The 60948-nt window shown below is 40.0% G+C and overlaps 2 protein-coding genes across 5 annotated transcripts; both read right to left on the bottom strand.

Annotated features, from left to right (window-relative positions):
* Nucleotides 1–574: 574 nt before the first annotated feature.
* On the bottom strand, nucleotides 575–52431 carry ESRP1 (epithelial splicing regulatory protein 1). 4 transcript variants are annotated; one of them, XM_032421869.1, is made up of 16 exons: nucleotides 51936–52431; nucleotides 51306–51434; nucleotides 49930–50043; nucleotides 46848–46962; nucleotides 34698–34796; nucleotides 34506–34560; nucleotides 33189–33299; nucleotides 32942–33074; nucleotides 32805–32847; nucleotides 30228–30529; nucleotides 27133–27351; nucleotides 24752–24938; nucleotides 21175–21343; nucleotides 9042–9192; nucleotides 5479–5588; nucleotides 575–715 (listed from the first exon to the last, which is right to left on the bottom strand). In XM_032421869.1, exons 1-15 carry the CDS (start codon nucleotides 52065–52067, stop codon nucleotides 5514–5516), a joined length of 2034 nt encoding a protein of 677 aa, XP_032277760.1. In that variant the 5' UTR covers nucleotides 52068–52431; the 3' UTR covers nucleotides 575–715; nucleotides 5479–5513. The 4 variants fall into 4 exon arrangements, with proteins under 4 accessions (XP_032277760.1, XP_032277761.1, XP_032277757.1 ...); XM_032421870.1 differs by lacking the exon at nucleotides 5479–5588 and having other exon boundaries at nucleotides 695–715; XM_032421866.1 differs by lacking the exon at nucleotides 575–715 and having other exon boundaries at nucleotides 5514–5588; nucleotides 24740–24938.
* A 7886-nt stretch (nucleotides 52432–60317) lies between these two features.
* On the bottom strand, nucleotides 60318–60697 carry LOC116643273 (ATP synthase subunit ATP5MPL, mitochondrial-like). Its single transcript, XM_032422033.1, is given in 3 exon segments — nucleotides 60318–60367; nucleotides 60581–60661; nucleotides 60664–60697. Coding segments are annotated over 3 exon segments (165 nt in total).
* Nucleotides 60698–60948: the final 251 nt, after the last annotated feature.

Here is a 60948-nt window from a genome sequence, read left to right as displayed (position 1 = left end):
TTAAACTAGAAATTACTAACTACACATAGCTGCTTCATTTTTGGTTTTGCATTTTGGCCCCTAGTTCATTCTTATTTACAATGGTACCTGCTGAGAAAAAAAGATGGAACTTTGAAGCTAGGAGTGTTTGGTGGTGGGTGCGCGAGGTCTTCTGATTTATCCCAAGGTGTTTTAAAAGGCAGTTTCATTGGTTTAACTGTAAGACATCATGAGGGCCAAGAGAGTGGGAAAATATGATTTTTATTTAAGTTTGTGACTTAAGGATTCTAAGACCTTATTCTTGAATTACTTAGTGAGAGGGCACACTTGTGCAGAAGACAGGGAGGTGGAGAACGAAAAATGGAAACACACAAATGAAGCTTCCACAGTAGAGTTATTGATGGAGATGGTAGACACTAGTATTTTTTTTGTCCAAGACTTAAAACTTAGGAAACACCAATGATGCCATGTTAGCTGGAAGTAATGGAGTCACCCGATTTCAAATTCACATTTTAAATGCCTATTTGCAATCAGCAAGGAGCCAGGCATGCTGCTTGCTACAAGGATTTGGCTTCACTGGCTCAAATTTTTTACTCTCCCAAAAGATAGGGCAAAAGCCCACTGTCCAATCATGTTTGCTGAGAATACTGCAGCCTGAGTATAGACAAACTTCCCACGAAGTTGCTAGAAGTTGTCATATCTGACGGTTTCAGGATCACCATACATCTTTCAAACACTGAAAAAAAAAAACCACAATAAAATATTATAGTCTCCAAATTTCTCAATTATTGGGAGCTATAAAAAATTATTTTGAATGACGCAAGGTTTAAAAAAAAAAAAAAGCCTTAGGTAGTCCAAATTTTTATTTTATACATAGCTGGCATTCACAAGGCAAGTTCTCAGAGAGTACAGTGCTGGTAAGTGAAGTTTGTGATAACTGGAATTTCCACAACTCCCTACCCTGTGTATTACCATGCATGATAATGTGTATGTTTTCACCTCTACACTTCACTCAGCTCCTTTGTGGAGAGACCATTTTACAATGTCTATACGCACACAGACATTCCTCAGTCTGGGTTCCCAAGTTACCACTGCATTCTTCTGATATTAGAGGCTCGATACTACTATTAAAACCATTAAGACAATTTTTAAAAATTAAATTCTAGTATAAGAAATTTCAAATAACGTGAAACAAAAATATCTGAGTAAGAAGCAATGAGGCAGGGCACCTGGGCAGCTCAGTCCATTGAGCATCTGCCTTTGGCTCAGGTCATGATCCCAGGGTCCTGGGATCGAGCCCCGCATCGGGCTCCCTGCTCAGCGGGAAGCCTGCTTCTCCCTCTCCCACTGCCCCCCTGCTTGTGTTCCCTCTCTCACTGCCCCCCTCTCTGTCAAATAAATAAATAAATAAAATCTTAAAAAAAAAAAAAGGCAATGAGGCATAACATTATAGGAAACATGAACTCTACATGTGAGTAGCTGATTAACAACCTTTATGTGGATTAATTCATTTATCCGCACAACCATCCTATAAGATTACCATGTTATCCCCATTATGCAGATGGGGAAATGGAGGCATAGAGCAATTAAACCAGTAATTAGCAGGTCCAGAATTTGAACATAGATTGGTTCCACTATGCTATTTCACTTATACAACACACTTGGGCTCCATGCTCAGCAGGGAGTCTGCTTGAGATTCTCTCTCCCTGTCCCACTTCCCCTGCTCATGCCCGGAAGAGCGCTTTCTCTCTCTCAAAGAAAGAAACAAATAAATAAATCTTTTTAAAAAATTACTATGGGATGCCTGGGTGGCAGTTGGTTAAATTTCTGCCTTTGGCTCAGGTCATGATCCCAGGGTCCAGGGCTCCGCATTGGGCTCCTTGCTCAGCAGGGAGCCTGCTTCTCCCACTGTCTGCCACTCCTCCCCCCCCCGCCCCCGCCCCCTGCTTGTGTTCTCTAACAAACAAAATCTTTTTTAAAAAATTACTACAATTTGGTGACTTAAAACAACAGAAACTTATTCTCTCACAATTCTGACAGCCAAAAGTCAGAAATCAAGGTTATCAGCCTCTTCCAGCTTCTGATGGCTGCAGGTGCTCCTTGGCTTATGCCTGCATCATCCCAGTCTCTGCCTCCATGGTTGTACTGCCCCCTCTTCTCCTGTATCTGCCCATTCTCCTTCTGCCTCTTGCATTAAGGGCCCACCCAGATAATGCAGGATAAATTCCTTTTCTGAAGATCCTTAATTTACATTTTTGGCCAGATAAGGTAATAGTCACAGGTTCCAGGGATTGGGACATGGATATATATTTGGGACCGCCGTTCAGCTGACTACAAGTACTTACTCTGCCATGCTCTTATTTACTCAATGAAAAAGACTACCAAGACTGAAACTAGAAGTGATGGATCTTTTGGTCAGCTTGGTCATAAGATGTATGACTCTGAAAGTTACCCAGCCTCCTGGGTTTCATTTCCTCATCTGTCATATGGAGCACCCGCCCCAATGCCTCACAGTGCTGTGATAAGACTCAAGAGGCCCTGGAGGTATAACATGTTTAAGAGCAGGGCGCCTGGGTGGCTCAGTTGGTTAAGCGACTGCCTTCGGCTCAGGTCATGATCCTGGAGTCCCTGGATCGAGTCCCGCATCAGGCTCCCTGCTCGGCGGGGAGTCTGCTTCTCCCTCTGACCCTCCCCCCTCTCATGTGCTCTCTCTCATTCTCTCTCTCTCAAATAAATAAATAAAATCTTTAAAAAATAAATAAATAAAATGTTTAAGAGCATAAGGCACTCTATTGGTGTAAGAGATGACTGGTGATGATAAATCTGATTATTAATATAGATGAGTTGAAAACAATATATAGTCATACTATAAGGTTAAGGGGAAAAAAACTAGGTCCAAATTGCATGAGGGCATACAAAAAAGAAGCTGAAAGGAAATATTCATTGTGGTTATTTCTGGAGGATGGAATTATTAGACTTCTTTGTACATGTCTATACGTTCCAAATTCTTTAAAATGAACACACAATACTTTTGTGATCCTTACCTCCCAGGGTTGCTGAGATCATTAAATGAGATAACTTATAACTTATGCCAAGTGTTTCACAAAATACCCCATGTAAATTTTTTATAATTCTCAATATAAAAGCAGATTAATCTGATGTTAGAATAGTGCAAAAATCTGTTTTGTTTTGTTTTTTAAAGATTTTATTTAGGGGCGCCTGGGTGGTTCAGTCGTTAAGCGTCTGCCTTCAGCTCAGGTCATGATCTCAGGGTCCTGGGATCAAGCCCCGCATCGGGCTCCCTGCTCGGCGGGAAGCCTGCTTCTCCCTCTCCCACTCCCCCTGCTTGTGTTCCCTCTCTCTCAAATAAATAAAAGATTTTATTTATTTATTTGACAGGGAGAGAGAGAGAGAGCGCAAGTACGAGCAGGGGGAGTTGCAGGCAGAGGGAGAAGCAAGCTCCTTGCTGAGCAAGAAGCCCAATGTGGGACTCGATCCCAGGACCCCGGGATCATGACCTAAGCCAAAGGCAGATGCTTAACCGACTGAGCCACCCAGGCGTCCCAAAAATCTGGGTTTTAACAGAGCACCTGATTTGCTATTCTATCATGACCCCAAGCATAAGATAGAATCAAAGGTGAGTAATGGTTATAGTCAATTTAGGGTATTTCTAACGTAATGGCAAAAAGTTCCATTTCTAATTCATTATGTTCATTTTACTATATAGATAGTATGCTTATCAAATTCATAAACAACATTTAGAGATTGAATAAAGAAGATTTCAAATGACAAAGTATGGACCAAAAAGAGTATCAGAAGGCTAGATTAATGTGCTCCCATCACTGTGAACTAGACTAGAAAATACCCAGTTCCCACTGCAAAGTATCTGGGCATGGTGCTCTCTGGGACCCAAGAGATCTTGAAACCTCACAGAAAATGGCAGAGAATCATCACCTCCACCCCCAAACTGAGGTTTCTAAAACTTCAGAAGGAGAGTCTAAGACCCCAATTGTCATTTTTCAAGGACAACATTCTACTACTAGTAACCACGTTTTCCAATTTAGAATCCATATGGTTAAGGCCCATAGGATCCTCAGCCATAAAAATGGTAACAAAATTTGAAGATGATATGCCAGGAAACCAATTTCAGCAAACTCAATAATAAAAAATGAAGAAATTAAGCCACACCAATTCCTGACCATGTCCCCACAATACATTCTCTCAAGCAGTCTCACACAGAAAGCCAGTATCCTTTAAGAAAAGTTTACCAATTAAAAAACTATTTTCAAAAACTATCAGGGTTCCTTCCCTCTAGATTTAGACAATGAACCTTAAAAACACTATGCTAACAGAAATAAGCTAATCATGAAAAGACAAATATTGTGTTATTTATGAGGTACTGAGAATAGTCAAATGCATAGAAACAGAAGTAGAAAGGTAGTTGCCAGGGGCTGAGGGAAGAGGGAAATGGGGAGATCCAGTTTGAGAAGACGAAGCTAGATGGTGGTGATGGTTACATAATAATGTGAATGTACTTAATGCCACTGAACTGTACGCTTAAAAATGGTTAATTTTATGTTATCTATACTTACAACTATCAAAAAAAAAAAAAAAAAGAAATGGGGGGAAAAGTACACCCAACTCAATAGAATTACCATAGGACTCAGTGATTCCACTCCTAGATACATGCCCAAGAGAATTAAAAACAGGTACTCGAAGATTTGTACATAAATATTCATCTCAGCGCTGTTTACAGTAGCAAGAAGGTGGAAACAACCCAAGTGTCTATCAGTAGAGAAATGAACAAAATGTGGCATATCCATACAATGGAATATTATTCGGCCATAAAACGGAATGAAGTACCGATACATGCCACAACAAGGATGAACCTCAAAAACACGTGAAGTGAAAAGCAGCCAGTCACAAGAGTCACATATTGTAGGATTCCATTTATATGAAATATCTACTATAGGCAAATCCACGCAGACAGGAAGCATACTGGTTGCCAGGGTCGATGGGGAAGGAAAATAGGAAAGATACTGCTTAATGAGCATGGGGTTTCCTTTTGGGTGATTAAGAGGTTTTGGAACTAGATAGAGATGGTATTTACACATGTTGTGAATACACTAAATGTCAATGAATTGTAGACTTAAAAATTATGGATTTTGTTATGTGATTTTTACTGCAGTTAAAACAAAAACAAAAAGCATACCCAACCTGCATTCCACATGAAATACAGCAAATGGATTTCCAAATGGAAAAGTTTTCCCTTGAGCCCAAAACAACATACAACTATTATCCATAAATGTTACTTAGATATTGTCTCCTTGGGTGACACACTGAATTCCAGTCTCCCATTTCTTCCAGGATTTCTGACCCTCCTAATCACACTAAAGAAAAGGGGAAGCTTCTCACCCAACTCATAAAAAATACTTTCAAATTCTCTACCTCTTTTTGTCTGACCCTTTACGATTTAGCTTTCACATCATAGTGCCTTACCTTCTTTTCTGAGGATGGTCTAACTGCTGGGGCCCTTAAATACAAACCCATTCTTTGGGTAGAGTCCTGGCCTGGTCATTTGTGTGTACAAATCCATCATCGGCTGCATACTAAAATGCAAGTTAGAACAAACAGGATCAAAAGATGGACAAACTGCCACTATGGATGATTAGTATTTCAACTGAATAGATCTACCAACAGTATTATACTCTATTTAGACTGTGAGAAACAAGTTAAAACTCTGGTATAAACCACATACATAACCACAAATCCCAAGTCACCACATCCTACTTAACATGTCTAAATACCATAAAACTTCCTTTTAGGAAGTTCGTTCGATTGAACACAGGGATAAGAAAAGAATACCCTAACACAATAAACACCAAACCTTTCAGATCTTGCTAATGGTACAGTTTCCACGATACCACAGGTGTGACTAGATGCAAAAGAGTTGAGTACCAACTATTTGCAAGGTATCGTACAATACGCCCAGCCTCTGCAAACAACTCTGTGAACTTTAAATATTAGATGTTACTGGGAATATCAGCCTAATTCTCCCAGGAGGACAGCAAGTAAAAATATCAGCAGTGACAGGCTCAAAGAAATACTGATTAAAGTCAGTATTTTGAGAAGAAACAAAAACTAGCACTATTGAAAATGCAAAGCCATTAACAGTAAACGGTAAAGCAAAGAGCAAATAAAGTGAAAGGAATTATGAAAGGATACCAGCAAAGAGCAAATAAAGTGAAAGGAATTATGAAAGGATACCAGACAGTCCAGAATAAGAGGCCCATTAACTAAAATATAGATACGGGTTTATTTTCACAACCAGAATGACATTCTCCTGACCGAATATTTTCATGGTAGCTTGTCTTGATATAGTCAGTTCTCATTCTATAAATCTCATTTATCAAAATGGACCCAACCCAGGCACTTTAACTTTATAAAATTATAACCTTTTTCATTATATATATATATATGTATTTTAAATCTCTACACCCAATGTGGGGTTCAAACTCACGGCCCCAAGATCAAGAGTCACATGCTCTTACGACTGAGTCACCCAGGAGCCCCTACCTCAAGGTATTTTTTAAAGGCAGAATTGTAAACTATCAAGAGATTTCATTCACTCAACCGATTATTACCACCTATTTGTTTAAATTATATATTACATAACCATATGATAATCATAACCAGAAATCAAATGAAAACCTCCCATTAAATCAAAAACAGCAAGAAATACACCGTAAATAAAGACAAACACAGAATACACTTAAGAGAACACAGTTTTAAGTCATCCTCCACTGATTTTGTCTTACAGTAAAGCTATACCTAAACAATCTGAAATCCTATAGCGAGTGGCTATTACCAAAATAATGGAGTACAGGGAAAAAAAAAAAGGCAACATGGACTCTCAAAGACAGAAAATATGAGCCTTTATGTAAGAGTGATACAAAAGATTTCAGAGGCATGCAGTTACTGCCTTAAAGCTGAAATTACTAAAGACACTGGAATAATTTGATATACTTATTGGGTGAGGTTCCTATTAATCTTTAAGTATAAGCTTTAGGCCCAACCTGGGGCTTGAACTCACCACCATGAGATCAAGAGTTGCATGGTCTACCAACTGAGCCAGCCAAGCACCCCAGATTCCTACATAATCCTAATTTGTTGATCCAGTTCATAAACTCAAGCACTTCAGCAATGAAGGCCAAATGACTTGAGATGAAATAATTTTGCACAATCTTACTTCTGATTATACCAGATAACTCTAACCTTCAATGATTCCCAAGAAGCCACTAGAAAATAAACTGCTACAAACTTATTTGATCTCAACTCTGAAGCATGTCAATCTTTTAGCTATAAATCTAGAAATAACTGCTTTTATTTGTTTCTGGTAGAATAAATACCCATAAAAGCCAGCCATAGAACTCTTCACAATAAGAGCAATTTTGCTTAATGTCATAACCAATTTATGTATATGATCACTTACTTCTCTATTCAGTTGAAGGTGAAAAGTTGATTAGTCAAAACAAAAAAGAAAATTAATTCAGCTGACCCCTAAAATTTGAAACTTTGCTTGTAACTTTCCAGAACTGGAAAACATTGGAAGAAAATATTGAAACTCAAATGTTTATCTTGGTCACATTAAGCAATTTCTTCAATAGCCTTCAGTAAAATTCTCTATTCCTTTCATAATCTCATGAATCTCATATGAAGTTTAGAAAGTAACTTTGTTTAGTCCTGCAAGAGCTCCCAATAGGCAGCATATTGGATTAAGGAAGAAGCAAAGTCTCTCCAATAGTCCCCCTTATCAGCAGTTTCAGTTACCCTCCACAGGAAGCAGAGGATCCTAATGCGACATCACGATGCCTAAGTCATTCACCTCAATTCCTCTCACCACATAGGCATTAAGCCAGGCAGTAACAAAAAGTAACTTTTGTCCAACCTTCATTGGATTTTCTTCATTTGCCAGAAAATACTCTATGTTAAAAGCCCGTAAGACCATTACAGTAACTTGGTGGGTTTGTGGCATTTCCACTGAGATCATTTTAGCTGAGCTCCAGTCCTCCATGATTCATGGCTATCAAGCTTGCAAACCCATTCTAACAGCGAAAACAGCCTCTGCAAGCGCGACCTGTACAACGCTGTACTGTAAACACTCAAGGCTTATTTTAGGATTTGACATTTATGTCTATAAACACTTTTCAACTCTAGAGACTCAAGCAAAGTTCAGCTCCAAGAAGAAAGACAATTTTTGCTATTGATGCAATAAAAAAGCTTCAGGATACTGATTTTTAGACATTGCAGGAAAGGAATTCAGGTTCTAGGTAATTATGTCATTTGTGGAAAGAAAGATGGCTCAGATGTGATGGCATTGAGGAGATTTTGCTTCCTGTTAAAGAGCTCTTATCAAGAAACATCTCATTTTTTAGCCTGAGCCAGAAAACAACTGATGGACACCGGCAGTTGTAGAAAAATCCGGTAAGACTGAATATTCGTTTTACAAGAATTACAGCAGATCATTTCATAAAAGGCTAATTATCCTACAGCTCATTTTAATAAGTTAGCATCTAAAGATTCATTGAGTCTCCTTTGTTTTTTTCCAGGTTAGGCAGAGAGGCCTCTAACCACTTTTTAAATACTCAAACTTCATGTTTAAGTACATTTTTGTTGTTGTTGTTGTTAGTCAAGAATTTGACTTTGATGAAAACTCCTTAGCAGCCAACCCTATTCTGGATGAAAAGACCCACACTGCTGTGTGCTCTGAAGATCTTTCCCAAAGTAGCCCGATTTTCAAAAAGAGCACCAACAGATTATGTTGACACAAGTAGAACAGCACAGAAAAGCCCTCATCTTGTCAAAGGGGTGAGTTTGAAGTTAGCATTCACACGACTAGTCCCTCTGACATTGCCTCTGGTTCTTTTTGCCTCTGTAAGCAAATCTATCAGCACACGTACACATGAGGTTCAGAGAATCTGCTTCTTTCCTGGCTGCATTCTTCAGGCAAATCAACTTAAGTAATACGGGCACTGTGTATTTTTCTTCTTCAAGCTACTGACCTGGTAACCTTGGAAGAAGTTAAGAATTTCCTTAACTCCAGTATTGTAGGCCAGGCCCTGCATTCTGACCACCGTGCCAGGCTGTGGAGGGACACCGCTAAGATTAGCAGCTGTAGGGAAGTAGCCAAGACTATTGGGCGAACCTGGGGGGCTAAAGGGAGAGAAAGCACAGTGAACCAATAGGAATAGACAACGTCCAATATTTACTCTAAAAACATTGGTTATTTAAGGAAACATATTCTCAAGATGATCTTTCTTAGAATTCTCAGTTATCTCTCCCAAGACAGGTAAGAACACCATAGCTGATCTGTCCCACATTTCCACAAAAGTCAAAAGTTGAAAAGTAGAACAGTCAATATAGAGTTAAGTGCAAGGCTTCCCCAGAAATCCAGTTCTGAGATTCTTAAAGGGACAGGAAGGAGAGAATTAAACCTTCACAGTCACTCAACCACAAAGCACCACTTCCAAAGCCCAGTTCATTGATGATTAACTGGCTAGTTACCAGAATAGTAAGGCATGAAAAGGCATGAATTCAAAGGACTCCTAGGAACCATAGCCACAGAGACCAAAAGTATCCAAAGTCATTGCTCCAAAGAATAGACTGTTCTACCCATATGTACAAGCAATTGTACAGCACAAAACACAAAGTACTATAGCACTCATGAGTTAGTTCTTCCAACCTGACTGGAAAAAAGGTAGTGAAGTGAGTAAATTGGAAGGGACACATAACAAATTAAATCAATCACCATTAACACAAGGGGAAAATTGATGCTTGTGTCCTCTTGCGTATCTGCAGCAATTACCTCCAAGGAGAACAAGCCAAGTGAATACATAATCATTCTTCATGTGGCAACTCAAGTGATTACCATATTATGAAATTAGTTTCATCCTGTCCCCCACCCAATCTGTTTTCCATCACAATTAGTGGCCAGATACCTGTAACTGAAAATATATAGGGGAAATTTTTTTAAGGACCTTATTACCTTAAAGAGCAATAAAGACCCACAGCTTTAGATGATTAAATCTTATAAATCTAGGTAATTATCCAATTTCAAAGACAAGTAAACACATAATGGAAGGGACTAAAAATCTTTGAGATTCTTTCTCCAACATAATCCTAACTGATGGGCTAATAGGAATGGTGCCAGATGTGCATATAGTTCCAGATTCCATTTTTTTTTATTAGCACAGTAACTTTGAGCAAGTCACTTAATTTCTCTGAACTTCAATTTCATCATTTGCAAAACGGGGATAATAGCACCTTCTTAGTTTCACAGAACTGTTCTTCAGATTCAATGATATGATATACCAAATTACTCCATAAATCATAAAATGAAGTAATTTATGTTATTTCCATAACCATCATTCCATTTCATCATTTTTTAAATATTAGAGCCTGAAGATATTACTTGACATCAAGCTGCCCTTAACCTTTTAAGTCTATAAAGCAGTGATCCTCAACTTGTTTGCATATTAGAGTCATTTGTGAGATGTTTACAACTTTGTATGAGGAGAGCCTGTTTAGAAGCTAACAGTCAATCTATGAGCAACTAGGAGAGCAGAGACAGGGAATGCTGAACTTTACACCTGAGCAGAAACTTAGCCATCACTCAGACACACCTCCTATTTTTACAGAGGTAGAAACAGAAACTAAGAGTTAAATAATTTCCCAAAGGTCACACAACCAGTTAGCTCTTCAACAAACCAGAAGAACCACCCAGATTTTTCAGCCACCATTCACTCATTCAAAGACCATATTTTGCTCATGTCAAATGCCTGATAGATACTAACTCTAATTCACAAGTACCACCAAGCCTTTCTGTGTATTTAATTGTTATTAGGTTTTCCACACTGACGATGAGACTCAGATGGTTTCCACAGTATACAACTTACTTCCATGCTCTGTCCTGACACAGTCTAGTCCTTTGGCTAAAGATCTCCTATAAATTAAATCTAGGTGTCGAATACATTCAAAATACAAACAAGACAAAACAGAAAAAAGTTATCCCACTGGAAATGTAAGGTTTTAGTGACAACTATGTTCAGCATCTATAAGGAAGCATCCTTTCTCATGAAGCCTAAACTTGGAATCCTATCCTTGTGTTTTGCACTAGGATTCTTGCTATACACAAGGCACACTAAGGAAAATTAAACAACTGTGTATCTACCTGACAGGACACGAGAGTAAGAATTTTCTAACAACCTAAACACCAAAGTCTTTCAGATTATTGAAGTAAGAATCAACAAAAATAATTTATAAAAAATGACAAGATGTAGACAAGGTAAACCCCTATGTAGAAAATAATTTTAAAAAAGCTAAAATCAAAAAACCAGTTCAGTAGAGTTAATATACAAGATCAATACATAAAATAGACCCATTTCATTTCTATACCCTACAGTGAAAACACAAATATGACATTAAGAAAGTAATTCCATTCACCATAGTATAAAAAAAAAAACAGGAAAAAAATTAACATAGGAATAGCTAGACTTGTATACTGAAAACTAAAAGACATTGCTTAAAAATAAAAGATAATCTACATACAAGGAAAGACAGCCCATGTTCATAAACAGAAGACTTTATATTGTTAAAATGACAATACTGTCTAAATGCACCTAAAGATTCAATTCAATAGCTATCAAAATTCCAACTGTTTTCTTTTTTTAACAAGAATAAAAAAATAACTGAACCTAAAACGTACAAGGAAATGCAAAGGACTCAGAAGAGCCACACACTCTTGAAAATGAACAAAGCAGGAGTTACATTCGCTAAATTCAAAACTTACTATAAAACTATAGTAATCAAGACAGTGTGTTGCTTCCATAAAGGTAGGTAATGATCAACGGAATACAACTAAGTAGCCAGAAATAAACCCTTATATTTATGGTTCATTTGAGTTTTGACAAGAGTTCTAGACAATTCAGTGAGGAAAGAATATAAAAGCAAACCCTGGGAGATGTTGTGGATTTCCAGACCACTACAATAAAGTGAGTATCACAATACAGCGAGTCAAATGAAGTTTCTGGTTTCCCAGTGCACATACGTTTTGTCTAGACTATAATGTCTTAAGTGTGCAACAGCTTTAGGCCTAAAAAACAGTGGAAATATCTTAAAAATACTTTATTGCTAAAAAATGCAAAGTACCACTTGAAGTTTCAGCTAGTTATAATTACTGATCACAGATCATAACAAAATACTATGAAATATTTCAAAAATTGCCAAAATTCAACAGAGAAATGGAGTAAATGCTGTGAAAAAGATGGTGCAGGATTGCCATAAACCTTCAATTTGCAAAAAAAAACCCAGTATCTACAAAGTGCAGTAAAGCAAAGCACAATAAAACAAGGTATGCCTGTTGTCTTTCCAAAAATAGTGCTGGAATAATGTAATATCCACATGCAAAAGAATGAATTGAGACCTCTATCTCACACTATATAAAAAAATTAATCCAAGTTGAAGATACCTAAATATAAGAGCTAAAATTACAAAACTCTTACAAGAATATGTAGTTAATCTCCACAACCTTGGGTTATATATTACAACAGAACTATAAATGAGAAAATGAGACACTGATAAACTGGACTTCATCACAATTTCAAACTTTGTGCTTTAAAGAACACCATTAAGGGGCGCCTGGGTGGCTCAGTCGTTAGGCATCTGCCTTCAGCTCAGGTCATGATCCCAGGGTCCTGGGATCGAGCCCTGCATCGGGCTCCCTGCTCCATGGAAAGCCTGCTTTCCCTCTCCTGTTCCCCCTGCTTGTGTTCTCTCTCTTGCTGCGTCTCTCTCTGTCAAATAAATAAATCTTAAAAAAAAAAAAAAAAAAAAAACACCATCAAGAAAATGAAGATAACCCACAGACTGGGAAAAGGTATCTATAAATCATCTCATAAGGTCTCTCATCTAGAATATATAAAGAAATTTTACAACTGAAAAATAAGAAAACTAGGGGCACCTGGGTGGCTCAGTCATTAAGCGTCTGCCTTCGGCTCAGGTCATGGTCCCAGGGTCCTAGAATGGAGCCCGTGTTGGGCTCCCTGCTCAGTGGGAAGCCTGCTTCTCCCTCTGCCTCTGCACCCCCTCTCCCCGCTCGTGCTCTCTCTCTCCAATACATAAATAAAATCTTAAAAAAAAGAAAGAAAGAAAAGAAAACCGGCGCCTGGGTAGCTCAGTTGGTGAAGCATCTGCCTTCAGCTCAGGTCATGATCCCGGGTATTGGGATTGAGCCCCACATCAGGCTCCCTGCTAAAGGGAGCCTGCTTCTCCCTCTACCATTCCCCTAGCTTATGCTCTCTGGCTCTCTATCTCTGTCAAAGAAAGAAAGAAAATCTTCAAAAAAAGAAAAAGAAAAAAGAAAACTAATCCAGTTTTAAAACATACAAAGGATTAACATTTCTCCAAAGAAAATGTACAAATGGCTAAAAAGCACATATTAAGATGCTCAAAATCAATAGTCATTAAGAAAATGTAAATCAAAACCACAATGAGGAATCAAAACCATACCCAAGAAAATGGTTAAAAGAAAATAAGAGTTTAAAAGGCTGTGGACAAATTGAACTCTCATACATTCCTGGTTAGAAATGTAAAATGGAGGGGTGCCTAGTTGCTCCAGTCAGTGGAACGTGCAACTCTTGGTCTCCAGGTTGTGGGTTCCAGCCCCATGTCAGGTGTAGAGATTGCTTAAAAATAAAATCTTAAAGGGGAACCTGGGTGGCTCAGTTGTTAAGCATGTGCCTTCGGCTTAGGTCATGGCCCCAAGATCCTAGGATAGAGCCCCACATCGGGCTCCCTGCTCGCTGGGAAGCCTGCTTCTCCCTCTCCCACTCCCCCTGCTTGGTTCCTTCTCTCGCTTTGTCTCTGTCAAATAAATAACTAAAAAAAATTAAAATAAAATCTTAAAGGGGCACCTGGTGGCTTAGTCAGTTGAGTCTGACTCTTGGTTTCAGCTGAGGTCATGATCTCAGGGTCAAGAGGACCTCAGCTCCATGCTGGGTGGAGAGCCTGCTTGCGATTCTCCCTCTGCCCCCACTCCTCTCTCTCTCTCTTCTCAAAAAAAAAAAAAAATTTTTTTTTCTTTGCAGAATAGGGAAAGATATATGAAAATACTGGGGGCCAAGGTGCCTACCACATCAGAACACTCATAATACACACTATTGAAAGCAAGCCTTATAATACACTTCCTTCATGTATTAATTACAAACTACTAAACATTGGTAATACTAATTAATATTATGACATTCAAAATAGAGGTAGTCGTAGTGTGACAATATTCATAATCTGAAGACTTGCCATATTTCTTCGGAAAAGAGAGGATCAAAGTATTATCTAAGCTGTTAGAGAAATAGATTAAGTGAAAAGATTAGAGAACTACATTCTCCCCTCTGATGAGTCACAACACATTAACACAGGAAACACACCACCTTGCAAAATTATTGCAGAGCCTTTGTATTAACATTCATAACACCACTGTGTTATAAAGACCATGTATTTGGAAAGTGGAGAAACACTTGGAATCCCAGTAAGTGTAAAGGCTAGAGCATGTAGGACATTTCTTTTTCTTTTTCTTTTTTTTTTTTTAAAGATTTTATTTATTTGACAGAAAGAGACACAGTGAGAGAGGGAACACAAGCAGGGGGAGTGAGAGAGGGAGAAACAGGATTCCCGCTGAGCAGGGAGCCCAATGTAGGGCTCGATCCCAGGACCCTGGGATCATGACCCGAGCAGAAGGCAGATGCTTAATGACTGAGCCACCCAGGCGCCCCTGGACATTTTTTTTCTAAAAAAAATTTTTTTCTAAGCTCACGGGGCACAACATGGGGCTTGAACTCATGATCCTGAGTTCCAGTTTATTAGTTATTTTGAATTTAAATGGAAAATGCTTCATATTAAAGGCATTTTGCTTTTGCTGGGAAAAACAAAAAGATAGTTTAAAAGACCTCATTAACTTGGGGAGCCTGGCTGGCTCAGTTGGAGCACGTGACTCTCGATCTCAGGGTTTTCAGTTTGAGCACCATGGTGGGTGTAGAGATTACTTAAAAATAAAAATGTTTAGGGCGCCTGGGTGGCTCGGTTGGTTAAGCGACTGCCTTCGGCTCGGGTCATGATCCTGGAGTCCCGGGATCGAGTCCCGCATCAGGCTCCCTGCTCGGCGGGAGGTCTGCTTCTTCCTCTGACCCTCCCCCCTCATGCTCTCTCTCTCTCAAATAAATAAATAAAATCTTAAAAAAAAAATAAATAAATAAAAATAAAAATGTTTAAAATAAATAAATAAAAGACCTAAGGAAAATCAAAATCAAAAGTCATTAATCTAAAATGTTAAATAAAATTCATAGACGAATGTCAATTCTTTCCTTAGGCCTCCTTCAGTGTAATCTCTTAAAGATATACCAATGAAATGTTTAAGGCAATAAAGGTAAAAAAGAATTATTTTATCAACATTGACACATGTGTTTTAACTAAATTGCCTGCTTTAAAGTCATTAGTGCTTTGAGAATAAGGTGCTTAAAGATACACTTGGCACACAAATAGTAGGTGAAAGAAATGACCTCTAGGGAGCGCTTGGGGGGGGTTCGTTTAAGCCTCCACCTTTGACTCAGGTCATGATCCCAGAATCCTGGGATGGAGTCCCACATGGGGCTCCCTGCTCTGCGGGGAGCCTGATTCTCCCCCTGCTTGTGCTGTCAAATAAATAAAATCTTAAAAAAAAAAAAAGGAAAAGTAAAGAAGAAATGACCTCTAGGTTTTCTACTTCAAAATGTTCGGGAGGAGGGGGTTCGCGTGCACCTAGCTGGCCCAGTGGGTAGAGTGTGCAGCCTACTTAAAGAAAAAATAAAATATATAAAAAATAATTCCAGGAGAGGAGTATAGGGGGGTAAACTGAAATAGATGAAACAAGATTGGCAAAACATTGATATTGTCACAAGTAGGGAAAATATAATCTCTTGAGTTTGAAAATTTCTATAATAGAGTTTTCTTAACATGCTCAAAAGTAACATGATTCAAATTTAAGAAAAAATTCTTAGAAAAACAAATTCATAAATCAGAACAAATTGTATCAGGTGTTTTGAATGGTTATTTTTCCTTAATGTTCACTGCACTGTAATTTTCTGCCATGCTAAAAAGAATGTTAAGCATATTTGCATTTTAAATCCCTGAACTGTTCATTACATGAATAGTCTTCAGCCTAGCCGATGACTACTTCTTCCATGAAAGCTATACTAAATTCTCACCGACAGTAGAGTCAACTGCCCACAGCAGTTCTTGCTTATATGATTTAGAACTGTCACTCAAACTGAAAAACCTTAGTTGTAATCATTCCCACCAACAAAAATTATCTGATGCTTCTCCATTATTACAATATTGTTTGATATTGTATTACTACAATATTCTGGTATCACTTCATTGTATGCTGAACTCCAGTTTGCAATTGTAGCACTAAATACTTAAGTTATAAAAAAAAAATTACATTCATAACCAAGAAAACTATAACCCCATACTAAAGATATATTTTACCTTTTTTCCTAGTCCTATCGGAAAACTTTTACCAAATATAAATTAGAAAGTAAACTGGCTGGGGCGCCTGAGTGGCTCAGTCGTTAAGTGTCTGCCTTCAGCTCAGGTCAGGATCCCAGGGTCCTGGGATCGAGCCCTGCATCAGGCTCCCTGCTCCACGGGAAATCTGCTTCTCCCTCTCCCACTCCCCCTGCTTGTGTTCCCTCTCTCGCTGTGTCTCTCTGTCAAATAAATAAATAAAATCTTAAAAGAAAGAAAAAGAAAGTAAACTGGCTGCCAAATGTTACTATTGGGAGAAACTTGGTAAAGTGTATTGGAAATCTCTCCCACTATTTGTTACAATTGCATGTGAATGAAAGTATACTTCTCTCGAAAGCTAGGCATTGAAAATACAAAACATAGACATCTCTCAGAGGGTTGGTATTTTTTTGGTTCAAATGCAAAGAATTTCAGAATAGAATACAGTAATGCTATACAACAAACCAAATAGTGCAGAATGCCTTAATACTACTAAATATACATATTCATTGCTTAGGTAGAAATAAGGTGATTGGATAACAAATGGCTATCCCAAGAAAGAAAAAATCTTTCACATGGGCACACAAATGAAGTACACTCATGAATAAAATATCCCTTGCCCTCTTTCTTGGTTCAAAGTGGTAAGTTACTTATTTAGTGTCCTACAAAAGGTAAGGTGATGCATATAAAGACATTTATGTTAATCTGGTTTTCCTTAAATTAGATGGCATAGAATTGGAAAAACAGCATGTTTCTCATCTGTGCTACAGCTTTAGTGAAAAGGAGAATATACTTTTCTAAGAAAAATATGAAAGGTGAGAATAAAAGGTAGGACTCTTCTTTTGGAGAGAAAAGGTGTGATGTAAATGGAGTTTTGAGTGATAAGCAGGATGGGCATAAATGTATCCACCCTTCTAATTCCTTTGCATCCTTGGCTAAGCTCCAGGATACTGGGTAAGTGAAACTGTCTTCCAAAAGGGAGGGGAAAGTCCTTAAGCAGAAAATAAAACCACATATGCTTTTATTTCACTTACTCTTCAAAATGTTATTGTCACAGCCACACATTTAGACTGCTAAAAACTTCTTTAATAATAAATGGCTCATGTTTTCTCCTTAAATGTTCCTCAAGTAACCCAAATCCTTATGATGAAAGATGCCGTATCTCAGAGCAGTAGCCACTGGACAGTTTATCTTCAAATTTTTAAATAAGACCAAATTAGAGATAAAATAAGGACAAATGCCCTCTATCTGAAGAAGACCTCTGATGTCACTGACTTAGCACAGGGTCACATACGCATTCTGTCAGCCACTCTATACTAGAGTCTATGTTTTATTAACCCTCGCATTCCCAATAGATCTCACAGAGGTACTAAATAATAGTTTGCTCAGTTAAACTGAAAGTTAAAAACAGTTAAAACTGGGGCGCCTGGCTGGCTCAGTCAGTAGAGCATGTGATCCTTGATCTCAGGGTCGTGGGTTGAGCCCCATGTTGGGAATGGAGATTACTTAAAAAAAAAAAAAAAGTTAAAGCCACCCACTTCTTTTCGAGGGACATGCTTAAAAAAAAAAGGAAAACTGCAAAATAGCGGTGCCTGGGTGGCTCAGTCAGTTAAGAGGCAGCCTTCAGCTCATGATCAGCTTATGATCTCGGGGTCCTGGGATGGAGCCCTGCATGGTAGGGCTCTGCACTCAGCAGGGAGTCTGAGTCTCCCTTTCCATCTGCCCCTCCTCCCAACTTGTGTGCACATGCTCTCACTCTCTCAAATAAAATCTTTAAAAAAAATCTGCAAAATACATTAGGATCTTAACCTCTTAAAGTAATGAACACATTGAATTAAGTCAAACTGACATATTTCATTAAAAAAGGAGGAAATTTAAAAAACTTTAAAGAGAGAGAAAAACTCCAGAGTGTCTGATTAATATCGTTTTTTTAGCCTCACAGACACTCTCTTAAGCCTTCCCCATTTATGAGGGAATATGGTCAAAATATACTTGAAAACTTACACAGCAATTTTCAATAACCTCAAATGCCTTCTAGTCATGTCAAGTTAGAAATTAGTAATATCCTGCCAAAACTGTAAACTATTTTATAGTTTGGAATTTTTTTTCTTAAATTATTCTAGATTTTGCAGTATAAATAACAGGACATGTTTAAACACTTTGGGTGGGTAATTTCACAATTAGGGAAATGTCAATTAAAATAATGTAATATGTTAGGGGTTATTTGAAAGTATTAATTTTAACTTAATACCCATGACCTTCAATTAAAAATTTCATTTCTGGGGCGCCTGGGTGGCTCAGTCGGTTAAGCACCCGACTCTTGATTTCGGCTCAGGTCGTGACATTGAGTGCCAAGTTGGGCTCCGTACTCAGCAGGGACTCTGCTTCTCCCTATCCCTCTGTCCCTCTCCCCTCTTACACTGTCTCAAAATGAGTATTTTTTTAAAACTCCATTTCTGTGAAATTGTCCTACAGAAATATAAGTATTTAAAGATCAGTATGAGCTTTGTTTAATAGAGAAAAATTCTTTTAAATTAGAGGTCTAAAAATAAAGGAATTGTTAAATTCTGATGTATTTTCACCCTTGTGACATCATGTGGAAGTTACAAGAATGCGGTAAATATATATATATTCCTTAGGGAAGATGTCGATGACCTAGTGGCAAGTTAAAAAAAACAAAAGGGACAAGTGAGCAGTACATGTTAAGTACGCCACATTATTTAAAAGTACACACGTCTTGGGTGCCTGGGTGGCTCAGTCGTTAAGCGTCTGCCTTCAGCTCAGGTCATGATCCCAGGGTCCTGGGATCGAGTCCCACATCGGGTTCCCTGCTCGGCAGGAAGCCTGCTTCTCCCTCTCCCACTCCCCCTGCTTGTGTTCCTGCTCTCGCTGTCTCTCTCTGTCAAATAAATAAACAAAATCTTAAAAAAAATAAATAAATAAAAGTACACACGTCTTTATTACTAAACCAGTAATAGAGACTGCTTCTAGACTTAGAGGTGTATAAAATGGGAGTCTACTTTTACTCGCTATACTTCTATACTCTTATACGTAACAATGAGGACCTTACAAACTTTAAAACTACTAGAAAAAAATTAACCTATAGTCATGGGACCAAAATGACAGGAACTATAAGCTATAAATGTCAGTTCCTCTTGACTTTGGGGCTTCCATTCAAGACTCGAATTCCCATTTTACCATGTCAGCCAGCTATTTCTAAGGGATTCCTTCTTTTCATAGGGCCCAGATTACAAATCAGTGGTGGAATTGGATACTCTGCAAATGTATTCTAGAGTGGAAAAACAGCACCAGGCACCCAGAGGAACAATGCATTTCACTCCTGACATCCTGATGGTGTAAGAAAGGTAGACAAAGATCTTTCTTATAACCAGAGCCCACAACTAGCAAGTGATTGTCACAGGGTCCAGAGTAGGTGACAGATTGGGACTGGGCCAGACGCCTGACACAGTGCTCAACCACGAACAATCATTCATGCTTCTGAGCCTGTTCAAACCTTCAAAATATGGCCAACTGACAATTATTATGGCTTTCCCTATTCTTCCCAAGCAGAATAAAAAATATGTATGTGCAAAAGCATTTATGAATGTTTTAAAAATACCTAACAAAGTCACAAATGTAAGTAACAGAGGCCACAAGCTTCACTGCTACCGAGATTCTACAGTTTCTGCCTCCTTCTAGAAAACTAGATGGAGAGGGGAAAAAAACTACAATGTGATATAGCAACTATGGGGATCGGATAGGTTACTTCCAGTTCACTTATCAAAAAACCTCACTTACATATTGGTGGATATACTCAAAACATGTAGTCAAAATATCTGGGGAAGGAAAAATAAGGCCTGGTGTAATTTTTAAAATTTGGAGCAATATTGCTTGTGCCAAAGTAAAACTGTATTTTAATAAAAATGTATCTTAATAAAGTTGTAATTTAATTTTAATAAAATAAAATTTTATTTTAATAATGAACCGGTGACTGGCTAAACAGATCTTTTTGAAAAGAAAATTTGAGAAGGAGGTCATTATACATCCAAGTTAGAATCACAGGCTATCAGACCTAGAAGGGACTTCCAAAAACTTGGCCAATCTCATCATTTTATAAGAACCAGAAAGGTTAAGTGACTTGCCCCAGTTAGACTAAGAGCTGAGACTAAATCTCAGGTCTCCCAACTTTCAGACCAATAGCTTTCTCTCCATTATACCTGTTGCCTTCCAGAAACTAAAAAGAACGAATCAGATTAAAAATATGTTGATTCTAAGAAAGCACTGAAAAATCTCATTTTGCACATGATATTGCCACGCTGTGGCAACGCTTACAGTGCTACTTTCTTATGGCCCGAAGACAGGAGAAAGAAAAAAGGAACGTTGTATACATAGGTAACCTAAAAGATCCTGCTGTCAATATATGGTTAAAAAATAAACTTATTTTGGTCTTGAAACAGCCTTCTTGGTCAGAGACAGGACAGAGGCTGGTGCCTGCCATCCTAATCTTCAGTGGCAGACAATATTCTTTTGTGAACTCAGGCACTGCCTATCAAAGGAGTCCTTTGTTTCTGTCCCTCATTTCCACTTCCATCAGAACCTTACCTGGGATAGTACGCAGTGTAGTTCATGAAGAGCTGAGTGCCCGCTGGGTAGTAGGCTGTGGAGGGCTGCAGTGCCCGTGGATTCAAAAGCACAGAGGGCTGATAAATGGCAGCCTCAGTAGGAATAACTGCTGCAGGAGCTGGAAATGTGTAGGAGGGAGGAGACAGGCCTAAATAAGCAAAGAGAGAGACTTTGAGACACATTTGTCACAACGGACACTTGTCCTTGCTTTAAAAAGTCATTGCTGACTGTTCCACTGTTCCACGCGTACATACATTTTGTTTCACACATACATACATTTTACAGGGACCAGTTCTTTATCACCCCAAGCAACTTTTTTCATTGTATATATTTAATATTTTCTGAAATTTTTGTAACAATGTGAAATTCCTCAAATGTGTAATCTTCTAAAAGTTTGAAAAAAATTTTTTTTTAATGGTGGGTAATTTTTTGGTGAATCTTCAACTCATCAATCATTGAATCCTCATCTTCCATACAAAATCTGATTAAAATGTCCAAGCAACCTCCTTTTGATTACATAGATAACAGCTAAAAATAATCTCAAACCCTGAAGACCTAGAAATTGGGAAAAACCGTTTCATTACATGTGATTTTTTGTTTTCTACTCCTGAGCGCCAGTCACCACACACTAACCCTTTGAGGAAAGAAACACAGGACTGACATTTAGTATAACTTCACACTAAAAGCTGGGTTGTTATTGCTTTTTTGAGAGCTATGCTTCTCTTTCATCTTGTTATCTACTCTGTAGTACAGTGGAAGATGAAAATGGCTATGATAAAAATGATTTCACGAGTTCCATGCATTATGCCAAAGCATAGATGGTGCCAGAGTGAACGGACCTAAGAGTAGATTAACTCTGCATTATTTCTACCCAAATGAACCCCAGAAGATGGGTTTTGAAGCTTACCTACATGTTTGGACCTGTTTTAAAAAAAAACAAACAATAACCACCAACAACAAAAAACCCCCACTACCCAGCCTGCAAAATAACTCAAGAAAAACATGCTCAAGTCTTCCTGAGAGTCAGCTGACAAAATGCTGACTCAGGTTAAAGAGAAAACAGAAAGGATGAAATTCTATTATCTTCTAGTTATTCAATCCAGGCCCCATAACTCTTTCAACTCACACTAGTTACTGCTCAGTAGCTTTAACATGTGGGATGAACACAACTATCCAGGCCATCTGCATTCAACAAAAGAGCTAACTGCATGGTTGCCTGAATTTGGAATTCTTGACTTTAATTTTTACACCTAGAACCATCTAATATATTTTGCAAATAGCAGAGGCCCAAGGGATACCTTTTCACAGGAAAATCTCTATTGTCTTTTGTGTTTCTTAGGAGTTTCTATATGTGTATGGAGATGAGTAAGAGTCTGCTGCACAGGGCTACATAAATCAGAGATCGTCATATTGATTTCATATTCAACTTTTAGGTCTCTGCTTCATAATTCACCAAAACTTGTGCTGCATGTTCGATACTTAATGTAGATAAGTTTTAAAACTGATTCCTGACCTTAAAGACTCCACAAAAGGGCAAACAGAACAAACTGAGGCACCTAAGTCATATAGAAAACTATAATGCCTATGCCCATATCTTGCTTTCAAAACTATTAAGTAATTTGTTATAGGACAATATAAAGAAAGGGTGAAATATTTGATAACAGATTAGGCTGCTCAGGTTTGGATATTCCTTAAATGAAAGGACAGCTATTCTTATACTCCTAAAAGAGAATCAGATGTGTATATTCATAGATTAGAAAAGTGGAGTTTACCTTCAAATGTTCAACTTTTTGAAAAAGTTAAAATATCAATAAACAAAGTTTAAAACTTTAAAACACTGAGACTGTAGCAGCATTTCTTTCCCAGATTTAAAAAGAAACTCTTCATGGGGGATTAAGCAATCACTATTTTAACTTCTTTAGTTGTTGAGAGTAGATAAAAAACATGCAATTTCTCTAAGTTTTTTGGTTGCTGTAGAAAATAGGAAATCACCTCAAGTGAGTTGGTAGGAAAAAAAAAGTCCAGTTGAATAGGCTTAATATTAGCATGTATCAATTGGAATTGACTTCTTTTTTTTTAATGAGTGAACTCTTCCACTAAAATAGCAATTAGTCAATTTTGGTTAAAATTTTTGGGGAGTATTAAAATACATGGAAATCTATTTTTATGTGGAAAAAGGCATTTTAAATTTTTTCTATTACCTTAGGGCTTCTGAGAGGAAAGAGGAAAAAAATGAAAGTCTTATGAAGAAAGTCTGTAATGACCAGTTTTCCACCAGGAAGAGAGAGAAGTAAAAGGATACCATAGCAGAATAATTTGGGTTACATAGCATGAAGAAATTCCCTTATCTCACAATGCTTGATAAGATTATCACAAGGAAATCGCAAAAGTTACTGACATTACCAGTGGTTTATGGACAGAATACATAGGACTAAGATTACTTTAAGACACCAGTTAAACCCAATCATAAGTTTCCAGAACTTGACACTCATTAGTCATCAACTCTTAAGATATTCACCAACAGCAAGCAGCAGATGAATGGAATTATTAGCATTTAGGAAGTCCAAGGGGAAAAAAAAGGATTAAGCCCCACTGAATGTTCTATGAAAAATACTTTATCAAATAGTTTTATTGGTATAAATCCCTCTTCACAGAAAGTGATATCCTAACACACTCCATTTTATTAGGATCAAGTATATAATCCAGTTAGCTTTCTCCATTATTTTTGGACTATATTCCAAGTGCTACATTCTTTAAACATACCCTGCATGGCTCCTAACAAGGTATGTCTTATTCAGAAGTGAAAACTGTGTCAAAAAGATTCAAGTTTTAACATCAGATCCCCAAATGTTCCTTAGTCACGAACAACAACATGGTCTTCAGACTAAAGGGCTTATTCCTCTCACACAGGATTCCAGATGGCTTGCACCCAGGTGCCAATGAGCAAGAGCATGGCTTGAAATTAAGCACTGATCCTGCGATCCAATGGAAACTTTGGCTAATTTATTTACGCATTTGTGTTTTTTACTAACTTGCTCATTCCAGATATCCTGGAGAGCAAGAGAAGTGCTCCCCAGATTGTCCTTTCCAAAGAAACTTAATGCTCAAAAAAATTAAAAATGCAAAATGGGCATTAAATTACCCTTAAAAAAAAAAAGGTTTAATGTGTTACCAAAAAAAAAAAGGAAAAAGGATCCAACCATACTTATTTTACCTGTAAATGCGTATTAAAATATCTACATAGCCAGGTTGCCTCCCAGAGTCAGTGCTTATCTTGAGCACACTAAGCTTCAGAAATCAAGTGCTTATCACTGGAAAAGCAAGAATATAATTTGAAAAGAGGTACTCGTACCATCTCTAATTATGGGTGTCCACAACCAAGGTCTTACATGATTACCAGATACTCCTGATTTCAGACGGGAAAGCCTTATGTAACCCCCTCACCTGCCTTAGAAAGAACCAGGGGCACAGAAAGTTATGAAAGCAGCTTAAGCACCTACCAGCATGTAGCTTAGAAGAGCGCCAAGACCCAAGAAAAACTTACATGGTAACTTACATGGCGGTGGGGATAAGCCATTTCGATTTAAAGTGCCCCCCATTAACACAAAGTTCATCTCCTCAGCTGAACACTGAAAGACTTCAACATATCTGTCCTTCATGGTTTTTTTATGACACTTCTGTGCAGCCATAAATGCTCTGTCCGCAGACTTCATCTGGATAAAGGCATCTCCTGACGGGCGGCCCTGAGCGTGTGGGGGGAGAATAAAAACAAAAGGAGACTGTCTCCTTCAACAAGGAAATGGTTGCTTACAAAACATGCAAAAGTGACAATCACCCATAGTACATTTTAGCCACAAAATCTGGGTGACAAGTGTTGTCTACTGAAATCTAACTGGCATTTTTATCACCTAATCACCAGAATGGCCCACAAAACCTCCGAGAAAGTTTTGAGAGCTCATAGCTGAAAATGATCCCTTCTCATTTCTGCTAATTAGTATCAGATTTACAGGATTTTGAAAGGGTCTCCTTATAACTGGGGTTTCAAGGTATAGGATGGTATATTGGGTTTTGCCTTTCTGAGAAATCCGATTAAATCTTATCTGACTGAGAAGAACTAGGAACACAACCAGTATAAGGGCTTTATGTATACTCCTACATGAAGCTGAATAAACCAGGGTTCTGTGCTGGCTCTGTGTTGTCCGTCACTGGCCTGCAACATCCCTTTCCCTTCTCCCTGAAGCCTAGGCTGGGATGTGGGCTTGGGAACAAAGAAGGGGGATAAGGAAATGGGAGCTGCAAAGCAGTGAAGGTGGGTGAAAGCTGTATCATCAGCCTTGCTTGGGAGTCCTTGTCTTACCTCTTCCCTGGCACCTCCACCTGAAACCTTGGTCAGACAGGTGTTTATAGACATTTCCTCAATTACTAATAGCTTGCTAAAAATCTTGTTTAAAACCAAGCTGGTAGACTTGTTTCACAGAACCAGAACATGTCAGTTTTCTTTAACATGGACAATTTATGGGGGAGAAAAAACACAATCAGCTTTTAAGACTCCTTTCCTTTTTTATGGATTTATTTAAAAGTCTCTAAGGGACTATTTAGTGCAAATTATAACCATGCAAGTTACCATAAGAGTTACCATACCAGGGAAATTAGGGATACCAGGGAAACCCAGTCCAAGATGGAAACCTAACATCTTCGAGGCAGCTAAAAGCTCGTCCATCATTAAAGAAGCATTTCTCCCAAATACAATCACAATAGGTCACGTGGGTCAATAAGAGGCAAATATGTTCATTGTGGTTAATCAAAGAACAATAGCCCCTAGGTTATTAGAAATGGTGTTCAAAGAGAAACCAAACAATTTCCTGGCGATGTTGAATTGTAGGGAAGCTTTATTCAAAAGGACTCCCACCAGTGAAGCATGCTGAGAGGATATATAGATTAAAAGTTGCATAGCTTAATATTGACATAAGAGTTAGAATGAGCATGTGCTGGTGTGGAAAACCAAGCCAGGGGCTCAGGAGGTTTTCTGATTCCTCATACTCTGACTAGCAATTTAGAAAAATGTTGGTATTTCCAATACAAACCTATATTCAACCCATAATGCTCAGAAAACATTTTAAAAAATTAATGCAACCTTGCTTTTAAGAGTTCCAAATTTTAATTAAAATCACTTGGTTCACAGGTTTTTAAAAATTCTGTCCCGCTTGTCATAGCACACAATGCTGGTAAATAATTCAGCAACTAATGGATTAATTTTGTTTAACCAAAAATCAAGGGACACCAAGACAGGAACTACTTTTAATATGCTTAGAATATATACTTCTATACCATTAGGATTTGGTTATCCTCTGATGGAGGCTTCTCAATGTTCACGAACACATTCGAGCACCTGTTATGATCACACAGTATTCCAGGTGGCACACATACAAATCCTTACTAAGTTTGCACTCTACTAAATGTCATTTGATGTCATATATATATATATATATATATATATAAAATAAGCGAGTTCTAAACAGTCTATAGATAAAAAATACTTTGGAAAACAGACATGTTCTTTGGTTTATATACGGTCTACAATCACTTTCATACTACAACAGCAAAGCTCAGTAGCTGCAACAGTAAAACCCAGTAAAATGTTGTACTAGACGGATAGTGTGTGTGTATCCTTCCTGAGACTACTGATAATTTGGTGCATATAAGTGATGTTGGAATCAGAGCTGAATTTAAATTACCATGCTAATGATAAAATTCTCTCTGGAGTTCATCTGAAAGACCGCCTGCATCTACAGTTAAAGCTTTCCTTGAAATTCTGAAAATTTCCTTGAAATTCACGATACCGCTGATGAACACCTGTACATTTTTTTTTTTAAAACTGGAAGAGAGCCTTTGATCCTAAGAATAAGCAAATCAGTTTTCCAATAAATTACTCCTTACCTGGTGATTCAATACCATGTGAACCCCATGAGTTCGAATATCTGTGGAAAACTCCCCCAGAAAGTCCAGGATGTCCTCAATTGTGGCCGCATAGGGAAGACCTCGAAGGCGTATACAGTCTCTAACATTTGTAGGGGGTACGAATTGCTGAGGTAGCACTGGAATAATGGGAGGGGTTGGAAGTGGAATAAGAGGGGCCGAAGAGAATCGATTCAGCACCTGTACTCGAAGCAAAAGAGAAGTGATTTAGAGCCTTGCTCCTCCAATGGGGTCTGCAAACCAGCATAGCAGCATTGTGCTGTGGAACACGCCGGGGAGCGTGTCAGAAATGCAGCAGCTCAGCATCTCAGTCCTACCCCGCTAGGAAACATAACCTGCACTTTAACAAGAGCCCCCGGTAATTCATAAGCATATTCAAGTTTGAGAAGCACCTATGAAGATAGGGACTCATACTGTTCAGCGGGGAAAGCACGAGACCCCCACTTCTGTCAAATGCATGCTGAGGCACATGCCACACCCAATACGATGTGCTTCAATTAAGGACTGGTCTACTGGACAAGTACCCCACGATCTCAGGACAAATATCCTGAAAAGTACGCTGCTTGTATAACAATCCAGACATACTGCTAAATGTGAACTTTGGTAGCAATCTATTAGATTTCGTTTCACGAAGCACGGTGTTCCCCTTAATACTGTTGTCACATTCTATCTCCAAACCCAAGCAAGAGAATGACATAGTAAAGGAACCACAGGTCCAGCAATGGCTCTGGATTATGTTATAATGTAATGCCACATTTCTAACAATGTATAAGCCCAAGACAGAATGGCTGGTAATGTAAAAATGAAAACAATTATTTGATGACCACAAAATAATCAGTTTTGAAGTGAATTTGAGATAGTAGCAAGAGAGAGCATCTTGACTATCTTAAAGTCATGGAATTCGGCTAGCTTGAAAATGAGTAAGAGGTTAGGTATATTTAGGAGAAAGGATTACTCCCAGGCAAAACTCTATTATAAGGTTCTGGTCTAGCTCTAAAAAAAATTAAAAATTGAAAAGATTAAAAAGGGGTACCTGGGTGGCTCAGTCGGTTAAGTGTCTGCCTTCGGCTCAGGTCATGATCCCAGGGTCCTGGGATCGAGTCCTGCATGGGGCTCCCTGCTCAGCAGGAAACCTGCTTCTCCCTCTCCCTCTGCACCCCCCCCCCCACGTCCTGTTCATATTCACTCTTTCTTTCTCTCTCTCAAATAAATAAAATCTTAAAAAAAAAAATTAAGTTCTGGTCTATCTTTGCCTTAGTTTAGAACATGCCTGCTAGTTTATAATACTAGGAAGTTCCTTGTGCAAACAGCATGTGTGACATCCCTAGGTTTTCTGATCTTATTACTGTAGCCTTAATCATCCCGTAAACTGAAAGTATAGAATCAAAACCCTCCCCCAAAATTACCCTAATTTCCTCACTCCCACCCTGTCGAGATGCTAAGAGGTGACAGAAATCAAAGAACTAATACAACACAGCCAAAGAAACTTCAGAGCCAGCAAGATTTTTAAAAAATTATACAAATAATCAGACACAGCACAAACATTATGGGACGAACATGAATAGAAAATAAGTGTGGTTGTAGACAAACTCAGCACAGGAAATGGTCAAGCACCTTCCGATACCTGCCAAATAGGAGGTGAGCAAGTAGTTATTGAATGAAATAATTATTAGGAATGAAAAGATGACAGTGCATAGGATCACTTAAGCATTTCTGAAATAAATCAGTAGGATGGGGGCTGGAGAGGAAGCTCATCTATCACCCAAACCTCATTATGGTGAAGTCATATAGAGACAGCACACTCTATATACCTAAACCAAATCAATACACAGTAGCTGAGGCCCTGGAGTAGTCTATTCTAGGCCAAGATTTCCATAAAACTGTCTGTCCAATTAAAGATCTAAAATCTTATTTTCCCCTCCTCTGGTTTGGCACTGATATGTTTAATATGTTTGAAGCCTCAAGCATGTTTAGCATATTTTAGAAATTCAGAATTTGATACTCCTTTTCAACAAGGCACAAAATTGTTTAAATTATAAGTATGTTCACAGTTTAGGGTTCAAGAGCACTAGTACATCAGGATGCAGAACTAGCTTAAAATGTCACCTATGTTTATTCCAGGTATAAAAATCATGTCAGTATCCTAACAGATGAGAGGTTCTTTTCAACTTTGGGCAATTGTTTCAAATCACAATACACAATGAGCTTTGCAGAAAGAAGCAAGGCAAAATCATTTTATGAACTCATAGGAATGATAGTAGAGTCAGTGTCCTAATTGCTTGTAAAAAAGATGAAACCTATCACTAAAGTTGCTCTGTTCTACTAGGGGACCCAAGTAGATTAAGTTGGAAGAGCCACATGTGAAGCAGTCTGCATGATCTCAGATACAAAAGAAAAACAAAGACCCTTAAAGACCTTTCAGCTGGGGAGTCAAGAAGAATAGCCAAAAGGCTTGAAACCCTACAGATGGCTTCATGTCTGGATCATTTTGCACAACTGAATTGTCCCATCTGTGCCTCAAAAACATTTCTGAATTCTGAAAGAATAACAGGACAAAAGGACACTTTATACCATCACTAGCAGTATGGAACTGATCAAGCCTTTTCGGAAATAAATTTGGTAAGATATTAAAAACCTTAAAAGCTCACCCCATCCAGTTCTAAAGAATCAATCAGAAATTGAGAGTTTCATAAGCATGTTTATCTAGAAATTTCTTATAGATGAAAAAAAGCCAACCTAAATGTACAATAGAATTTCTAAATAAATTATGTATATAACATTAAAAATGAAATTTTTTAGACATAAGTAAACTCGCAAAATACGTAGTTTTTAAAAAGAATATAGTGTATCTATAGCAATATTCTAATTACATAAAACAAATGCATTTTCTTTGTGCATAGAAAATAACAGTGGCTATCTTTTAATTACGGAATGAAATTTTTTTAAATGGACCTGTATTTTCTGTATTTTTCAAGTTTTAACACAATAATGTAGGATTGTTCTTGGAAATAAATAGAAAATCACACAAAGCCACTAGAATGCTCTTAAAAACCAACCTGCTGGACTTCAGCTGCTGTGCTCCTGAAGAGTTCAATGTATCTTTTACCCAACAAGTCCTTATGCTTCCTCAATGCATTCTGTGCATATTCTTCACAGGCAAAGAGGACAAAAGCATCCCCTGTTGGCCTACCATCTGGATAGGTAACAAAGAGGATGCCTTCCTTCCCCCCCGTGATGGGGCAATGCTGTCCAAAGAAGGCCACCACTTCATCCGCTGTGGCTGTGAAAGGGAGACCCCGCATGCGGACAATGACTTGATTTTCCTTGGAGAGAAATTGGGCTACCTCATTGGATGTACCTAGGGAACACAAATACCAGGAAGCATGGAGAGAAATGGTTAAGACATCAACTTTACCAAACTTAACACGGTAAAATTCTTGGCAATGTCTTGAGTTTATCATTAAAACTCATACTCCCACGGAATTCATGAAACACCCCAGGAATCAGAATTCTCTCCCCACAAATTTGAAACCTTTCCCCCCTACCATTTTCATAAAACATCTAACTTGGGAAGGTGGCCAGACAATTAAATCATGGACCAATCACTATATTCTTCTCATGGACAGGCAGTAAGTCATCATGCTAGGTAAGAACACAGGTCAAGGAGCTAGAGTGCCTGGTCCAATCTTGACTTTGCCATTTACTAGGCTATGACTTTAGTCAAGTTTAACCTCTATATTTTAGTGTCCTCATCTGTAAAATGGGGGTAAAGTTACCTACGTCACAGATTTATGATAATTAAATAAGTTACTACACATAAAGCACTGTTATTATTCTCCTGATTACTTTTTATTGAGAAAGGTTCAAACATAAGGGGAGTATAATGAACATGCACGGCAGCCAGTTTTGAGATTTATCAACATTCTGCCTGTCATAAAGCCTCTTGTACAGTATTACCATATAGCAAATATTCAGATACACATCCTTCGAGCTCATATACTCGTAACATTTTCCTTATTATTTTTTAAGAGTCTCTATCACTAACGTGGGGCTTAAACTCACAACCCCTAGATCAAGAATTGCATGTTCTACCTACTGAGCCAGCCAGATGTCCCAGTAACATTTTCCTTTAAGAGCAAACTCTCATACTACCCACATACCATGAAATCCCAGGATTAATGTATGAGCTAACCTTGCCATCTATCATGGAACCTCAGAACCATAGCAACTCCAAAAATATTTTATACCCAACCAATATCAAACATCACTTTGGGATTTTGGAAACACAAACTTGAAGCTCTGAATTTGGAAGCCTTAGTATATCTAAAGACTTAAGTGTCAGAATGGAAATATACCAGCAAATTGTGCAAACAAGATGTTTTTACTACAAGTTCAACAGTTCCAAGGATTTTAACCAGGGCTATATATTACCGAGATACAAATGTTTTCTATATTTAAGGTGAAAGTCACTATATATTTGGCAAGAGTATATTTTCAAAAGGCTCTTAAAAGGTCTACCTACATTCTTAGATTTAGAGTTATCCTAATGAGTGGCACAGAGATACAAAATACAAAATATTCACTGCAACATACTTAGGGCGAAAAATTGGAAATGAGCTATAAATGTCCAACAGGGTGTTTAAAAAAAAAAAGTGTATGGTACATAATACTGTATATTAATTAACATTTACGAAAATTTAGTTACACGGGAAAATATTCCTAATACACTAAAAGGAGAAAGTTATAAAACTGTATGAACAGAGCAACAGGAATTTACAAGGTAGTTTTATGTATAGAAAAAAAAAACTTTCAAACCATAATCAACATTTTTTATGCATCTGTTACTTACAGATTTTAAAGTAACAAATCACTCAATAATGAGATAGACATTATCTGTTCCCATTTTTTTCTGACCTTATTACTGCAAACACTATGTACTCAAACATATTAGAGCCAGAAAACTACTGTGTTCCTGGCCATTGACTGATGAGTTACGGAAGCTTGAGAGAAAACCTACAAGCACATATCCAACAATTCCAGGTTTTCTGGTGTGGCTGTTTGAAAGTAGTTTTCAGACTACTTAATTTCTTTCAAGAGCTACTCTCTCCTTTTGTACATGACTTTACAGGACCCCTTTCACCTTTGTATGGTACTATTTTTTTTTTTAAGATTTGATTTTTAAGTAATCTCTACACCCAATGTGGGTCTCAAACTCACAACCCTGGGATCAAGAGTCAGACAGATGCTCTACTGACTGAGCCAGCCAGGCACCCTTATATGGTACTATTATTATTATTATTTTTTAATGTAATGTCTAACCCAACCTGGGGCTTGAACTCTCGACCCAGAGATCAGTAGTTGCACACTCTACAGGTTGACTGAGCCAGATCGGCATCCCTGTATGGTACTATTTTTAAGGGCTATTTAACTACAGTTGGTTGACTGAAGCCTTAGGGCGAGGGTATACACTGTACTCACTCATACTACGGGTCATTTCTTCCAACTTCAAAAAAAAAAGTCAGTTCCTATGTTTCTTTAGGAAATAAAAACTATTCATGGCCCTATTTATCTACTGTGGTATATAAATAAATTTTAGATTCTTCTTATAGCTGCATTATATAAAAAGCACTCACCACCAGCAATTTTAAGAAAATCTTCACCTGTTGCTTTGTAAACCTAAAAAAAGAAAGGGAAATTAAATATAGTTTCTGAGGCTTCCAATATCAATACTCATTCAAGACGTCAAGGATCTCAGGTTGTGAGGACATACCTCAATGTACCGGGTCCCCATGTGATGTTTGTGCCTCTGTAATGCTAGATCCCTGTGTTCCTCGCTTACAAACCTAACCAGAGCTTCTCCATTCCTTCGACCCTGGGCATTCAGACAAAGTGCTGCACCTCCCCTTTGAAAAGGACAGATAGCGGTGGGGGGGAAAAAAGCACAGTGAGGAAAAATGATAGGACACCCGGTGTCCCGTTGAGATTACTAAGTAAAATAGAGATTAAAGAAAACCAACTTGGCAATATTGAGTCCTTTGAAGAATCTTGCAATATCTTGATCTGAAGACTGCCATGGTAAACCTCGTGCGCGGACTATGGTATTGTCATCAATAAGTTCCATCTTGCTGCTGTGGGTAAAGCAAAACTTCATGTTGCCTAATTAGTGCTAGAGAGTCTGACCTATTCCATGCTACCATTTTCCTAGTTACACATAAGGTATTATTTGGTACTCAGACAGACTTGTAATACTGCCTGATTTATTTCATAACCTCAAAGATTACCTGGGTACAGTTCAAAGTATTCCTTAGGTAGTTCACTATACAGAGCCAACTGCCTATGCAGGTCCAACACAGCTAGTTGACTCAGCAAACCATCTAGCAGCTGAGTTGCTGCTTGTTGGGCATAAACTCAAAAGGATCCAGGATCAACTCATAGGAAGCAAAGTTCTCCCAATACCTTGAACCAAGAAGGATAGGTTTACATTTATTCTCAGATCCAGCCAGTATACCAGTGGGGTTTAAATCCACTTTGACAGCAAAACTTAAGATCTGCATAAAGCTGGCAATTAACCCCCATCAGGAATGTGTGCATGCAATCAGAACTCTGCCATTAAAATATCTCCCCTATTAAAGAGGAGAGCCATCACAGAGTGTTTATGGAAATGCATGGGAGTTCCCACACCTTAATGAGTCACTTGCAAATCACCTATTATATATTTTGACACCTTTTGATGTTCTGTTCCTCCCATATTCATATTTCCAGAAGTCCTAGGACACTTTCCAAATGAGTCACTTTCTCCCCAACTAAATAGACCCCAAACTCTCTCTATGGGCAATGACGTCACAAGTTTTTGTTCACTTCAGGCACCAAGCAATCTCAGGAATTCACTGCAGTGAATTAGAAGCAAACAGGTCTACCTGTGATCACAGAGATACCACCATTTCATACTCCTTGCCAGTTATTTCCTTTGCTTTAAAGTAGAAGCTGATAGAACATACTTTAAATTATCTCAGTAAAAATCTTGTGAACTCTTAAAGCCTATGATTTTTCCTTTGTAAGTTTTCCTGTGAGAGGATGAATAGTTCAGAGAGGCTAAAAGAAGCACAGACAATACCTAAGGGTCATAGTGACTAAGGATGCAAATATTTCATTAAGTTTAACCCCCAACATCCAAGCTCACTTTAAGATACAACCTTCTTTTATAAATAACCTAATTTAAAAAAATGGATAGTCAAAAGGTTTAGTGAAGTTATTGAAATACAAAGGGAGTTAAATATCACAATATGAATAAAACAAATCAAAAGGCTCAAATGGAATACCACTCTACTACTTACCAAGTGCCACTTTCAAATTTGTAATTTACTCTCTCTGGATCTGAAAACCTGTGATCTAAAAATGAGAACATAGAAGTCATCATTTTAGCTATTGGGGAGATAAAACTGTGGGAGGACATTCAAAAGTATATACGAGGTAAACATGGCAGGACCAAATTTTAGGTCCGCAACTGTTACAACAGCAATACTTACTATAGGGCTCTGAAATCATTGCTAAAATTATATTCCCCATATCTTCAACTTGAGAGGCTCCATACCGGGAGACTGAACTATTCTTCTCAAAGTTTAAACCTGGGATATTAAGTTAAGGAAACATTTTGAGGAAGTAAAATGATGTGCTTCTAACCCAAGATTAAACTCACACAGAGTCAAGAAGCCAAGTAAAGGGACGCCTGGGTGGCTCAATCGTTAAGCGTCTGCCTTTGGCTCAGGTCATGGTCCCAGGGTCCTGGGATCGAGCCCCACATCCAGCTCTCTGCTCTGCGGGAAGCCTGCTTCTCCCTCTCCCACTCCCGCTCCCACTGCTTGTGTTCCCTCTCTCGCTGTCTCTGTCTCTGTCAAAATAAATAAATAAAATTAAAAAAAAAAAAAAAAGCAGCAGCAGCCAAGTAAAATGCATCTAAGGTTGAGAATGATTTGAAATCACAGAACAGCTGCTTCCTGTCAGTTTGGACTTCACCCATACTTCCTGGAGTCTCCAATTACCCTCTTGGGTAAATGTATAGTAAAATGGCCCAAACAATCCTGTCCTGAGGCACTACCAGTAATAAAATTTATTGAGTAGTAGCAAATGCATGAATACCAAGCACTTTCATTTAGTGTCAAACCACGAAGTATACACCAAACTTAGTAAATTCCTTCATCCTATTAACTTTACAGCATATGCAAGGCAATGAACATGTGGACTTAAAAGACATATAGTCAAGACCATGAGGTATCAAATGGCTTTTTTAGGCTGTTTGAAAAAAGACATTTCAGATTACTGATGACACTATTTCTATGCCACTTTTCCTGAGAACCTCCCTACTAGAAGATTTTTAGAGCCAAATAGTGTAGCCATCTAGATGGCAGCAAATGCTTGTCCTTTGAGAGTGAATTTGTAGAAACAGTTCAAATGCTCAGAGCTATCAATGACCAATATGGATCTTGATCAAGTGAATACATGCTTTGGGTAAGTCAGGACACATGGCTTTTAAGAAATGCATGGCTTAGGGGCGCCTGGGTGGCTCAGTCGTTAAACGTTTGCCTTCAGCTCAGGTCATGGTCTCAGGGTCCTGGGATCAAGCCCCGCTTCGGGCTCCCTGCTCAGTGGGAAGCCTGCTTCTCCCTCTCCCACTCCCCCTGCTTGTGTTCCCTCTCTCGCTGTGTCTCTGTCAAACAAATAAAATCTTTAAAATTAAAAAAAAAAAAAAAAAAAGAAATGCATGGCTTAAATTGTGATGGAGGGTGAGACCAGAAGAGATTTCCATCAAGTTTTACAAATTTACAATCTCTCTAAAATAAGCTTGTATCTTTCTCAAGAAGCTGTTATTTAAATACTTAATTTTGTTATTTTTAAGTTTCAGTACTATAGTCACTCTTTGTATTACGTATAAATTTGCATAAATTTCAGAATGTAGTACACAATGCATATAACAGATAACACTATGGAACTTTGTCTTTTCTTGAGTTTAAAATGAAAACAGCCACCTGGGTGGCGGGTATTAGAATGTTTGCTTTTATTTTAGTTTTCTAACTGGTATTTTATAGTAAGGGTAAAGAAATGAAGACAGACACTAAGTTCAAAGTATTACTTCAATGCAATCGAGGATACAATGTTAAAACAGTTCAGAGAGCTCCCTTCCACCAAGCATCATAACCAATCATCTGAAGAGTTAATTCAATGAGCAATATCCTTTTCCATTCAATCCAAAATCCCTTTCCATTTCATTCCTACACACCCTCCACCCCCACCCCCCCAACCTTTCCTTCTCCACTAAAGAGACATTGTTTTCCCACTGTGCTGGGCAAATTTACTTCATTCACTTCGTGTTGTTCCTCATTCAGCTACATTTCTCTGCCATTAAATATACTACATATAGAAATGCAGCCATATGTCTCCTGGCAAATTACTTAACCCCACTAAACTTCAGCTTATCTGAAAAGCCAAAGCTGTGATAATCTTTACCTCCCTGGGCATTTTTGTCAAGATTAAAGGAGATAAAACAAGTCCAGGGCACAAAGCAGGCATTATAAAAAGTGGTGTCCTTCCCCTCTTCCTAGAGCCCTGGGGTGGCCAACTTTCATAACCCATGATAATCACACTTTGAGGGTCATTCACCAGATGCCTATTTGTATAGTTCACAGGATAATAATCAAGCTGAAATGGTAGGTAATTTCTGCACTCCCCACCCCTCAAATCACCTAGTGATGAAATAAATGTGCTGCCCACTGAGGGATTAGAAAAACAATCCCAGGAGATGTTCAAGCAACAGAGCAATGACCATGGATTGGGTCATTAAAATGATTATTGGGGGGCATTGCTGGCTCATTCAGTAGAACATGTGACTCTTGATCTCATTAAGTTCAAGTCCCACAGTGGGTGTAGAGATTACTCAAAAATAAAGTCTTAGGGGTGCCTGGGAGAAAGGATTACTCCCAGGCAAAACTCTATTATAAGGTTCTGGTCTAGCTCTAAAAAAAATTAAAAATTGAAAAGATTAAAAAGGGGTGCCTGGGTGGCTCAGTCGGTTAAGCATCTGCCTTCGGCTCAGGTCATGGTCCCAGGGTCCTAGGACTGAGGCCTGCATCGGGCTCACTGCTCAGAGGGAGTCTACTTCTCCCTCTGCCTCTGCCTGCCACTCCCCCTGTGCTTGTGCTCTCTATCAAATAAATAAAATCTTAAAAAAATAAAGTCTTAAAAATAAAAATAAATAAATAAAATGATTATCCATGGAAGGTACACAATAAAGTATTAATCTAGTGCTGTTTTCAAGGAATATGATGACAGGACAGAAAAACAAGAGCCAAATGATGAAAATACTTTGGGGAGACAACTGCCCTAAATTTTCTGGGGAGGCAGGGGTGGGGGTGGGAGGACTTTAAGAATCCTTACAGAACTAAGAAGGATTAGCTATGACTAGCCATAGTTTATCACACAAACTCAGCCACTAAACAGTCCTCTGGAACGCTGCAATTACCCTTGTCAGGGGCGACAATGGAGTCAAGAGAAAGGCATTCAAGAAATGGAGACCAATCCCATTGTATAAATCACTGTTTTCAACCTTGGCATTACTGGCACACAGGCCAGATAATTCTTTGCTGGGGTGTGTGGGGAGGTCCTGTGTACTATAGGATTTTTACTAGCATGCTGGCCTCTACCCACCCCAGTTTTGACTAAACAGTATCTCTGGGCAATGCCAAATGTCTCCAAATGGGCAAAAATCAACCCAGGTTGAGAATCACTAGTATAGGGTAACAGTTCCCAATTGTTCCAACTTCACCCCTTACCATCTACTGAACCATCAGAGAAAGCTCTTATTTATGAGACCATCACTAACAGATTTTCAAGAAAATTGGCCAAAGACGGGGCGCCTAGGTAGCTCAGTCATTAAGCGTCTGCCTTCGGCTCAGGTCAGCCCCACATTGGGCTCCCTGGCTCGGCAGGAAGCCTGCTTCTCCCTCTCCCGCTCCCCTTGCTTGTGTTCCCTCTCTGGCTGTGTCCGTCAAATAAATAAATAAAATCTTAAAAAGAAAGAAAAAATAAAAAAGAAAATTGGTCAAAGAAACACCACCTAGGAATCCAGAACGGTGCTGTGTCAATACCCCTATCAAGAGACACACATACATACACACACATAACCCCTACCTTCGGAGATGACAGGAAAACACAGAAGTCAACACTTGATCCTTAGCCTGTTTTTGTGTGGCCCAGAAAAAGAATGGATTTTACATTTTTAAAGGATTAAAAAAAGAATATGAGCAGAGACCATATGTGGTCTACAAAAATCTAAACTATTGACCACCTGGCCCTTTACTGAAAGTTTGCTGACCTCTGGCCTAAAGGAATAGAGATTGCTTGAAGATGGCCAAAACCAGAATGCCACAGGAATGTTTACCATGTCACAACATTCTGTCCCTAAACAGAATATTGGAGGGAAATTAAGCTTTGGAGGAATAGGAGTGGGAGAGCATATTCCATTCAAACCATTGTTTTCTCTTCTCTCTATGTAAGAGGTATTGAGCCTTCTCTCCTTTGCTCAGGTAATTCCTCTATGAAGCCTTCTTATCTTCCTAATCCCCTCACCAAATGAGACCATAGGTAACTCCTATAGGCCCAGCACCAATACCTTCTCTACTGCTCTAGGCTGCAACCATCAATTTAAGGGTTGATTAGATATTACTATTCCTATAAAACATTACTCTCTCCTCAACTGTACTATACATTTCCTGAGCACAGGTCCCTACCTTCCTCTGATCTCTATCCATCTACCAGCACCTATCATTTCTCAGAATCTATTGACATAAATGATGGCATTAAACACCATTTCATGCCAAACACCATCTGTTTCCTCCAATTTTCACAGTAGCCGTATCAGGTAGATAATGGTAAAACCAAATGGATGAAGAAACTAGGATTTAGGGAAGTTCTGCAACTCACCCAGTCTCCTGGCTGGTAGGAAAGACAGCCGGAATTACAATACAGCTCTGATTTGACTATGTGTACATAATTCACTGCACCAAGATAAGAAGCTTTGCTTAATTCATTTTGAGAATACTTTATGAGATTCACTGCACCAAGATAAGAAGCTTTGCTTAATTCATTTTGAGAATACTTTATGAGAAGATTTCTAAATGTATATATAAAAGCTGAGTGATAAAGATCGAAAGTAAAAATGTAAAGTATCCTGTCCGGGTAGACATAGATTAGTAGATGAGGAATTATTTACTGAATTCTGCTTTTAAAGTAGGAATATGTTCTAGACATTTGGCTAACTTGGTTCCACATGATACGTTTCAACATGTTTCCCTTCAAGACATCACACACCAAGGATCAGCAGTTCTAAGCTCCTGACAACTTTTAAAAGTCACCCAACCTCCTGCATGCCCAAACCAAAACCAAAACTTACACACACACACCCTCTCTTCAGAAGGCTCGTTCAATTCTTAATCCTTACCAGAATTTAACATAAATAACAAATAAAGGAGGGTTAAAAAAAAAAGTTTTAGTACCAATTCTTTCCCGTATCAATTTATAATTATATATTGAATGACTTGCTGCACGTCTGATCTTGAGGAAAGGAAAGATGAGCCTATGCCTCCTGATTTATGGCTCATCATGCAACTTACTCATTCTGCCCTCGAGGCGGCCACAACAGCAAGAACAGGCTTAGCCAGCTTTACAATGAGAAATGCCATGAGGAAATGAGAAAGGGTAAAGCCAGACATGGTGGGAACAACACTAACATTTCAGATTACAATTGAGCAGAGTGCAACATTTATACCAAGCTCACAGAAGTCCAGACTTTGCCTTTATTTGAATAGGAGGAACGTTTTCCTTAGTGCTACCTTCAGTGAAACGAATTTCAGGATTCAACCCAAACTTACACTAGCTGAAGGTGAAATTCAGAGAGCAAGAATTTACAAAGTCCATCAATATTAGCTCACCATCTCAAAAAGCAAAATCAAAAACCACCTTTAAACAAAGCTCGCCACTCCCAGGTCATCCACTCAAAAAAGTTACCTTTTCTGACTGCCTAAAAATGGACACATTTGGTTATAAATTTTCGCTTGTAAGTAACATCTTTTTCAAAGTAAATTTTTAGTTTATACTAGGAGAATCACATATATAAAACAAATACATTGTGGAATGATTAAGTTTAAGCTACATTATAACAGCATCCCAATTAAAAATTCTAACCAAGCCGTTTTTCCCTGCCATAGACCCTTCAGAAGACAAGTTTGTTTCCTCCCCTTCTACTCTGCTTTTATTTAAAACACAATGGCTTAACGGCCAGACATATTACAATAAAATGCCTATGCTAATGAACAAAGGAATAGCCAACAGAATATGGAAAGAGAAAAGTCGAATTAGTACCTGTGGAAGAATTGAATTTCCTACAATTATGTGAAGGAAAGGAGTGATAAATTACCCTTAAATGAGTTGCGTAATTTAAAAAATAGAAGTTTCTATAAATAACCTTCTATATTTTAAAGTGAGCTCTGAAAGAAGCAAATCAAGAATGCTACTATAAAATTTAACTAGGAATCAAGGCAATAAAAACTTTTTCATACCAGTAATAAAATGCTGGGGAAAAAAAAAATCTAAAACCATAGTTTTAACTCTATTCCAAGAGGGCTTACTCCTTCCCAGAGGGAAAACTGTAAGACCCATCCTAACAAATATTACTTCAGGAGATATTATTGTAACAAAACACAGAACTGACAACTCAATTACACCCTCAAAGAAATAAGATAGAAAAGAAACAAAAGAGTGAACATTTTTACTTTAGAAAAAGACACTTATGTGGGATAAACAAATTAGGAAAGGGAGACTATGAAAACAAGTCTTCTAAGGCCTTCTAAAACAAACCAAAAAATTATCCTGAAATTCCCACTCACATTTTAAAAGTAAATTATTTTATAATTAAAATAAACCACACAAAATTAACATAACTCTGAGTGCTGGCCAAGAAAAAAAGTATTTCTAGTCACTTATTATAGACCACAAACCAGAGTATTTGCGGATTTGGCTCATATCATGCTGACGTGATGCCAAAGATAATTTCTTCCCCCCTCCATCTAACAAGGTCAACTACTAACCTAGCTTAACTGTACACTTGAAGATACTTAAAATCCCTTTCATACGCAGAAAGGTACCAAGGAGGATTCAGCATGTCCCTCCCCTTTTTAAGCAGGGCAATGAAGGTTTATGCAATTGTAAAGGCCCAGTTCAGTTTATCAGAATAAGCACGTAAGTGAAGCATTAACCACACAAACAATTTTACAAATGGAGAAATACAATTAACCTTGAAGATTAGCTGTACTAACACATACTTGATGTTTTAAAAAGGTCTATATCCAATCTCACACAAAGTCAAAAAAAATTTTAAGTGTAAAATAGTTTGGTTTTTTTTTTTTTTTTAAGATTTTATTTATTTGACAGAGACACACACAGTGAGAGGGAACACAAGCAAGGGGAGCGGGAGAGGGAGAAGCAGGCCTCCTCCTGAGCAGGGAGCCGGATGCGGGGCTCGATCCCAGGACCCTGGGATCATGACCTGAGCCGAAGGCAGACGCTTAATGACTGAGCCACCCAGGCGCCCCTAACTGTAAAATAGTTTAAATAAGGCCTTAAATCAGTAAGCAAGTCCTTTTTTAAGTCCTTGGAAGCTGTTTTTCTTCATCTGAGATCCCCCAACAACCTGGTGAGGTTCAAAGGATCATAGTCAACATTGTAAAGTGTGTGGCAGGCCAGGCCTGACTAAGTGGTTGTATATAGTATCATCTTATTCCTTACAATAGGCATGCCCATTTTAAGATGGGGAAACTGAAGCTGAGGGGTACACTAAATTCACCAATAAATCTGACTCCAAAGCTCGTGTTCTTAACCATTCTGCTGTTTTAAAAAAAAAAAAAAAAAAAAAAAAAGATGGAGAGAAAAGCCTTAAGATTTTATTTATTCATGAGAGACAGAGACAGAGAGAGAGGCAGAGGGAGAAGCAGGGTCCCTGCAGAGGCAGGGCTTGATCCCAGGACCCTGGGATCATGACCTGAGCCTAAGGCAGATGCTTAACTGACTGAGCCACCCAGGTGCCCATCTCCATCTTTAATATATGGGAAAAATAGGCCAATGTCACTGTATTAGCACATGCACACACACAAATCCTTCACCCCATCAAGAAGAGGTGAGACAGACAGACACACATACACCCCTACTAATCTTTGGATGGGCAGACAAGAGTGGTTCAGTGATTTTTTTTTTTTTTCATCCTGACAGTGGAAAACTGCGCTAGTGAAATGGTATTTGCTAATAATAAACAGCACATATGGATGCAACTGGATAGAAGTTTTACAAAATGAACTCCTCTTTCTTGCTCAACAGTTCAGTATGCGCTCAGGAAACACAGAACATAAACCTAGAAGGGACATCATCTATTTAAATAGCCAACCCCACCCTCAAATGAGCTTTATAAATTCTAGAATATTACCCCCTAGTTAAGGAGCACGATTTTTACATCAGAGTCCCTCTGGCTCAAGGGCTGGCACTTCTAGCTAAAACCGCTAAGTCTCAGTTTCCCCAGCTGTAAAATGGGGGTGACACTCCACTGGTTGTGCGGAGGCTGCTAGTGGTATACATGGTAAGCACTTAACTCACAAGCTTTCTTTTACCTGCTCTCCTTACAAGGCCAGACTTTATTAAAAAGTTCTTATTAAAGGCTTGGCAAAGTAAAATAAACACAATGGAAGAGGTCTTGATTAATGAGAATAAATTAGTTCATGAATAACAAAGCTAAGAAAACACAGGTCAAGAAACCAGGAGGAAGTAATTCCATCCACCACTGGGGAAAAAATAGGGTTGCTCTTTTTTTAAAATGGATAAAAGTCATACAAACAGACCCATAATTGAAATGTCTTTTTCACAGGAGAAAACTAGTATTAGTTTCCTCAAATTATCTAAGATAACCCCCCCCCCCAAAAATCAGAGGCCTCAATTCCTATTTTCACACCTTTACCACCTCACCTGATTAAATAAAAAGCTTACAAAATGCTACCCACATTTTACCTGCTAAATGAGGTCCTCTCTCCTGAAACCGCATACTTTAAAAGGCAGGTGACAAAACTGCAACTTGAAGAACTCAGAGAGGTCCAACACTAATACCAGAAGTGGTCTCAGAACCAACACAAGGAAATAAGTTCTAAAATAAGGACCAGCACTGCATTCAAGAAATTCCTAAACCCTTTATTCTATCAAAGTAGTCCTACTTTTTCATTTACACAGTTCCTGGTGGTTTACAAAGCTTTCGTTTGGGAATACCTGAGATAAAAGTGAGGCTTGGAGAAGACAAGTAACTTTCCCAGGAAAGGGAAGCTGTATACTTTACTTGTTCCTTTCCGAGGGTTGGCAAGAGCCTCTCCCTCCCCTGGTTTACCTGGTTGGACAGGTAATCCCTCAGGAGCAACTGACTCCCCATCTACTTGGCAAAACCATCAAGGATGTGTAATGACCGTCTTTAGGTTTCCAAATTCAGTGTCATTTCCATATGAGAAAGGTAAATAGTTAGTGATCTGAAAGAATACAACTCTTCAGTCCAGACATTGTGGAAATCTTCTGCATAGATAAGGACGCGTGCATAGTCAATTTGGTATGATTGTTTTTGACCTGGGGACTTTGGTGGCCCAGTCAAGGCAATAATGGTTCTTTTGAATAGGAGTCATAAAATAATTAATCACAGCTGCAATGTAAAAACCCACTGTCAGGAAAGCTTAAGATTTCTTACCTATTAAATGGGAAAGAAATATGCAGATAGAACATTAATAAGAACAGTTAAGATTAAAATTCTATTTTCTAATTGGGAATAAAACTATAAATCTAAGACTCTTCCAATGTAAGCCTAAAGAAAGTAGAATAAAGATATTTAAGAAATAGAAAATACCCTAGTTTTTCCAATGAATGCATTACTAAATGGCCATGAGCTCCTTCATATTTCAAGTGTCATGTGTCTGAAATGGAGCCCAAGTTAGCATTATTCACAATTCATTTGTTTACTATAGTCAAATATTTCTGATTTTCATCTTCATGGTGCTTGAAAAAAGAACCACCAACAAATAATTTTAGAGCTAGGATTAAAGTGAATGACAAAAAATAATCGGCAAAGCATTGTTCTCTCTTCACTTAAATGTCAGTTCAATTTTCTATTTTAAAAAGTACCATATACTGGTGTGTAGATAATGAAGCACAGAGCAAGTAAAAAGTCCAGATTACCACACTGAAAATGTTTACTAATAAGCCCAAATTTTATATACGTGAAGGTCTCAAGAAGAAACCAAGGAGAAAAAAAACCAGATTAACTTCTGGTAAGTTTTCCCTGAACTGTCAGAACATTGAGAAAACTGAAAAACCCAAATATAACAACCTCTTGCTTGTAGCTAGGAAATTTTTACTAGCATGTGACCTACAATCACTAACGGAAGATGGTCTTTGCCAAAAGAGGATACTGAATAGTCAAAGATAAACAGTTCTTAATATTGTCTTTTTCTAAATCAGATAGTTCTAAAATTGTCTTTTTCTAAATTAGATAACTTATTAGACTACCTCCATCTATTTTTTTTTCTGGATTTGTTTCTCTATTTTGTCTAGACTTCCCACACTCCAGGTCTGTGAGCAAATAATATTTCTGTTGTTTAAGCCACATATTCTAATAGTATTTGTTATGGTAGCCCTAGCAGACCAATACTGCATTCAAACCAACAAAACAATTAGTAAGAATTTTTCTGCTGTCCCAACCTTTTAATTCTTATAAGAATTCCCTCAAAATGAGCTTTACTGCACCCGCCCCCCAAGCACTAGTGGTGATGCTAAAGCAAATTTCCAGCTAACTACTTCCAGTGGGTACAGTGGGTACAAGGGGTTAGGAAAAACGTGCAAACATTTTCCAATCAGGAAAAGAAGTTTTGAAATAAAACAAGAATCAGCCTTTAGCTCCTGAAAAGAATGAGAAAGTTTAAGAATAAACATCTATAACCCACAAGTTCCTGAAAGTAACTTAAATCCGACTTCAAGCTGGTTCTCATAGTGGCTTTAGGTGAGTTGCCCAACTCTTCTATTACTCAATTTCACATCTGATGTTAGCACATGACTACTTATTAGCTAGCACTTTAAAGACTTACTGGATGAAAGATGGGTCAGTCATGACTACAAGACTTGTGATGATAAAATTTACTTTTACAATACACAGTGCATCAAATATACGATCTTGGAAATGAAAGAATTTGGGGGTAAAGTCCCAACCTCATTTTATCATCTCAAAAGATGACTTATTATAATCACCATTAAAAGGGGTACCTGGGTGGCTCGGTCAGTTAAGCGTCTGCCTTCGGCTCAGGTCATGATCTCAGGGTCCTGGGATTGAGTGCTGCCCGCATCGGGCTCCCTGCTCAGCAGGGAGTCGGCTTTTCCCTCTCTCCCTCCCCCCTGCTTGTGCTCTCTCTTAAACACACTCTGTCAAATAAATAAATAAAATCTTTAAAAAAAGAAAAAGAATGGAATGTTTGTAAAGAGGAAATACCCACTACTTAAAAAAAATTCTTATCCATTCAAAAGATGTCAAAGTCCTAAAACCAAGATAATCAAGAACAGAATCAGTATCAAAGAAGGTAGTCTTCACATTCTTTATCAAAAATCCAGACACTCCCATAATGTGAACTTGAATTCTATTTTAGACGTGCTCAAGTCATAAAAGTCCAACTCTAAATCCATCTAACTAAATCACTATTCAAATTCAGTAAATCATATAACTACTTTTAAAGATGCCTGTAATTGTACTATTAGTTCTTCCTAGTACAACAGACAAATTTTGGACAGGGCAATTTTTTTTTTTTTTTTTTTTTTAAGATTTTATTTCTTTTGGACAGGGCAATTTCATTCATACACTAACAAAGTTAAAAATATTTTAGGGGTGGGGTGCCTGGGTGGCTCAGTCAGTTAATAGACTGACTCTTGAACTCCGCTTAGGTCATGATCTCAGGGTCATTAGACTGAGCCCTACATCTGGCTCTGCACTCAGTGAGGAGTCTGCTTGAGATCCTCTCTTGCCCTTTTTCTCTGCCCCTTCCCCAGCTCACGCTTTCTCTCTAAAATAAATAAATGTCTTTTTATTAAAATAAATATTTTTTAAAAAAAATTTAGGCCTGACTGCGTGGCTCAATTGGTTGAGCCTCCAACTCTTGGTTTTGGTTCAGTTCATGATCTCATGGGTCATGGGATCAAGCCTTGTGTAGGCTCCCTGCTCAGTAGGAAGTCTGCTTGAAGATTCCCTCCCTCTGCCCCTCCCCCCACTCTCATGCTCACATGCTCTCTCAAGTAAATTTTTTTTTTTTTAAAGATTTTATTTATTTGCCAGAGAGAGAGAGAGAGGGAGAGTACAAGCAGGGGGAGTGGCAGGCAGAGGGAGAGATGTGGAACTCGATCCCAGGACCCTGAGGATCATGACCTGAGCCGAAGGCAGACACTTAACCATCTGAGCCACCCAGGTACCCCTCAAATAAATAAATCTTTTAAAAAATATTTTAAACTTTCTTGAGTTGCCATTTTACCTGGAGCTACCTTTTCAAATGATTCTTGGGTAATCACTTAAAGGATACACTCTGTCATTGCTGCAACATCCAGTTTATCAATATCAGGTGAACCAGGGCAACACTTCTTGAATTCTTTTCGAAGGTCAAAAAAGGAATAGAAGCATTCAGGCAATAATACATTCTGAGGAATGACAAAAGTAGACACTGTTAACTAGATGAACTTAGTTCAACGCTTCTCAATTAGAAACCTAAGAATCGAACGGAAATATATTTTACCACAATTAAATTTTTTAATCAAATATAAGAGTGACTTTATTTTCTAGTACAGTATTACATCCTATACACAAGTGTCATGGAAAAAATACCTTATTTTAAGGTAATAGATTACATTTGTGTTCCATCATGCATTCCATTCAAAAACTTTTGAAGCTATAATACATTTGGGCTGTCATGTATTTTCTGATTGATAAAACTACACTCTTTTCAGTCATAATCATTTCAGACCATCTGTATTTTCAGGCAGCAATATTAGCTCTTTTAGTTCTCATAAAGAGGCCTATGTTTACAGTGTCTACCTAGACATAGGATTCAGTCACAAAACTAGACATAGGATTCAGTCACAAAACATCATTAGTTTTCCTGACCAAGATTCTGGCTATACCTGAGAACTCGAACTAGATGGATGGATGGATGGGTGGATGGATGGAAGGAAGGAAGGAAGGAAGGAAAGAAGGAAAGAAAGAGAGAGAAAGAGAGAGAAAGAAAGAAAAAGATACCACAAATCTCAAGAGCAAAGGAGAAACAGTTACCTGCTGTTCTTAGCTACTAGCACCACTCTTGTGGTTATTAAGCTAGTTTAACTGTCTGGGCAAATATTATACTATTATGTTTTTGTTTCCCCTAGTGTGTGTGGGGGGAAGAACCCACATTGAATAACTTGCAAAGATGAATTTTTTAAAACTGAATTTAGATTTTTCTTACAATCTCAAAATAGTTTCTCTTTACTCACTGGGAATTTCTACCCATTTACACATTAGAAAGTCAAGGAAATAAAGACTTTTTAATGTTTGCAACCTATAACATTTATGCAATGATGTGTCTTTCTATCCAGATTTCCTAACTGGATTCTATTAGATGTAGACCTGCTCCTGCTATATTTAAAATAGATATCGTGGCACCTGGCTGGCTCAGTCATTAAAGCATGTGACTCTTGATCTCAGGGTTGTGAGTTCCAGCCCCATATTGGGTGTAGGGATTACTAAAAAAAAAAAAAAAATCTTTAAAAAAAATAAAACAGATATCATTGTACCATGGTCCGTTTTCAAAACAGTTACTAAGAAAATGGTGAATCTTCAAGACTACCTACTAGAATGCTCATTTAAAAGCTGTTGATAATGAGAATAACTTGCATGTTCAACAATAAAAGATTAGTTTAAATAGCTGTATCCACTTAAAATACTGAACATTTAATTCTTAAAGATGTTATACTAAATTATAAAGTAGGCTAAAAAGTGTATAATATGAATGCTCCTTGTAAAAATAGATTTTTCTACAAACACCTGGAAGAATATTTTCAAATATGTTCATATTAGAGAAAAACACTTTAATATGGTTTTCTGAATGGCAAGATTATTTTATGATTTTCTCTTTTTTTTTAATGAATAGAACTACCTTACGATACTAAGTTAGTTTCTTGTTTTAGGATACTGAATTAATTGTTTCAGGTTTCTTTATCAAAATCCTAATAGAAATGACTCAGGAAAATGTCTCAATTATTGTCTGGAGGTTTTCCCACATTTAAAGCAGTCCATCTAAAATAAAAACAGCTGTTTGCCTTCAGCCCAACAGGGAAAGGATTGTTTCATCCCTCTCCATAAGAGTTTGAGGGGAAGAAAAATATCCTCATATATCTATTTCTGGATCGAGGGTATAGCAATTGGTCTAGCATCTAATTAATGAAAAACACCCCCCCTTTAATCGAATAATTACTAAGGTTGCCATAAAAGGAGTGGTTTTCTCAACTCTTAAGATATAGGGACTTGAATTTCTCTTTCAGACTTTTGAAACTGTCATTATATAACTTGTATCTTTGCATTTCTTCCCTAGTGAGGTAAAAAGAAAAATCTGCACTGACTAGCCACTAACGACATCAAATGTCAGTCTAAATCTTTCTTTGAAGACTTGCGTCATCCAGTTTCCTTAAAAATATTTTACTTCATTTTTTCAAGTTCAGTATTTGCCTACCACAATAAAAAGTTACAGCTCAAACTAATTAAGTTGATAAGATCAACTATATTAGCAATGATTGGCTACATTGGGTCGCCCTCTACACTCTCCATTTTCCCTCAGCCCCTCAGTATTCTTCCCAGGGAGAGAAATCACATTATCTACAGTCAGGTTGTATTTTTCTCACTATTTTCTTTTCCATATCAGAAAGACCAGCAAAGGTAAAAGATGAGGCTGGACCTACTGTTTTGACACAGTATTTGATCAGTTTTGAACATTTACTTTAAGTCAAAGTGCAGTATGCTATAATTAATGTTTCACTAGTTATATGGCTGTCTTTACACAGTACAAAGCTCTTAAATGAAATTAGTTACAATTAAAAAGATTTCATTCAACCTTTTTCTCTGCTCCTTCCTTTCTAAGATAAAGCATTTTCCACACAGATGAGAATGTTACAATGTCTTAAAATTTAAAAGTAAATGTTTTCTCTTGCCTACTTGCTGTTAAAAGTCAAAAATTCAGCTCATATACTCTGGAAAAGGGAGAATGTCAACCATCTCAAAAACTTAAACAAAAAGAGAAACTTTCATTAAGTCACCAGAGAATATCTATAAAATTACTGCCATCTCAAATAGCTCTATTGAAGGGTCATGAATTTTTTGTGGTAAAATACACATAACACAGTATTTACCATTTTAACATGTAAGTGTACAGTTCAGTGCATTAAAAACATTCATATTGTTGTGAAACCATCACCACCGTTCCTTTGTCATCTTCTGAAGCTGAAATTCTGCCATCAAACAGTAACTCCCAACATGCATTTTTTTTAAAACGGAGAAACTTGGATAAACCATAAAAAAAAAAAGCAGCTTCCAGTGACCCCCAAAGGTCTAATCATTCTCTGAGAAGCCAGCACACTTACCTTCTTGGAAGCCTCAGGATGCAGGATTTGCCTGACATGCAGCTGCCCATCAGTACAGAGGCAGAAGGAGGTTCCAACCCCAATATTCAGTTCATTGCTTACTGACTGGTTAAACTGAAAACAAGACACAGGGATGCAACTGATGCAGGATTTCCAAACTCTAGGCAAAGTGGCCCCAACGTGTTGATAACCAAGGAAAACCACACTGCCATATAAGGGGACACCAGTGCTGCGGCAACGTTAGAAAGGCCTCATTCCCACAAACTATCTAGATTCCTTTAGATAGGAAAGCTTTCCAATCAACCCACATTTCAGAGACAGGTGAATTTAGTATATACATTCTTCCTTCCATTCCCTCCTATTTCTGCAATAAATCCACATTCAAGACTTTTAAGTCGGGTCTCATTTCATCAGCAGGTTGCCTTCAGATTACATCATTCCCTGGTGTTACTTTGTTTTATGTTTGGATGTTCCAAGATTAAGAAAGATGCCAGTTTGTGATAAACAAATGTGGTTAATGGGTATAAGGACCTCTGGAAGGTCTGGCCACACGTTTCCTGGAACAGAACCCCAAGACGATAACTTACCCCTATTAATTCACACCTTGTGTGCTAGGGCAGGGGCCGTGAGAGATCTGACCCTCACCTGTGCACAGGTGTGTAGCGCCCCGCCCTATCCCTGATCCAGTACCCAACAGAACCACGAAGCAGCCGGTTTTTGGGTCACCTCAATTCCATTAAGGGGATTCCACCAGTCTCAGTGACCCAACGAGCAGCCCTACATGCTCCGGCCTGCAAACCCTCCCCGGCGCTAGGACTAAGGCCACTGAAGAAGTAATAAGGCAACCAGAACCGAACCTGTCGGAGTCCAGAAGCCTGAAACCGAGCAGTCACCCTCAGGTTCCCATAACACCGGGGCCACCTCTAGCACGCCGCGTGGGGACCACCCGCTCCCCTACACCACAGCCACAGCGCCCTCTGTCCTAGGGCTGAGCCACAGACCCAAACCCCCGCAGAGAACAGGCGCGTCTGGGGTCTGGACCTGGGGATTGGGGCGCTAGGATTCAAACTCCGCTCATCATTCAATTGGTAAAGCCCGACTGATTCCGAGGCCCCAGGAATATCTCGAAAACTAGCGACTTTTGGCCCATGAGCCTAGGGGCTGGGAGGCTTGGAGGAGTAGCGACCTCCTCCCAAAAAGTCCACCCGGGCCTCCAGGCCGGGCTTCCACCCACGCGGCCGGGCGTCTCGCCACCCTGCCCGGGGATGCGAGTGGACCCGCGGGCGAGGGCGTGGGACCTGGTATGGCTGCCTTGGGGGAGGGGGGACGCCTGCGCGGCTTGGATAAGGGTGGGCGGCGCGGCCCAGGGCTGTCACCTGTCGGAGGGCTTGGTCCAGCTGCGGCGCGGAGGACAGACTTTCCGCGTCGATCTTAGTTTCTTCTTTACAATCCTCCGTCAGCTCCAACTGATCCGGTCTAACTAGTACTTCATGCAACTGTCCCACCTTCAGAGGGGAAAGAAGCTGGGGTCAGTTTTCCCCTTCCTCAATTTGGAAGCCTCCATATTCACCCTCCTCTCTCGCTCCCCTGCCCGGGCGGCCGGCGCCTCTCGTGGGGTCTGGCCGCAGAATCAAAGCTCACTTGTCGCGAGCGGCTCCAGTGGCAGCGAGGTCGGCACGGCCCTGCCTCCGGCCCCACCCCCACCCGGATCAGGTCGGAAAGGCCCTGGAAGTGGGAACCCGGGCCCCAGGGATCCCACCCCGGCTCCGCGGGGCGTCCCCCGACGGGCAGAGAACCCGGCTCGGCTGCGCCCGGCCTCCCCACCTGAGCCAGATTTCGGATTAGTGAAACGGTTCCAAAGCGTTCGGTTTTACTCTGGATTCTGTAGGCCTCGGGTCCAGCCTCATAAGTGGCCAAACAAGAACACTTGTTTACCGACTCCCCAAACTTCTACAACAAACTTCTTGCCCCATTCCTATCATTTGGACAGAAACCTAGAGAAATACCTTCTTGTTGGCCAGATCCACGACTTTCCATAACAGCAGGATCAGCTCCTTCTCATCCGAGCCCAGCTTGGCCCCCGTGGCCCCAGCAGTGATCCCAAAAAGCACCACCAAGTAATCCGGAGACGCCGTCATGACGATAGGTGGGGAGGGGGAGAGGGGGGTTGGGAGGCGGTGAAGTGGGGTGGAAGTGAGAACGAGAAAACCTGTGCTGAAACCTCTTCTAAGAGAAAAAGAAAGAGCGCCCACCCCCCCTCCTCTCCGCCGCTGGTGCAAAAGGCGGTAACCAACCACCCAAGCCCACACCTGGCCGGTGCTCCACACCCTGGGCAGGAAGGGGGGTGGGAAGGAAGGCGCAGGAGGCCTGCCCTTTTTGTATTCAATTGCCCGTGCGTCTATGCAAAAAGCCAGGAGCAGGGCTGCACCCCGGGTGGAGCGCGCAATGGCTGAAAGCTTTTCTGTTTTGGGATGTGGCTCTACCTGCCCGCCCCTTCCCCCTCCCCCACGTGGTGCAGGTAAGAGACACCTGGCGGCGCCGGCCCATTGGCTCCTTCAAACCACGACGTGGCAGCGGTGGGGGAGGAGGCCGCCTGGGGAAAGGGAAGGAGGGGGCGGGAGACAATGGCTGGATGAATGGAGAGGAGAGGGCGAGAAAGAAGGAGGGGGAGACGTGAGGGGCGGGGAAGAGGCGGTTGCCACCTAAAGGGTAGCCCAGGCCAGACGGGAAAGGGATGAGGGGTGAAAGGCGCGGAGGGGAGTGCCGGAGTCACTTGTGGGGGGGAGGTCGCCCCTTCTTTGAAGGTAACGGAGAGGGATGGGGGACATGGAAAAATGCCGACTGTGGGGAGCGACGCCGGAGGTTCTTTTAAAGGGTCAAGAGAAAAGGCCTGGCGCCGGAAAGCGAAAGGAGGCCAGAGGTGAAGCCCTGGGTGCGGAGCTACTCAGGGCGCGGCGCCCGAAGAGGGCGACCCGCGGAGGGAGGTGCCGGCCAACGGTAGCCGGGAGGTGGCGGGGGCAGCTGCCAAACACCGGAAAAACCCCTCCCGAGCCCAACACACCTTTAAGTGCAAACTGTAGGCGAAACCCCGTGGCCCCTCCCCCGCTCCGGGCCGGAGCCCAGGCACACGCTGCTCTGAACCCCGGGACGCTGCCCACCTTCTGGAGACAGCCAGACGCCCGGGGAGCACACTCAGCCACCAAGCTTCGCCCAAAGACGCAGATGCAGCGCGCTACGCAGCCGCAGGCCCCCTCGAGGAAATCTAGGCACAATAGACCCTACTTCCTTGTCTCTTAACTACTCCCTTCATTGCTATGTCTTGTTCGGTCCTGGCTGCTAATTGGAGACTAGAACCTTCTCCATGGCTGGGCCCACTTTCTTTCGTTTGCCCTGGGCTCTAAAGAAAACGTATACACTAATGTTTTCCTAAATCAGGCCAAAGCAAATTTTTTCCTCACTTCCCCGCTCTGAGCCCACGCCCCCTACTCATACCTTTGCCTTTGTACTTAGGTGTCGATTTGGCCAACCTGCCGAGCAATCTCCCTCCTCTAGCTAAGCTAGCTCTGCACAGAGGCTTAGGCGCCCACCATTACCACCCGGCCTCCAGGTCGGGGCCTTTTGACACGTGAGAGAAAAGCGCCAGAGGTGACGTTGCCTCGAGTTTTTTTATTTCAAACTTAATCTACTCTTGGAAACCGAAATCCGTCTGAAGCATTACTAGTTGGGCCCCAGGTATCCACCCTTTATATTCATGGTGTGAAATCAGGCAAGCATACACGCACCGCAGTAACCCACTCCGGGTACAAATCTGAGAACCTGTCAGGATGCGTGCCTGGTGAGGCTGAAGATCGCGCGTCCTCCACCGGGAGGAAGCGCGGACAAAGTTGGGGGGCTGCTGAGGATTCCAGTGGCAGGAGGGGGGGTGGAGTTTGAGGAGCCCAGGGCTGAGCCGCCGCGCTTCCTGGCAGGTCCGTACGGGCGGAGGCGCTGCCGCGGTGGCCCAAGTAGCAGCTCGCGTCCGGGGAGAGCGGGCGGAGGCTGGGCTCCGCCGGGGCCAGGCAGCGCTTCAAGGTACCACGAGGGTGCTCGGTACCGTCCTCGTCCGCAGCTCGAGTTCCAGCGACGCGTGCTTTCCGCGCCTGGACTTCAGGATGCGGGGTGGAAACGGGGCCCCCGCAGTCTTTCGCTGGCGTGCGGCGGCCGCCTCGCCCCCCACCCCCGGTCCCGGTGCAGAGCTCCCCCGGCCCGCGGGCGACGCGGGGGCAGGGACTGGGTGCGGAGCGAGGCAGGGAGGGACCTGGAAAAACCACCCAGATTGCATTGCAGTGGGCGAGGCCGCCCGGAGGAGCCGGTTCCCCTGAGCCGCCGCCCCGCGGGCGTTCGCGGTGCGTGGTTCCCAGGTGCTTGGCCCTGTCTGGCGGGGACGCGGGACTCGGTGCGTGCTGGCCCACGCCCGGCGGACCCGAGTGCGTGCGACCACCTTGAGGAGGGTCAACGCCGGGCGGCCGACAGTGGCCGAGACAGTGGTTACGACCGCTCAGGAAGTCCTGCCCCGCCGGTCGTCTGGGGCCTCTGGTATTCGGATTAATCATTTGTGTAGCGCGTTTGGATAAACCGAGAACTTTATTATCGGCGCCTTTGTCAGGGATTCCGCGGCGCTATCCATATTAGAATCGAATCCCAGAGCTGCTCCTTTTCAGAGATTTGTCTTCTTCCTGTTAAAGGAAGTCCGATCCCTGGGTTCTCCTGTTTTTAATTTAAATTCGAATTTGTACAACTAGATTACAAGGACAGGGATTTTGTTTTGTTTTTCCTCTAATGTATTCCGAGGGTTGGAACAGAGCCGGATGTACACTAGGCACTCAACAAATATTTGTTGAAAGATTTTAATGAGTAACACCCACCCATTTTCGCAGCTCTTGTTTCCTAGCGAGGGCATAGTTCATCACTGAGGAGAAATTCTGAAAATGGGAGTCTACAGGTAATTTAAGTCTCAAGTGTTTAAAAAGAGTAGGTGCTAATTCTTGGACGGACAAACCTACTTTTGTTAAATAAGTTAAACTCTTGTAAAATGCAGGAATGCCGAGAAAAAAGAAATCTATGCAACACTGCAGTTCTGAATACAAAAATGTCTATCCCACCATCTAGAATAATTCTAATATACTAAGAATAATCAGTAGGAGGTGGCTGGGAGGGACCTTGAAGGGTGGATCACTCTACCGGTGGTCTTCACTCAAGACCACACTTAAAACTCCCAAAACAAATGAGAATCTGTTTTTGTGGTGTGTGTGTGTGTGTATTTAGCAGCAGAGACCCAATTGTGAGACAGGCTACACAATATCTTGCCTGTATTCATGAAAATATTAAAGTTATGAAGGACAAAGACTGAAGAACTGTTCTATATGAAAGGACTTTATGAGACATGACCACTAAATGCAGCATGGATCATGGACCCGGAACCTTCTTTCCCCGCCCCACTTTAATGGACATTATTGAGGGGCGCCCGGGTGGCTCAGTAGGTTAAACCTCTGCCTTTGGCTCAGGTCATGATCGCAGAGCCCCGGGATGGAGCCTATAATCGGACTCCCTGCTCAGTGGGGAGTCTGCTTCTCCCTCTGTCCCTCACGTCCCTCGTGCTCTGTCTCTCTCAAATAAATAAATAAAATGTTAAAAAAAAAAATAATGGATATAATTGAGATAATAGGAAAATTTTGAGTAGGGTCTGTAGATTAAATAATAGTATTGTATCAGTGTTAATTTCCTGATTTTTATATTACTGTGGTTTGGCAGGAGAATATCCTTTGTGTTAGGAAATACCCACTATTGGGGCGCCTGGGTGGCTCAGTTGTTAAGCGTCTGCCTTCAGCGCAGGTCATGATCCCAGGGTCCTGGGATCGAGCCTGACATCGGTCTCCCTGCTTGGCAGGAAGCCTGCTTCTCCCTCGCTCTCCCCCTGCTTGTGTTCCCTCTCTCGCTGTGTCTCTCTCTGTCAAATAAATAAATAAAATCTTAAAAAAAAAAAAGGAAATACCCACTATTTAGGGATAAAGGGAATAATGTATATAATTTTACTCTCAAACGATTCCAGATGTATATATATATAGGAGAGAGAAAATGATAAACCAAATGTGGCAAAATGTTAACATTGGTGAATCTGAGTGAAGGAATTTTTTATTCTATTCTTTGCAACTTTTAAAAACTTTTTAAAAAAATTTTAGAGGACGTTTTTGCTACCACCACCATTTGGTGTTTAACAAGGCTCTGTCTGATGACTTTCTATGCTAACCTAATCCTTCTTCCTATAGAATGAATCCATTTTCTTTGTCTTTTCCTTGGTGAAAGAAGAAGGAAATAAAGGTCATCACATTTTTTTGTATAACAATACTCTTAAATCCTTTAAGGTTGTTCTTAAATAACTTTCCTAGACTAAATTACTACAAGCTTTTGAAGCTTTCATTGTGAATCTTTTCTACTTTTAATTATCTTCATTACACTCCTTGGACCCTTTTCTTTTTATCACTTTTAGAGAGCAGCTCTTGAACTGGACAAAATTCAAATGTCTCTACCATGGTCAGTGACCATTGACACAGTGGTATCTCTATGTCATTCTCTTTTTTTTTAAGATATTTATTTGTTTGTTTGTTTGTTTTAGAGAGAGATCGTGCACAAGTGGGGAGAGAAGCAGAGGGAGAGGGAGAGAGAATCTGAAGCAGACTCCGTGCCAAGTGTGGAGCCCAAAGTGGGGCTTGATCTCACAACGAAACCAAGATTCAGACGCCTAACCAACCGAGCACCCAGGCACTGCTCTATGTCATTTTCTTTTTTCTTTTTTTTTAAAGATTTTATTTATTTATTTGAGACAGAGAGAATGAGAGAGAGAGAGCACATGAGAGGGGGGAGGGTCAGAGGGAGAAGCAGGCTCCTTGCTGAGCAGGGAGCCCGATGCGGGACTCGATCCAGGGATTCCAGGATCATGACCTGAGCCGAAGGCAGTCGCTTAACCAACTGAGCCACCCAGGCGCCCTATGTCATTTTCTTATAACTTGTAATGCAGTTCCGCATTTTTTTTGTCACAGTATGTGCCTTTATTTTTTTAATTTTATCTTATTATGTTATGTTAATTACCATACATTACATCATTAGTTTTTGATGTAGTGTTCCATGATTCATTGTTTGTGTATAGCACCCAGTGCTCCATTCAATACGTGCCCTCTTTAATACCCATCACTGGGCTAACCCATCCCCCCACCCCTCTCCCGTCTAGAACCCTCAGTTTGTTTCTCAGAGTCCATAGTCTCTCATGGTTCATCTCCCCCTCCCATTTCTCCCTAAAGACTATAGTGGTAGCAATACATTTGCTGGCTCCGGTTTTGTTTGAGATCTCTAGATCTTTCTTGGAGTTCTCAATTGCACATACCTAGCTATTCTCTTGTACCTGTAAGGAAACAGTCTTCAGGGGACGCCTGGGTGGCTCAGTTGACTAAGCGTCTGCCTTTGGCTCAGGTCATGATCCCAAGGTCCTGGGATCAAGCCCCATGTCAAGCTCCCTGCTCAGTGGGGAGCCTGCTTCTCCCTCTGCCTGCTGCCCGCCGCCCGCTTGTGCTCTCTCTCTTTGACAAATAATAAATAAAATCTTAAAAAAAAAAAATTTTTTTTTTTTTAAAGGGCCTTCAAAAGTAAATCAAAGTATGGATCTTTGAACTCTCTGAATAGACACCATGAGCAAAGCTCACCCTCCTGAGTTGAAAAAATTTATGGACAAGAAATTGTCATTGAGATTAAATGGTGGCAGACATGTCCAGGGAATATTGTGGGGGTTCAATCCCTTTATAAATCTTGTGATAGATTAATGTGTGGAGATGGCAACTCATGGGAAACAAGAATATTGGAATGGTGGTAATACAAAGAAATGATATCGTATTAGAAGCCTTGGAACAAGTATAAACGAAGGGTGTGTTCACCGGAAGAAATCAACTGCTGCCGCATGTCCCCTCTCCATAGCATCTGTTTTCCTACAAAATAAAAATCGGGTCATGTACATTTTTATATTGAACTTTTTCGTTAAATCAACTTTTGTAATAATAAAGAAAAGTGAATCGAATGTTCTTGAAGTAGAGTAGTGATGGTGGTGAATATACTAAAAACCACTGAATTGTATACTTGAAAAGGGTGAATGTGAATTATATCTCAGTTTTTTAAAAAGCAAATCAATGTAGGGGCGCCTGGGTGGCTCAGTCGTTAAGCATCTGCCTTCGGCTCAGGTCATGATCCCAGGGTCCTGGGATCGAGCCCCGCATCGGGCTCCCTGCTTGGTGGGAAGCCTGCTTCTCCCTCTCCCACTCCCCCTGCTTGTGTTCCCTCTCTCGCTATGTCTCTCTCTGTCAAATAAATAAATAAAATCTTAAAAAAAAAAAGGCAAATCAATGTAAAAGCCTGTGTTCTGAGGCTACCACAAGCCACTGATATTTCTTAGTTATTTGTTTTAGATGCAGTTGTCAAAGAGATCACATTTTATACTCCCTGGACAAATCCAACCTCTCTGAGGTAAGGGGAAGTGATGGTCAGGATAACTAAATACATTATAATTTTCTGTGGATTACTCTGTGCATCACATATTTAAACAAATTACTGGTCTGAACCTTTATTATAGCAATTATTATGGATGGTCTGTATGGAAAAAGTATGGGTTTATTAATTGGCCCTGCCATTTTCTCCCTCATGGCCTTGAATGTGTCCCTTAGCTTCACAAGGATTCAGTTTTTCACCTGTAAAAATGGGGATGATGACAATGTATATGTCATAGGTTTTCAGGGGCGAAGAAATGTATAAAGAAGTATCTTCCTTAAAGAAAACAAACCTGAGAACTAGTAAGTTTACTATTCAAGAGCAATCTCCAGGTGGAGAGGGGGGGTCTCTTCAGACAACCACAAAGGCCTTAACCCTCTGACCTTTGTTAGCTTAGACTAAAGACACCATCAAGGCAGGCTGAAACATTTAAACAAGACTTTACTGACTGTCATGTCATAGGGAGATACACAAAAATTACATATAGGGAAATGCTCCATGAATCTGTACAAAATGCACCTTCTCCTTGGGAACCACAGATGTACTTCACTTGGCATACAGGGAAATGATTCCACTCAGAGAATTCCTCCCTCCTTATTCCTGGCCTCATGCCCTTTGCCCAGGGGTACATCCCTGCCTCTCCCAAAATCCAGTTAAGGAAGCATGGCAGCAAACCTTATCTTTTAAGTCAAGGTGGGTTGACAGGAGTGGGTGTTTAAAGTTTTTATTTTTTGGTAATCTCTACACCCAACATGGGGCTTGAACTTAAAACCCTGAGATTCAAGAGTCACACATCCACCAACTGAGCCAGCCAGGCACCCCTCCGCATTGTCCTTTTTTGTCTCATTCAGACTCCCATTGGAAAAAATTATGTCAGAATTTTGAAGCCACTGCCTTGATCCCTTCCGAAAATTATCAACAAATTGATTTTCCTAAGACTCACTTGTGTTTTTAACGACTGAGCCACCCAGGCACGCCTTTTATTTTTTTAAGACTCACTTGTGTTTTTATTTTTATTTTTATTTTTTTTAAAGATTTATTTATTTATTTATTTGACAGAGAGAGACACAGTGAGAGAGGGAACACAAGCAGGGGGAGTAGGAGAGGGAGAAGCAGGCTTCCCCGCGGAGCAGGGAGCCCGATGCGGGGCTTGATCCCAGGACCCTGGGATCACGACCTGAGCCGAAGGCAGACGCTTAACGACTGAGCCACCCAGGTGCCCCAAGACTCACTTGTGTTTTTAAAATTAATATATATTGGGGTGCATGGGTCGCTCCATCGGTTGGGCCACTGACTCAGGATTTCAGCTTAGGTCATGATCTCATGGGTCATGGGATTGGGCTCTGCTCTCAGCGGGGAGTCTGCCTGAGATTCTCTCCCTCTGCTGCTCTCCTCGCTCATGCTCTGTGCACGCTCTCTCAAATAAATAAATCTTTAAAAAACGAAAATTAAAAAATAAAAGTAGTACAAGCGTGTCATCTTATAAGTCTAATCATGCTACATGGTTTATAATAAAAAAAACTGCAGTTACCTGTCTCTCCCCTGAATTCTGACTCCTGCTTCCCAGAGGCACCTACCCACTTTCAGCTATTTTCTGTTCTTGTAACCTCCTCATTTTCTGCTAACATGCATTTACTAATATTGCCTACCTCAGTCTTTTTTCTTCTGTGACAGTGCATCTCACAGGTACATGTATTCATGCCACAAAGGAAACAACACTTCTACAAGGCTACAGCGATGTTCCATGTTCCCATCCAACAGAGCTTGCTGAAATTTACAGCCAGACTGACATTCCATCTGATGTGTACTCCAAATAAAGCTGGTTAAGGATGACCATGCGCAGGTGCAGGACTCGAAGCTTTCAAAGCTTTACCTTTTTTTTTTTTTTAAAGATTTTATTTATTTATTTGACAGAGAGAGACACAGCGAGAGAGGGAACACAAGCGGGGGGAGTAGGAGAGGGAGAAGCAGGCTTCCCGCTGAGCAGGGACCCAATGCGGGGCTCGATCCCAGGGCCCTGGGATCATGACCTGAGCCGAAGACAGACGCTTAACGACTGAGCCACCCAGGCACCCCAAAACTTTACCTTTTTTATCAGCACTCCTGATTTTATAAACCATGAAGCCCATCAACTCCATTCCTACCCAAATCTCCTGCTAAACTTGGTGGGGATCCAAACATTTTTAATAAGGCTTTGAAGCATCTCAGCGCAGCACCACCAGCTAAGGCTGCCCCAACTCGCACAGCCAATGACTCAGAAAGGTCCAAGCCCACTTCAATCTTGTTCCTTTTTTCAAATTGAATTGGAAGGATGGAATAAATTATATATTCTTTAGTTGAAATCTCAAATCCATCTATGATGCTTCCCAGAGCCCTCAGTGATTACCACTATAGACTATGTACTTAAAATCCTGCCCTGTATTACTTATTTCAAGTAGGCAAAAGCTTTCTTAA

Source organism: Phoca vitulina, unplaced genomic scaffold (assembly GCF_004348235.1).
Source record: "Phoca vitulina isolate PV1807 unplaced genomic scaffold, GSC_HSeal_1.0 scaffold25, whole genome shotgun sequence".
Classification (NCBI taxonomy): Eukaryota; Metazoa; Chordata; class Mammalia; order Carnivora; family Phocidae; genus Phoca; species Phoca vitulina.
This window is presented reverse-complemented; position numbering and strand designations above follow the sequence as displayed.

What these genes read in the sequence shown, in the direction of transcription:
- ESRP1 (XM_032421866.1), bottom strand. Translation starts at nt 52,067, where the DNA reads ATGACGGCGTCTCCGGATTACTTGGTGGTGCTTTTTGGGATCACTGCT. An exon ending in TTTTCTTAAAATTGCTGGTG is followed by an intron (nt 30,530 to 32,804) that starts GTGAGTGCTTTT and finishes TGTGTTCCCTAG; the next exon opens with GTACATCCAATGAGGTAGCC. An exon ending in ACTTCTTCCAAGGTTACCAG is followed by an intron (nt 5,589 to 9,041) that starts GTCAGTAGCTTG and finishes CTTGCATTTTAG; the next exon opens with TATGCAGCCGATGATGGATT.